Source organism: Amblyomma americanum, chromosome 3 (assembly GCF_052857255.1).
Source record: "Amblyomma americanum isolate KBUSLIRL-KWMA chromosome 3, ASM5285725v1, whole genome shotgun sequence".
Lineage (NCBI taxonomy): Eukaryota > Metazoa > Arthropoda > Arachnida > Ixodida > Ixodidae > Amblyomma > Amblyomma americanum.
Genome location: NC_135499.1, coordinates 49,662,768 through 49,734,856, shown reverse-complemented (window position 1 = coordinate 49,734,856; position 72,089 = coordinate 49,662,768). Strand labels below are relative to the sequence as shown.

The window sequence follows — 72,089 nt, the reverse complement described above, 5'->3', positions numbered from 1 at the left end:
CGGTGGGATCCGAACCCATGACCTCCGAATATCGCGTCCGGTGCTCTTACCAACTGAGCTATGGCGACGGCTATCTAATCTGCTGCTTTCGTGGGTATTTATGTTTTGCGTGTAAGCGATCCTTGAGAGTGTTCACCAGCGCCACCCTCGTGCAAAGCGGTGGACGTAGCACGTCCTGTAATACCGCAAGTGTGAAATAGAACGTCATCTAACGGCGAGGGCGGAAACTGTGCGAGAGCCCTCTTTTGCTACCAATGGCATCAAGACTGCCTGAACCGAGACCCCCGTTAAGCTATTAGCAGACAAGGCAAATGAAGTGAGGGGCTCGTTTGACAAACATATTAAGGAAGCCAACAGTCACCGAAATCAAGGTGCATAGGGGAATGATTCTTTTTTTATATCAGTGCCAATCATTTAGTTTAAAAAAAAAAAAAAACTTATAAAACAGCAGAAAAAACAACCATGCTACCGGTGGGATCCGAACCCACGACCTCCGAATATCGCGTCCGGTGCTCTTACCAACTGAGCAATGGCGACGGCTATCTAATCTGCTGCTTTCGTGGGTATTTATGTTTTGCGTGTAAGCGATCCTTGAGAGTGTTCACCAGTGCCACCCTCGTCCATAGCGGTGGACGTAGCACGTCCTGTAATACCGCAAGTGTGACGTCTAACGGCGAGGGCGGAAACTGTGCGTGAGCCCTCTTATGCTACCTCTGTCATCAAGACTGCCAGAACCGAGACCCCCGTTAAGCTATTAGCAGACAAAGCAAATGTAGTGAGGGGCCCATTTGACAAACATATTAAGGAAGCCAACAGTCACAGAAATCAAGGTGCATAGAGGAATGCTTCTTTTTTATATCAAGTGCCAATCAATTAGTTTTTTTAAGGAAAATTACTTATAAAGCAGCAGAAAAAACAACCATGCCGCCTTTGGGATCAGAACCCACGACCTCCGAATATCGCTTCCGGTGCTCTTACCAACTGAACTACGGCGACGGCTGTCTAATCTGCTGCTTTCGTGGGTATTTATGTTTTGCTTGTAAGCGAACCTTGAGAGTGTTCACCAGCGCCACCCTCGTCCTTAGCGGTGGACGTAGCACGTCCTGTAATACCGCAAGTGTGACGTAGAACGTCATCTAACGGCGAGGGCTGCAACTGTGCGAGAGCCCTCTTATGCTACCTATGGCATCAAGACTGCCAGAACCGAGAACCCCGTTAAGCTATTAGCAGAAAAGGCAAATGAAGTGAGGGGCTCGTGTGACAAACATATTAAGGAAGCCAACAGTCACCGAAATCAAGGTGGATAGGGGAATGCTGCTTTTTTATATCTAGTGCCAATCAATTTGTTTTTGTAAAGAAAAACTTATAAAACAGCAGAAAAAACAACCATGCCACCGGTGGGATCCGAACCCATGACCTCCGAATATCGCGTCCGGTGCTCTTACCAACTGAGCTACGGCGACGGCTATCTAATCTGCTGCTTTCGTGGGTATTTATGTTTTGCGTGTAAGCGATCCTTGAGAGAGTTCACCAGCGCCACCTTCGTGCATAGCGGTGGACGTAGCTCGTCCTGCAATACCGCAAGTGTGAAATAGAACGTCATCTAACGGCGAGGGCGGAAACTGTGCGAGAGCACTCTTATGCTACCTATGGCATCAAGATTGCCTGAACCGAGACCCCCGTTAAGCTATTAGCCGACAAGGCAAATGAAGTGAGGGGCTCGTTTGACAAACATATTAAGGAAGCCAACAGTCACCGAAATCAAGGTGCATAGAGGAATGCTTTTTTTATATCTAGTGCCAATCAATTAGTTTTTTTGAAGAAAATTATTTATAAAGCAGCAGAAAAACAACCATGCCGCCGGTGGGATCCGAACCCACGACCTCCGAATATGGCGTCCGGTGCGCTTACCAACTGAGCTACGGCGACGGCTGTCTAATCTGCTGCTTTCGTGGGTATTTATGTTTTGCGTGTAAGCGAACCTTGAGAGTGTTCACCAGCGCCACGCTCGTCCATAGCGGTGGACGTAGCACGTCCTGTAATACCGCAAGTGTGACGTAGAACGTCATCTAACGGCGAGGGCGGAAACTGTGCGAGAGCCCTTTTATGCTACCTATGGCATCATGACTGCCAGAACCGAGACCCCCTTTAAGCTATTAGCAGACAAGGCAAATGAAGTGAAGTGCTCGTTTGACAAACATATTAAGAAAACCAACAGTCACCGAAATCAAGGTGCATAGGGGAATGCTTCTTTTTTATATCTAGTGCCAATCAATTAGTTTTTAATGAAAATTACTTATAAAGCAGCAGAAAAAACAACCATGCCGAAGGTGAGATCCGAACTCACGAACTCCGAATATGGCGTCCGGTGCTCTTACCAACTGAGCTATGGCGACGGCTATCTAATCTGCTGCTTTCGTGGGTATTTATGTTTTGCGTGTAAGCGATCCTTGAGAGTGTTCACCAGCGCCACCCTTGTGCATAGCGGTGGACGTAGCACGTCCTGTAATATCGCAAGTGTGACGTCTAACGGCGAGGGCGGAGACTGTGCGAGAGCCCTCTTATGCTACCTCTGGCATCAAGACTGCCAGAACCGAGACCCCCGTTAAGCTATTAGCAGACAAAGCAAATGTAGTGAGGGGCTTGTTTGACAAACATATTAAGGAAGCCAACAGTCACAGAAATCAAGGTGCATAGAGGAATGCTTCTTTTTTATATCTAGTGCCAATCAATTAGTTTTTTTAAAGAAAATTATTTATAAAGCAGCAGAAAAAACTACCATGCCGCCGGTGGGATCCGCACCCACGACCTCCGAATATGGCGTCTGGTGAGCTTACCAACTGAGCTACGGCGTCGGCTGTCTAATTTGCTGCTTTCTTGGGTATTTATGTTTTGCGTGCAAGCAAACCTTGAGAGTGTTCACCAGCGCCACCCTCGTCCATAGCGGTGGACGTAGCACGTCCTGTAATACCACAAGTGTGACGTAGAACGTCATCTAACGGCGAGGGCGGAAACTGTGCGAGAGCCCTCTTATGCTACCTATGGCATCAAGACTGCCAGAACCGAGACCCCCTTTAAGCTATTAGCAAACAAGGCAAATGTAGTGAGGTGCTCGTTTGACAAACATATTAAAGAAACCAACAGTCACCGAAATAAATGTGCATAGGGGAATGCTTCTTTTTTATATCTAGTGCCAATCAATTAGCTTTTTTTAAGAAAATTACTTCTAAAGCAGCAAAAAAAACAACCATGCAGAAGGTGGGATCCGAACCCACAACCTCCGAATATCGCGTATGGTGCTTTACCAACTGAGCTAATGCGACGGCTGTCTAATTTGCTGCTTTCTTGGGTATTTATGTTTTGCGTGCAAGCGAACCTTAAGAGTGTTCACCAGTGCCACCCTCGTCCTTAGCGGTGGACGTGGCACGTCTTGTGATACCGCAAGTGTGACGTCTAAAGGCAAGGGCGGAAACTGTGCAAGAGCCCTCTTATGCTACCTCTGGCATCAAGACTGCCAGAACCGAGACCCCCGTTAAGCTATTAGCAGACAAAGCAAATGTAGTGAGGGGCTTGTTTGACAAACATATTAAGGAAGCCAACAGTCACCGAAATCAAGGTGCATAGAGGAATGCTTTTTTTATATCAAGTGCCAATCAATTAGTTTTCTAAAGAAAATAATTTATAAAGCAGCAGAAAAAACAACCATGCCGCCGGTGGGATCCGAACCCACGACCTCCGAATATGGCGTCCGGTGCGCTTAGCAACTGAGCTACGGCGACGGCTGTCTAATTTGCTGCTTTCTTGGGTATTTATGTTTTGCGTGCAAGCGAACCTTGAGAGTGTTCACCAGCGCCAGCCTCGTCCATAGCGGTGGACGTAGCACGTCCTGTAATACCGCAAGTGTGACGTAGAACGTCATCTAACGGCGAGGGCGGAAACTGTGCGAGAGCCCTCTTATGCTACCTATGGCATCAAGACTGCCAGTACCGAGACCCCCGTTAAGCTATTAGCAGAGAAGGCAAATGAATTGAGGGGCTCGTTTGACAAACATATTAAGGCCAACTGTCACCGAAATCAAGATGCATAGAGGAATGGTTCTTTTTTATAGCTAGTGCCAATCGATTAGTTTTTTTAAAGAAAATTACTTATAAAGCAGCAGAAAAAACAACCATGCCGCCGGTGGTATCCGAGCCCACGACCTCCGAATATCGCGTCCGGTGCTCTTACCAACTGAGCTACCGTGACGGCTGTCTAATCTGCTGCTTTCGTGGGTATTTATTTATGTTTTGCGTGTAAGCGAACCTTGAGAGTGTTCACCAGCGCCACCCTCGTGCATAGCGGTGGACGTAGCATGTCCTGTAATACCGCAAGTGTGAAGTAGAACGTCATCTAACGGCGAGGCCGGAAACTGTGCGAGAGCCCTCTTATGCTACATATGGCATCAAGACTGCCAGAACCGAGACCCCCGTTAAGCTATTAGCAGACAAGGCAAATGAAGTGAGGGGCTCGTTTGACAAATATATTAAGAAAGCCAACAGTCACCGAAATCAAGGTGCATAGGGGAATGATTCTTTTTTATATCTAGTGCCAATCAATTAGTTTTTTAAAGAAAAAACTTATAAAGCAGCAGAAAAAACAACCATGCCACCGGTGGGATCCGAACCCACGACCTCCGAATATCGCGTCCGGTGCTCTTACCAACTGAGCTATGGCGACGGCTATCTAATCTGCTGCTTTCGTGCGTATTTATGTTTTGCGTGTAAGCGAACCTTGAGAGTGTTCACCAGTGCCACCCTCGTCCATAGCGGTGGACGTAGCACGTCCTGTAATACCGCAAGTGTGACGTCTAACGGCGAGGGTGGAAACTGTGCGAGAGCCCTCTTATGCTACCTCTGGCATCAAGACTGCCAGAACCGAGACCCCCGTTAAGCTATTAGCAGACAAAGCAAATGTAGTGAGGGGCTCATTTGACAAACATATTAAGGAAGCCAACAGTCACAGAAATCAAGGTGCATAGAGGAATGCTTCTTTTTTATATCTAGTGCCAATCAATTAGTTTTTTTAAAGAAAATTACTTATGAAGCAGCAGAAAAAACAACCATGCCGCCGGTGGGATCAGAACCCACGACCTCCGAATATCGCTTCCGGTGCTCTTACCAACTGAGCTACCGTGACGGCTGCCTAATCTGCTGCTTTCGTGGGTATTTATTTATGATTTGCGTGTAAGCGAACCTTGAGAGTGTTCACCAGCGCCACCCTAGTGCATAGCGGTGGACGTAGCGTGTCCTGTAATACCGCAAGTGCGAAGCAGAACGTCATCTAACGGCGAGGGCGGAAACTGTGCGAGAGCCCTCTTATGCTACCTCTGGCGTCAAGACTGCCAGAACCGAGACCCCTGTTAAGCTATTAGCAGACAAAGCAAATGTAGTGAGGGGCTCGTTTGACAAACATATTAAGGAAGCCAACAGTCACAGAAATCAAGGTGCATAGATGAATGCTTCTTTTTTATATCTAGTGCCAATCAATTAGTTTTTGTAAAGAAAAACTTATAAAACAGCAGAAAAACAACCATGCCACCGGTGGGATCCGAACCCATGACCTCCGAATATCGCGTCCGGTGCTCTTACCAACTGAGCTATGGCGACGGCTATCTAATCTGCTGCTTTCGTGGGTATTTATGTTTTGCGTGTAAGCGATCCTTGAGAGTGTTCACCAGCGCCACCTTCTTGCATAGCGGTGGACGTAGCACGTCCTGCAATACCGCAAGTGTGAAATAGAACGTCATCTAACGGCGAGGGCGGAAACTGTGCGAGAGCACTCTTATGCTACCTATGGCATCAAGACTGCCTGAACCGAGACCCCCGTTAAGCTATTAGCCGACAAGGCAAATGAAGTGAGGGGCTCGTTTGACAAACATATTAAGGAAGCCAACAGTCACCGAAATCAAGGTGCATAGAGGAATGCTTTTTTTATATCTAGTGCCAATCAATTAGTTTTTAATGAAAATTACTTATAAAGCAGCAGAAAAAACAACCATGCCGAAGGTGAGATCCTAACTCACGAACTCCGAATATCGCGTCCGGTGCTTTACCAACTGAGCTAATGCGACGGCTGTCTAATTTGCTGCTTTCTTGGGTATTTATGTTTTGCGTGCAAGCGAACCTTGAGAGTGTTCACCAGCGCCACCCTCGTCCATGGCGGTGGACGTAGCACGTCCTGTAATACCGCAAGTGTGACGTAGAACTTCATCTAACGGCGAGGGCGGAAACTGTGCGAGAGCCCTCTTATGCTACCTATGGCATCAAGACTGCCAGAACCGAGACCCCCTTTAAGCTATTAGCAAACAAGGCAAATGAAGTGAGGGGCTCGTTTGACAAACCTAATAAGGAAACCAACAGTCAACGAAATCAAGGCGCATAGGGGAATGCTTCTTTTTTATATCTAGTGCCAATCAATTAGTATTTTAAAGAAAATTACTTATAAAGCAGCAGAAAAAACAACCATGCCGAAGGTGGGATCCGAACCCACGACCTCCGAATATCGCGTCCGGTGCTCTTACCAACTGAGCTATGGCGACGGCTATCTAATCTGCTGCTTTCGTGGGTATTTATGTTTTGCGTGCAAGCGAACCTTAAGAGTGTTCACCAGTGCCACCCTCGTCCTTAGCGGTGGACGTGGCACGTCTTGTGATACCGCAAGTGTGACGTCTAACGGCGAGGGCGGAAACTGTGCAAGAGCCCTCTTATGCTACCTATGGCATCAAGACTGCCAGAACCGAGACCCCCTTTAAGCTATTAGCAAACAAGGCAAATGTAGTGAGGTGCTCGTTTGACAAACATAATAAGGAAATCAACAGTCACCGAAATAAATGTGCATAGGGGAATGCTTCTTTTTTATATCTAGTGCCAATCAATTAGCTTTTTTTAAGAAAATTACTTCTAAAGCAGCAAAAAAAAACAACCATGCCGAAGGTGGGATCCGAACCCACAACCTCCGAATATCGCGTATGGTGCTTTACCAACTGAGCTAATGCGACGGCTGTCTAATTTGCTGCTTTCTTGGGTATTTATGTTTTGCGTGCAAGCGAACCTTAAGAGTGTTCACCAGTGCCACCCTCGTCCTTAGCGGTGGACGTGGCACGTCTTGTGATACCGCAAGTGTGACGTCTAAAGGCGAGGGCGGAAACTGTGCAAGAGCCCTCTTATGCTACCTCTGGCATCAAGACTGCCAGAACCGAGACCCCCGTTAAGCTTTTAGCAGACAAAGCAAATGTAGTGAGGGGCTTGTTTGACAAACATATTAAGGAAGCCAACAGTCACCGAAATCAAGGTGCATAGAGGAATGCTTTTTTATATCAAGTGCCAATCAATTAGTTTTTTAAAGAAAATAATTTATAAAGCAGCAGAAAAAACAACCATGCCGCCGGTGGGATCCGAACCCACGACCTCCGAATATGGCGTCCGGTGCGCTTAGCAACTGAGCTACGGCGACGGCTGTCTAATTTGCTGCTTTCGTGGGTATTTATTTATGTTTTGCGTGTAAGCGAACCTTGAGAGTGTTCACCAGCGCCACCCTCGTGCATAGCGGTGGACGTAGCATGTCCTGTAATACCGCAAGTGTGAAGTAGAAGGTCATCTAACGGCGAGGCCGGAAACTGTGCGAGAGCTCTCTTATGCTACCTATGGCATCAAGACTGCCAGAACCGAGACCCCCGTTAAGCTATTAGCAGACAAGGCAAATGAAGTGAGGGGCTCGTTTGACAAACATATTAAGGAAGCCAACAGTCACCGAAATCAAGGTGCATAGGGGAATGATTCTTTTTTATATCTAGTGCCAATCAATTAGTTTTTTAAAGAAAAAACTTATAAAGCAGCAGAAAAACAACCATGCCACCGGTGGGATCCGAACCCACGACCTCCGAATATCGCGTGCGGTGCTCTTACCAACTGAGCTATGGCGACGGCTATCTAATCTGCTTCTTTCGTGCGTATTTATGTTTTGCGTGTAAGCGAACCTTGAGAGTGTTCACCAGTGCCACCCTCGTCCATAGCGGTGGACGTAGCACGTCCTGTAATACCGCAAGTGTGACGTCTAACGGCGAGCGCGGAAACTGTGCGAGAGCCCTCTTATGCTACCTCTGGCATAAAGACTTCCAGAGCCGAGACCCCCGTTAAGCTATTAGCAGACAAAGCAAATGTAGTGAGGGGCTCATTTGACAAACATATTAAGGAAGCCAACAGTCACAGAAATCAAGGTGCATAGAGGAATGCTTCTTTTTTATATCTAGTGCCAATCAATTAGTTTTTTTAAAGAAAATTACTTATGAAGCAGCAGAAAAAACAACCATGCCGCCGGTGGGATCAGAACCCACGACCTCCGAATATCGCTTCCGGTGCTCTTACCAACTGAGCTACCGTGACGGCTGCCTAATCTGCTGCTTTCGTGGGTATTTATTTATGATTTGCGTGTAAGCGAACCTTGAGAGTGTTCACCAGCGCCACCCTAGTGCATAGCGGTGGACGTAGCGTGTCCTGTAATACCGCAAGTGTGAAGCAGAACGTCATCTAACGGCGAGGGCGGAAACTGTGCGAGAGCCCTCTTATGCTACCTCTGGCATCAAGACTGCCAGAACCGAGACCCCTGTTAAGCTATTAGCAGACAAAGCAAATGTAGTGAGGGGCTCGTTTGACAAACATATTAAGGAAGCCAACAGTCACAGAAATCAAGGTGCATAGATGAATGCTTCTTTTTTATATCTAGTGCCAATCAATTATTTTTTTAAAAAAATTATTTATAAAGCAGCAGAAAAAACAACCATGCCGCCGGTGGGATCCTAACCCACGACCTCCGAATATGGCGTCTGGTGCGCTTACCAACTGAGGTACGGCGACGGCTGTCTAATCTGCTGCTTTCGTGGGTATTTATGTTTTGCTTGTAAGCGAACCTTGAGAGTGTTCACCAGCGCCACCCTCGTCCATAGCGGTGCACGTAGCACGTCCTGTAATACCGCAAGTGTGACGTAGAATGTCATCTAACGGCGAGGGCGGAAACTGTGCGAGAGCCCTCTTATGCTACCTATGGCATCAAGACTGTCAGAACCGAGAACCCCGTTAAGCTATTAGCAGAAAAGGCAAATGAAGTGAGGGGCTCGTTTGACAAACATATTAAGGAAGCCAACAGTCACCGTAATCAAGGTGCATAGGGAACGCTTCTTTTTTTGTATCTAGTGCCAATCAATTAGTTTTTTTAAAGAAAATTACTTATAAAGCAGAAGAAAAAACAACCATGCCGCCGGTGGGATCCGAACCCACGACCTCCGAATATCGCATCCGGTGCTCTTACCATCTGAGCTACCGTGACGGCTGTCTAATCTGCTGCTTTCGTGGGTATTTATTTATGTTTTGCTTGTAAGCGAACCTTGAGACTGTTCACCAGCGCCACCCTCGTGCATAGCGGTGGACGTAGCACGTCCTGTAATACCGCAAGTGTGAAGTAGAACGTCATCTAACGGCGAGGCCGGAAACTGTGCGAGAGCCCTCTTATGCTACCTATGGCATCAAGACTGCCAGAACCGAGACCCCCGTTAAGCTATTAGCAGACAAGGCAAATGAAGTGAGGGGCTCGTGTGACAAACATATTAAGGAAGCCAACAGTCACCGAAATCAAGGTGGATAGGGGAATGCTGCTTTTTTATATCTAGTGCCAATCAATTAGTTTTTGTAAAGAAAAACTTATAAAACAGCAGAAAAAACAACCATGCCACCGGTGGGATCCGAACCCATTTCCTCCGAATATCGCGTCCGGTGCTCTTACCAACTGAGCTATGGCGACGGCTATCTAATCTGCTGCTTTCGTGGGTATTTATGTTTTGCGTGTAAGCGATCCTTGAGAGTGTTCACCAGCGCCACCCTCGTGCATAGCGGTGGACGTAGCACGTCCTGTAATACCGCAAGTGTGAAATAGAACGTCATCTAACGGCGAGGGCGGAAACTGTGCGAGAGCCCTCTTAGGCTACCTATGGCATCAAGACTGCCTGAACCGAGAGCCCCGTTAAGCTATTAGCAGACAAGGCAAATGAAGTGAGGGGCTCGTTTGACAAACATATTAAGGAAGCCAACAGTCACCGAAATCAAGGTGCATAGGGGAATGATTCTTTTTTTATATCAGTGCCAATCATTTAGTTTTTTAAAGAAAAAACTTATAAAGCAGCAGAAAAAACAACCATGCCACCGGTGGGATCCGAACCCACGACCTCCGAATATCGCGTCCGGTGCTCTTACCAACTGAGCTATGGCGACGGCTATCTAATCTGCTGCTTTCTTGGGTATTTATGTTTTGCGTGTAAGCGATCCTTGAGAGTGTTCACCAGTGCCACCCTCGTCCATAGCGGTGGACGTAGCACGTCCTGTAATACAGCAAGTGTGACGTCTAACGGCGAGGGCGGAAACTGTGCGAGAGCCCTCTTATGCTACCTCTGGCATCAAGACTGCCAGAACCGAGACCCCCGTTAAGCTATTAGCAGACAAAGCAAATGTAGTGAGGGGCTCATTTGACAAACATATTAAGGAAGCCAACAGTCACAGAAATCAAGGTGCATAGAGGAATGCTTCTTTTTTATATCTAGTGCCAATCAATTAGTTTTTTTAAGGAAAATTACTTATAAAGCAGCAGAAAAAACAACCATGCCGCCGGTGGGATCAGAACCCACGACCTCCGAATATCGCTTCCGGTGCTCTTACCAACTGAGCTACCGTGACGGCTGCCTAATCTGCTGCTTTCGTAGGTATTTATTTATAATTTGCGTGTAAGCGAACCTTGAGAGTGTTCACCAGCGCCACCCTAGTGCATAGCGGTGGACGTAGCGTGTCCTGTAATACCGCAAGTGTGAAGTAGAACGTCATCTAACGGCGAGGGCGGAAACTGTGCGAGAGCCCTCTTATGCTACCTCTGGCATCAAGACTGCCAGAACCGAGACCCCCGTTAAGTTATTAGCAGACAAAGCAAATGTAGTGAGGGGCTTGTTTGACAAACATATTAAGGAAGCCAACAGTCACAGAAATCAAGGTGCATAGAGGAATGCTTCTTTTTTATATCTAGTGCCAATCAATTAGTTTTTTAAAGAAAATTATTTATAAAGCAGCAGAAAAAACAACTATGCCGCCGGTGGGATCCAAACCCACGACCTCCGAATATGGCGTCTGGTGCGCTTACCAACAGAGCTACGGCGACGGCTGTCTAATCTGCTGGTTTCGTGGGTATTTATGTTTTGCTTGTAAGCGAACCATGAGAGTGTTCACCAGCGCCACCCTCGTCCATAGCGGTGGACGTAGCACGTCCTGTAATACCGCAAGTGTGACGTAGAACGTCATCTAACGGCGAGGGCGGAAACTGTGCGAGAGCCCTCTTATGCTACCTATGGCATCAAGACTGCCAGAACCGAGAACCCCGTTAAGCTATTTGCAGAAAAGGCAAATGAAGTGAGGGGCTCGTTTGACAAACATATTAAGGAAGCCAACAGTCACCGAAATCAAGGTGCATAGAGGAATGCTTTTTTTATATCTAGTGCCAATCAATTAGTTTTTTTGAAGAAAATTATTTATAAAGCAGCAGAAAAACAACCATGCCGCCGGTGGGATCCGAACCCACGACCTCCGAATATGGCGTCCGGTGCGCTTACCAACTGAGCTACGGCGACGGCTGTCTAATCTGCTGCTTTCGTGGGTATTTATGTTTTGCGTGTAAGCGAACCTTGAGAGTGTTCACCAGCGCCACTCTCGTCCATAGCGGTGGACGTAGCACGTCCTGTAATACCGCAGGTGTGACGTAGAACGTCATCTAACGGCGAGGGCGGAAACTGTGCGAGAGCCCTTTTATACTACCTATGGCATCAAGACTGCCAGAACCGAGACCCCCTTTAAGCTATTAGCAGAGAAGGCAAATGAAGTGAGGGGCTCGTTTGACATATTAAGGAAACCAACAGTCACCGAAATCAAGGTGCATAGGGGAATGCTTCTTTTTTTATATGTAGTGCCAATCAGTTTTTTAAAGAAAATTACTTATAAAGCAGCAGAAAAAACAACCATGCCGCCGGTGGGATACGAACCCACGACCACCGAATATCGCGTCCGGTGCGCTTACCAACTGAGCTACGGCGACGGCTGTCTAATCTGCTGCTTTTGTGGGTATTTATGTTTTGCGTGAAAGCGAACCTTGAGAGTGTTCACCAGCGCCACCCTCGTCCATAGCGGTGGACGTAGCACGTCCTGTTATACTGCAAGTGTGACGTAGAACGTCATCTAACGGCGAGGGCGGGAATTGTGCGAGAGCCCTCTTATGCTACCTATGGCATCAAGACTGCCAGAACTGAGACCCTCTTTAAGCTATTAGCAGACAACGCAAATGAAGTGAGGGGCTCGTTTGACAAACATATTAAGGAAACTAACAGTCACCGAAATCAAGGTGCATAGGGTAATGCTTCTTTTTTTATATCTAGTGCCAATCTATTAGTTTTTTTTGAAAATTGCTTATAAAGCAGCAGAAAAAACAACCAAGCCGAAGGTGAGATCCGAACCCATGACCTGCAAATATCGCGTCAGATGCTTTACCAACTCAGCTAATGCGACGGCTGTCTAATTTGCTGCTTTCTTGGGTATTTATGTTCTGCGTGCAAGCGATCCGTGAGAGTGTTCACCAGCGCCACCCTCGTCCATAGCGGTGGACGTAGCACGTCCTGTAATACCGCAAGTGTGACGTAGAACGTCATCTAACGGCGAGGGCGGAAACTGTGCGAGAGCGCTCTTATGCTACCTATGGCATCAATACTGCCAGAACCGAGACCCCCGTTAAGCTACAGACAAGGGAAATGAAGGGAGGGGCTCGTTTGACAAACATATTAAGGCCAACAGTCACCGAAATCAAGATGCATAGAGGAATGCTTTTTTTTATAGCTAGTGCCAATCAATTAGTTTTTTTAAAGAAAATTACTTTTAAAGCAGGAGAAAAGACAACCATGGCGCCGCTGGGATCGAACCCACGACCTCCGAATATCGCGTCCGTTGCTCTTACAAACTGAGCTACGGTGACGGCTGTCTAATCTGCTGCTTTTGTGGGTATTTATTTATGTTTTGCGTGTAAGCGAACCTTGAGAGTGTTCACCAGCGCCACCCTCGTCCATAGCGGTGGACGTAGCACGTCCTGTAATACCGCAAGTGTGACGTAGAACGTAATCTAACGGCGAGGGCGGAAACTGTGCGAGAGCCCTCTTATACTACCTATGGCATCAAGACTGCCAGAACCGAGACCCCCTTTAAGCTATTAGCAAACATGGCAAATGAAGTGAGGGGCTCGTTTGACAAACATATTAAGGAAGCCAACAGTCACCGAAATCAAGGTGCATAGAGGAATGCTTCTTTTTTTATAGCTATTGCCAATCAATTAGTTTTTTAAAGAAAATTACTTATAAAGCAACAGAAAAGACAACCATGTCGCCGGTGGGATCGGACCCACGACCTCCGAATATCGCGTCCGGTGCTCTTACCAACTGAGCTACGGTGACGGCTGTCTAATCTGCTGCTTTTGTGGGTATTTATTTATGTTTTGCGTGTAAGCGAACCTTGGGAGTGTTCCCCAGCGCCACCCTCGTCCATAGCGGTGGACGTAGCACGTCCTGTAATAACGCAAGTGTGACGTAGAACGTCATCTAACGGTGAGGGCGGAAACTGTGCGAGAGCCCTCTTATGCTACCTATGGCATCAAGACTGCCAGAACCGAGACCCCTGTTAAGCTATGAGCAGACAGAAAAGGCAAATGAGGTGAGGGGCTCGTTTGAGAAACAAATTAAGGAAGCCAAAAGTAACCGAAATCAAGGTGCATAAGGGAATGCTTCTTTTTTATATCTTGTGCTAATCAATAAGTTTTTTAAAGAAAATTACTTATAAAGCAGCAGAAAAACCAAGCATGCCGCCGGGGAGATTCGAACCCACGACCTCCGATTATCGCGTCCGGTGCTATTACTGAGCTTAGCCCACGGCTGTCTAATCTGCTGCTTTCGTGGGTATTTACGTTTTTCGTGTAAGCGAACCATGAGAGTGTTCACCAGCGCCACCCTCGTCCATAGCGGTGGACGTAGCACGTCCTGTAATACCGCAATTGTGACGTGGAGCGTCATCTAACGGTGAGGGCAGAAACTGTGCGAGAGCCCTCTTATGCTACCTATGGCATCAAGACTGCCAGAGCCGAGACCCCCGTTAAGCTATTAGCAGACAAGGCAAATGAAGTGAGGGGCTCGTTTGACAAGCATATTAAGGAAGCCAAGAGTCAAAGAAAGCAAGGTGCATAGATGAATGGTTCTGTTTTTATATCTAGTGCCAATTAATTTATTAGTTTTTTTAAAGAAAATTACATATAAAGCAGCAGAAAAAACAACCATGTCGCCGGTGGGATCCGAACACACGACCTCCGAATATCGCGTCCGGTGCTCTTACCTACTGAGCCACGGCGACGGCTGTCTAATCTGCTGCTTTCGTGGGTATTTATGTTTTGCGTGTAAGCGAACCTTGAGAGTGTTCACCAGCGCCACCCTCGTCCATAGCGTTGGACGTAGTACGTCCTGTAAGACCGCAAGTGTGACGTAGAACGTCATCTAATGGCGAGGGAGGAAACTATGCGAGAGGCCTCTTATGCTAACTATGGCATCAAGACTGCCAGAACCGAGACCCCCGTTAAGCTATTAGCAGACAAGGCATATGAAGTGAGGGGCTCGTTTGACAAACATATTAAGGAAGCCAACAGTCACCGAAAACAAGGTGCATAGGGGAATGCTTCTTGTTTTTTATATCTAGTGCCAATCAATTAGTTTTTTTTGAAAATTGCTTATAAAGCAGCAGAAGAAACAACCATGACGAAGGTGGGATCCGAACCCACGACCTCCGAATATCGCGTCCGGTGCTCTTACCAACTGAGCTAGCCACGGCGACGGCTGTCTAATCTGCTGCTTTCGTGGATATTTATGTTTTGCGTGTAAACGAACCTTGAGAATGTTCACCAGCGCCACCCTCGTCCATAGCGGTGGACGTAGCACGTCCTGTAATAACGCAAGTGTGACGTAGAACGTCATCTAACGGTGAGGGCGGAAACTGTGCGAGAGCCCTCTTATGCTACCTATGGCATCAAGACTGCCAGAACCGAGACCCCTGTTAAGCTATGAGCAGACAGACAAGGCAAATGAGGTGAGGGGCTCGTTTGAGAAACAAATTAAGGAAGCCAACAGTAACCGAAATTAAGGTGCATAGGAGAATGCTTCTTTTTTATATCTAGTGCATATCAATTAGTTTTTGTAAAGATAATTACTTATAAAGAAGCAGAAAAAACAACCATGCCGCCGGTGGCATCCGAACCCAAGACCTCCGAATATCGCGTCCAGCGCTCTTACCAACTGAGCTAGCCACGGCGACGGCTGTCTAATCTGCTGCTTACGTGGGTATTTATGTTTCGCGTGTAAGCGAACCTTGAGAGTGTTCACCAGCGCCACCCTCGTCCATAGCGGTGGACGTAGGACGTCCTGTAATACCACTAGTGTGACATCAAACGGCGAGGGCGGAAACTGTGCGCGAGCCCTCTTATGCTACCTATGGCATCAAGACTGCCAGAACCGAGACCCCCGTTAAGCTATTAGCAGACAAGGCAAATGAAGTGAGGGGCCCGTTTGACAAGCATATTAAGGAAGCCAACAGTCACCGAAATCAAGGTGCATAGGGAATGCATCTTGTTTTTTATATCTAGTGCCAACCAATTAGTTTTTTTTGAAAATTGCTTATAAAGCAGCAGAAGAAACAACCATGCCGAAGGTGGGATCCGAATCCACGACCTCCGAATATCGCGTCCGGTGCTCTTACCAACTGAGCTACGGCGACGGCTGTCTAATCTGCTGCTTTCGTGGGTATTTATGTTTCGCGTGCAAGCGAACTTTGAGAGTGTTCACCAGCGCCACCCTCGTCCATAGCGGGGGTCGTAGCACGTCCTGTAATACCGCAAGTGTGACGTAGAACGTCATCTAACGGCGAGGGCGGAAACTGTACGAGAGCAATCTTATGCTACCTATGGCATCAAAACTGCCAGAACCGAGACCCCCTTTAAGCTATTAGCAGACAAGGCAAATGAAGTGAGGGGCCGTTTGACAAACATATTAAGGAAGCCAACAGTCACAGAAATATAGGTGCATAAGGGAATAGTTCTTTTTTTATATCTAATTCCAATCAATTAGTTTTTTTAAAGGAAATTACTTATAAAGCAGCAAAAAAACAACCATGCCGCCGGTGGTATCCGAGCCCACGACCTCCGAATATCGCGTCCGGTGCCCTTACCAACTGAGCTACAGCGACGGTTGTCTAATCTGCTGCTTTCGTGGGTATTTATGTTTTGCGTGTAATTGATCCTTGAGAGTGTTCACCAGTGCCACCCTCGTCTATAGCGGTGGACGTAGCACGTCCTGTAATACCGCAAGTGTGACGTCTAACGGCGAGGGCGGAAACTGTGCAAGAGCCCTCTTATGCTACCTCTGGCATCAAGACTGCCAGAACCGAGACCTCCGTTAAGCTATTAGCAGACAAAGCAAATGTAGTGAGGGGCTCGTTTGACAAACATATTAAGGAAGCCAACAGTAACCGAAATCAAGGTGAATAGAGGAATGCTTTTTTTATATCTAGTGTCAATCAATTAGTTTTTTAAAGAAAATTATTTATAAGGCAGCAGAAAAACAACCATGCCGCCGGTGGCATCCGAACCCAAGACCTCCGAATATCGCGTCCGGCGCTCTTACCAACTGAGCTAGCCACGGCGACGGCTGTCTAATCTGCTGCTTTCGTGGGTATTTATGTTTCGCGTGTAAGCGAACCTTGAGAGGGTTCACCAGCGCCACCCTCGTCCATAGCGGTGGACGTAGGACGTCCTGTAATACCACTAGTGTGACATCTAACGGCGAGGGCGAAAACTGTGCGAGAGCCTTCTTATGCTACCTATGGCATCAAAACTGCCAGAAGCGAGACCCCCGTTAAGCTATTAGCAGACAAGGCAAAAAAAGTGAGGGGTTCGTTTGACAAACATATTAAGGAAGCCAACAGTCACTGAAATCAAGGTGCATAGGGGAATGCTTCTTTTTTTTATATCTAGTGCCTATCAATTAGTTTTTGTAAAGATAATTACTTATAAAGATGCAGAAAAAACAACCATGCCGCCGGTGGCATTCGAACCCACGACCTCCGAATATCGCGTCCGGTGCTCTTACCAACTGAGCTGGCTACGGCGACGGCTGTCTAATCTGCTGATTTCGTGGGTATTTATGTTTTGCGTGTAAGCGAACCTTGAGAGTGTACACCAGCGCCGCCCTCGTCCATAACGGTGGACGTAGCACGTCCTGTAATACCGCAAGTGTGACATCTAACGGCGAGGGCGAAAACTGTGCGAGAGCCTTCTTATGCTACCTATGGCATCAAGACTGCCAGAACCGAGAGCCCCGTTAAGCTATTAGCAGACAAATCAAATGAAGTGAGAGGCTCGTTTGACAAACATATTAAGGAAGCCAACAGTCACCGAAAACAATGTGCATAGGGGAATGCTTCTTGTTTTTTATATCTAGTGCCAATCAATTAGTTTTTTTTTGAAAATTGCTTATAAAGCAGCAGAAGAAACAACCATGACAAAGGTGGGATCCGAACCCACGACCTCCGAATATCGCGTCCGGTGCTCTTACCAACTGAGCTAGCCACGGCGACGGCTGTCTAATCTGCTGCTTTCGTGGATATTTATGTTTTGCGTGTAAACGAACCTTGAGAATGTTCACCAGCGCCACCCTCGTCCATAGCGGTGGACGTAGCACGTCCTGTAATAACGCAAGTGTGACGTAGAACGTCATCTAACGGCGAGGGCGGAAACTGTGCGAGAGCCCTCTTATGCTACCTATGGCATCAAGACTGCCAGAACCGAGACCCCTGTTAAGCTATGAGCAGACAGACAAGGCGAATGAGGTGAGGGGCTCGTTTGAGAAACAAATTAAGGAAGCCAACAGTAACCGAAATCAAGGTGCATAAGGGAATGCTTCTTTTTTATATCTTGTGCCAATCAATTAGTTTTTTAAAGAAAATTACTTATAAAGCAGCAGAGAAAACAACCATGCCACCGGTGGGATCCGAACCCATGACCTCCGAATATCGCGTCCGGTGCTCTTACCAACTGAGCTATGGCGACGGCTATCTAATCTGCTGCTTTCGTGGGTATTTATGTTTTGCGTGTAAGTGATCCTTGAGAGTGTTCACCAGTGCCACCCTCGTCCATAGCGGTGGACGTAGGACGTCCTGTAATACCACTAGTGTGACATCTAACGGCGATGGCGGAAACTGTGCGCGAGCCCTCTTATGCTACCTATGGCATCAAGACTGCCAGAACCGAGACCCCCGTTTAGCTATTAGCAGACAAGGCAAATGAAGTGAGGGGCCCGTTTGACAAGCATATTAAGGAAGCCAACAGTCACCGAAATCAAGGTGCATAGGGAATGCTTCTTTTTTTATATCTAGTGCCAATCAATTAGTTTTCTTTGAAATTACTTATAAAGCAGCAGAAAAAACAACCATGCCGCCGGTGGGATACGAACTCACGACCTCCGAATATCGCGTCCGGTGCTCTTACCAACTGAGCTACGGCGACGGCTGTCTAATCTGCTGCTTTCGTGGGTATTTGTGTTTTGCGTGTAAGCGAACCTTGAGAGTGTCCACCAGCGCCACCCTCGTCATAGCGCTGGACGTAGGACATCCTGTAATACCGCAAGTGTGACGTAGAACTTCATCTAATGGCGAGGGAGGAAACTGCGAGAGCCCTCTTATGCTACCTATGGTATCAAGACTGCCAGAACCGAGAGCCCCGTTAAGGTATTAGCAGACAAGGCAAATGAAGTGAGGGGCTCGTTTGACAAACGTATTAAGGAAGCCAACAGTCACCGAAAACAAGGTGCATAGGGGAATGCTTCTTTTTTATATCTAGTGCCAATCAAATAGATTTTTAAACAAAATTACTTATAAAGCAGCAGAAAAAACAACCATGCCGCCGGTGGGATCCGAAGCCACGACCTCAAATATCGCGTCCGATGCTCTTACAGAGCTACGCCGACGGCTGTCTAATCTGCTGCTTTCGTGGGTATTTACGTTTTGCGTATAAGCGAACCATGAGAGTGTTCACCAGCGCCACCCTCGTTCATAGCGGTGGACGTCGCACGTCCTGTAATACCGCAAGTGTGACGTAGAACGTCATCTAACGGCGAGGGCGGAAACTGTGCGAGAGCCCTCTTATGCTACCTATGGCATCAAGATTGCCAGAACCGACACCCCCGTTAAGCTATTAGCAGACAAGGCAAATGAAGTGAGGGGCTCGTTTGACAAACATATTAAGGAAGCCAACAGTCACCGAAATCAAGGTGCTTAGGGGAATGCTTCTTTTTTTATATCTAGTGCCAATCAATGAGTTTTTTTAAAAGAAAATTACTTATGAAGCAGCTGAAAAAAGAACCATGCAGCCGGTGGGATCCGAACCCACGACCTCCGAATATCGCCTCCGGTGCTCTTACCAACTGAGCTACGGCGACGGCTGTCTAATCTGCTGCTTTCGTGGGTATTTATGTTTCGCGTGCAAGCGAACCTTGAGAGTGTTCACCAGCGCCACCCTCGTCCATAGCGGTGGTCGTAGCACGTCCTGTAATACCGCAAGTGTGACGTAGAACGTCATCTAACGGCGAGGGCGGAAACTGTACGAGAGCAATCTTATGCTACCTATGGCATCAAGACTGCCAGAACCGAGACCCCCTTTAAGCTATTAGCAGACAAGGCAAATGAAGTGAGGGGCCGTTTGACAAACATATTAAGGAAGCCAACAGTCACAGAAATATAGGTGCATAGGGGAATGGTTCTTTTTTTATATCTAATGCCAATCAATTATTTTTTTTAAAAGATATTACTTATAAAGCAGTTAAAAAACAACCATGCCGCCGGTGGGATCCGAGCCCACGACCTCCGAATATCGCGTCCGGTGCTCTTAACAACTGAGCTACAGCGACGGTTGTCTAATCTGCTGCTTTCGTGGGTATTTATGTTTTGCGTGTAAGCGAACCTTGAGAGTGTTCACCAGCGCCACCCTCGTCCATAGCGGTGGACGTAGCACGTCCTGTTATACCGCAAGTGTGACGTAGAACTTCATCTAACGGCGAGGGCGGAAACTGTGCGAGAGCCCTCTTATGCTACCTATCCCATCTAGACTGCCAGAACCGAGACCCCCGTTAAGCTATTAGCAGAAAAGGCAAATGAAGTGAGGGGCTCGTTTGCCAAACATATTAAGGAAGCCAACAGTCACCGAAATAAAGGTGCATAGGGAACGCTTCTTTTTTATATCTAGTGCCAATCAATTAGTTTTTTAATGAAAATTACTTATAAAGCAGCAGAGAATACAACCATGCCACCGGTGGGATCCGAACCCATGACCTCCGAATATCGCGTCCTGTGCTCTTACCAACTGAGCTATGGCGACGGCTATCTAATCTGCTGCTTTCGTGGGTATTTATGTTTTGCGTGTAAGCGAACCTTGAGAGTGTTCACCAGCGCAACCCTCGTGCATAGCGGTGGACGTAGCACGTCCTGTAATACCGCAAGTGTGACGTAGAACGTCATCTAACGGCGAGGGCGGAAACTGTGCAAGAGCCCTCTTATGCTACCTCTGGCATCAAGACTGCCAGAACCGAGACCTCCGTTAAGCTATTAGCAGACAAAGCAAATGTAGTGAGGGGCTCGTTTGACAAACATATTAAGGAAACCAACAGTGACCGAAATCAAGGTGCATACGGGAATGCTTCTTTTTTATAGCTAGTGCGAATCAATTAGTTTTTTAAAGAAAATTACTTATAAAGCAGATAAAAAACAACCATGCCGCCGGTGGGATCCGAACCCAAGACCTCCGAATATCGCGTCCGGCGCTCGTACCAACTGAGCTAGCCACGGCGACGGCTGTCTAATCTGCTGCTTTCGTGGGTATTTATGTTTCGCGTGTAAGCGAACCTTGAGAGTGTTCACCAGCGCCACCCTCGTCCATAGCGGTGGACGTAGGACGTCCTGTAATACCACTAGTGTGACATCTAACGGCGAGGGCGAAAACTGTGCGAGAGCCTTCTTATGCTACCTATGGCATCAAGACTGCCAGAAGCGAGATCCCCGTTGAGCTATTAGCAGACAAGGCAAAAAAAGTGAGGGGCTCGTTTGACAAACATATTAAGGAAGCCAACAGTCACTGAAATCAAGGTGCATAGGGGAATGCTTCTTTTTTTATATCTAGTGCCTATCAATTAGTTTTTGTAAATATAATTACTTATAAAGATGCAGAAAAAACAACCATGCCGCCGGTGGCATTCGAACCCACGACCTCCGAATATCGCGTCCGGTGCTCTTACCAACTGAGCTGGCTACGGCGACGGCTGTCTAATCTGCTGATTTCGTGGGTATTTATGTTTTGCGTGTAAGCGAACCTTGAGAGTGTACACCAGCGCCGCCCTCGTCCATAACGGTGGACGTAGCACGTACTGTAATACCGCAAGTGTGACGTAGAACGTCATCTAATGGCGAGGGAGGAAAATGTGCGAGAGCCCTCTTATGCTACCTATGGCATCAAGACTGCCAGAACCGAGAGCCCCGTTAAGCTATTAGCAGACAAATCAAATGAAGTGAGGGGCTCGTTTGACAAACATATTAAGGAAGCCAACAGTCACCGAAAACAATGTGCATAGGGGAATGCTTCTTGTTTTTTATATCTAGTGCCAATCAATTAGTTTTTTTTTTGAAAATTGCTTATAAAGCAGCAGAAGAAACAACCATGACGAAGGTGGGATCCGAACCCACGACCTCCGAATATCGCGTCCGGTGCTCTTACCAACTGAGCTAGCCACGGCGACGGCTGTCTAATCTGCTGCTTTCGTGGATATTTATGTTTTGCGTGTAAACGAACCTTGAGAATGTTCACCAGCGCCACCCTCGTCCATAGCGGTGGACGTAGCACGTCCTGTAATAACGCAAGTGTGACGTAGAACGTCATCTAACGGCGAGGGCGGAAACTGTGTGAGAGCCCTCTTATGCTACCTATGGCATCAAGACTGCCAGAACCGAGACCCCCTTTAAGCTATTAGCAGACAAGGCAAATGAAGTGAGGGGCCGTTTGACAAACATATTAAGGAAGCCAACAGTCACAGAAATATAGGTGCATAAGGGAATGGTTCTTTTTTTATATCTAATTCCAATCAATTAGTTTTTTTAAAGGAAATTACTTATAAAGCAGCAAAAAAACAACCATGCCGCCGGTGGTATCCGAGCCCACGACCTCCGAATATCGCGTCCGGTGCCCTTACCAACTGAGCTACAGCGACGGTTGTCTAATCTGCTGCTTTCGTGGTTATTTATGTTTTGCGTGAAATTGATCCTTGAGAGTGTTCACCAGTGCCACCCTCGTCCATAGCGGTGGACGTAGCACGTCCTGTAATACCGCAAGTGTGACGTCTAACGGCGAGCGCGGAAACTGTGCAAGAGCCCTCTTATGCTACCTCTGGCATCAAGACTGCCAGAACCGAGACCTCCGTTAAGCTATTAGCAGACAAAGCAAATGTAGTGAGGGGCTCGTTTGACAAACATATTAAGGAAGCCAACAGTAACCGAAATCAAGGTGAATAGAGGAATACTTTTTTTATATCTAGTGTCAATCAATTAGTTTTTTAAAGAATATATTTATAAAGCAGCAGAAAAACAACCATGCCGCCGGTGGCATCCGAACCCAAGACCTCCGAATATCGCGTCCGGCGCTCTTACCAACTGAGCTAGCCACGGCGACGGCTGTCTAATCTGCTGCTTTCGTGGGTATTTATGTTTCGCGTGTAAGCGAACCTTGAGAGGGTTCACCAGCGCCACCCTCGTCCATAGCGGTGGACGTAGGACGTCCTGTAATACCACTAGTGTGACATCTAACGGCGAGGGCGAAAACTGTGCGAGAGCCTTCTTATGCTACCTATGGCATCAAGACTGCCAGAAGCGAGACCCCCGTTGAGCTATTAGCAGACAAGGCAAAAAAAGTGAGGGGCTCGTTTGACAAACATATTAAGGAAGCCAACAGTCACTGAAATCAAGGTGCATAGGGGAATGCTTCTTTTTTTATATCTAGTGCCTATCAATTAGTTTTTGTAAAGATAATTACTTATAAAGATGCAGAAAAAACAACCATGCCGCCGGTGGCATTCGAACCCACGACCTCCGAATATCGCGTCCGGTGCTCTTACCAACTGAGCTGGCTACGGCGACGGCTGTCTAATCTGCTGATTTCGTGGGTATTTATGTTTTGCGTGTAAGCGAACCTTGAGAGTGTACACCAGCGCCGCCCTCGTCCATAACGGTGGACGTAGCACGTCCTGTAATACCGCAAGTGTGACGTAGAACGTCATCTAATGGCGAGGGAGGAAAATGTGCGAGAGCCCTCTTATGCTACCTATGGCATCAAGACTGCCAGAACCGAGAGCCCCGTTAAGCTATTAGCAGACAAATCAAATGAAGTGAGGGGCTCGTTTGACAAACATATTAAGGAAGCCAACAGTCACCGAAAACAATGTGCATAGGGGAATGCTTCTTGTTTTTTATATCTAGTGCCAATCAATTAGTTTTTTTTTTTTGAAAATTGCTTATAAAGCAGCAGAAGAAACAACCATGACGAAGGTGGGATCCGAACCCACGACCTCCGAATATCGCGTCCGGTGCTCTTACCAACTGAGCTAGCCACGGCGACGGCTGTCTAATCTGCTGCTTTCGTGGATATTTATGTTTTGCGTGTAAACGAACCTTGAGAATGTTTACCAGCGCCACCCTCGTCCATAGCGGTGGACGTAGCACGTCCTGTAATAACGCAAGTGTGAAGTAGAACGTCATCTAACGGCGAGGGCGGAACTGTGCGAGAGCCCTCTTATGCTACCTATGGCATCAAGACTGCCAGAACCGAGACCCCTGTTAAGCTATGAGCAGACAGACAAGGCGAATGAGGTGAGGGGCTCGTTTGAGAAACAAATTAAGGAAGCCAACAGTAACCGAAATCAAGGTGCATAAGGGAATGCTTCTTTTTTATATCTTGTGCCAATCAATTAGTTTTTTAAAGAAAATTACTTATAAAGCAGCAGAGAAAACAACCATGCCACCGGTGGGATCCGAACCCATGACCTCCGAATATCGCGTCCGGTGCTCTTACCAACTGAGCTATGGCGACGGCTATCTAATCTGCTGCTTTCGTGGGTATTTATGTTTTGCGTGTAAGTGATCCTTGAGAGTGTTCACCAGTGCCACCCTCGTCCATAGCGGTGGACGTAGCACGTCCTGTAATACCGCAAGTGTGACGTCTAACGGCAAGGGCGGAAACAGTGCAAGAGCCCTCTTATGCTACCTCTGGCATCAAGACTGCCAGAACCGAGACCTCCGTTAAGGTATTAGCAGACAAGGCAAATGAAGTGAGGGGCTCGTTTGACAAACGTATTAAGGAAGCCAACAGTCACCGAAATCAAGGTGCATAGGGGAATGCTTCTTTTTTATATCTAGTGCCAATCAATGAGTTTTTTTAAAAGAAAATTATTTATAAAGCAGCAGAAAAAGGAACCATGCAGCCGGTGGGATCCGAACCCACGACCTCCGAATACCGCTTCCGGTGCTCTTACCAACTTAGCTACGGCCACGGCTGTTTAATCTGCTGCTTTCGTGGGTATTTATGTTTCGCGTGTAAGCGAACCTTGAGAGTGTTCACCAGCGCCACCCTCGTCCATAGCGGTGGACGTAGGACGTCCTGTAATACCACTAGTGTGACATCTAACGGCGAGGGCGGAAACTGTGCGCGAGCCCTCTTATGCTACCTATGGCATCAAGACTGCCAGAACCGAGACCCCCGTTAAGCTATTAGCAGACAAGGCAAATGAAGTGAGGGGCCCGTTTGACAAGCATATTAAGGAAGCCAACAGTCACCGAAATCAAGGTGCATAGGGAATGCTTCTTTTTTTATATCTAGTGCCAATAAATTAGTTTTCTTTGAAATTACTTATAAAGCAGCAGAAAAAACATCCATGCCGCCGGTGGGATCCGAACTCACGACCTCCGAATATCGCGTCCGGTGCTCTTACCAACTGAGCTACGGCGACGGCTGTCTAATCTGCTGCTTTCGTGGGTATTTATGTTTTGCGTGTAAGCGAACCTTGAGAGTGTCCACCAGCGCCACCCTCGTCATAGCGCTGGACGTAGGACATCCTGTAATACCGCAAGTGTGACGTAGAACGTCATCTAATGGCGAGGGAGGAAACTATGCGAGAGCCCTCTTATGCTACCTATGGCATCAAGACTGCCAGAACCGAGAGCCCCGTTAAGGTATTAGCAGACAAGGCAAATGAAGTGAGGGGCTCGTTTGACAAACGTATAAAGGAAGCCAACAGTCACCGAAATCAAGGTGCATAGGGGAATGCTTCTTTTTTATATCTAGTGCCAATCAATGAGTTTTTTTAAAAGAAAATTACTTATAAAGCAGCAGAAAAAAGAACCATGCAGCCGGTGGGATCCGAACCCACGACCTCCGAATATCGCTTCCGGTGCTCTTACCAACTTAGCTACGGCCACGGCTGTCTAATTTGCTGCTTTCGTGGGTATTTATGTTTTGCGTGTAAGTGATCCTTGAGAGTGTTCACCAGTGCCACCCTCGTCCATAGCGGTGGACGTAGCACGTCCTGTAATACCGCAAGTGTGACGTCTAACGGCGAGGGCGGAAACTGTGCAAGAGCCCTCTTATGCTACCTCTGGCATCAAGACTGCCAGAACAGAGACCTCCGTTAAGCTATTAGCAGACAAAGCAAATGTAGTGAGGGGCTCGTTTGACAAACGTATTAAGGAAGCCAACAGTAACCGAAATCAAGGTGCATAGAGGAATGCTTTTTTTATATCTAGTGTCAATCAATTAGTTTTTTTAAAGAAAATTATTTATAAAGCAGCAGAAAAACAAACAAGCCGCCGGTGGCATCCGAACCCAAGACTTCCGAATATCGCGTCCGGCGCTCTTACCAACTGAGCTAGCCACGGCGACGGCTGTCTAATATGCTGCTTTCGTGGGTATTTATGTTTCGCGTGTAAGCGAACCTTGAGAGTGTTCACCAGCGCCACCCTCGTCCATAGCGGTGGACGTAGGACGTCCTGTAATACCACTAGTGTGACATCTAAGGGCGATGGCGGAAACTGTGCGCGAGCCCTCTTATGCTACCTATGGCATCAAGACTGCCAGAACCGAGACCCCCGTTTAGCTATTAGCAGACAAGGCAAATGAAGTGAGGGGCCCGTTTGACAGGCATATTAAGGAAGCCAACAGTCACCGAAATCAAGGTGCATAGGGAATGCTTCTTTTTTTATATCTAGTGCCAATCAATTAGTTTTCTTTGAAATTACTTATAAAGCAGCAGAAAAAACAACCATGCCGCCGGTGGGATCCGAACTCACGACCTCCGAATATCGCGTCCGGTGCTCTTACCAACTGAGCTACGGCGACGGCTGTCTAATCTGCTGCTTTCGTGGGTATTTATGTTTTGCGTGTAAGCGAACCTTGAGAGTGTCCACCAGCGCCACCCTCGTCATAGCGCTGGACGTAGGACATCCTGTAATACCGCAAGTGTGACGTAGAACTTCATCTAATGGCGAGGGAGGAAACTGCGAGAGCCCTCTTATGCTACCTATGGTATCAAGACTGCCAGAACCGAGAGCCCCGTTAAGGTATTAGCAGACAAGGCAAATGAAGTGAGGGGCTCGTTTGACAAACGTATTAAGGAAGCCAACAGTCACCGAAAACAAGGTGCATAGGGGAATGCTTCTTTTTTATATCTAGTGCCAATCAAATAGATTTTTAAACAAAATTACTTATAAAGCAGCAGAAAAACCAACCATGCCGCCGGTGGGATCCGAAGCCACGACCTCAAATATCGCGTCCGATGCTCTTACAGAGCTACGCCGACGGCTGTCTAATCTGCTGCTTTCGTGGGTATTTACGTTTTGCGTATAAGCGAACCATGAGAGTGTTCACCAGCGCCACCCTCGTTCATAGCGGTGGACGTCGCACGTCCTGTAATACCGCAAGTGTGACGTAGAACGTCATCTAACGGCGAGGGCGGAAACTGTGCGAGAGGCCTCTTATGCTACCTATGGCATCAAGATTGCCAGAACCGACACCCCCGTTAAGCTATTAGCAGACAAGGCAAATGAAGTGAGGGGCTCGTTTGACAAACATATTAAGGAAGCCAACAGTCACCGAAATCAAGGTGCATAGGGGAATGCTTCTTTTTTTATATCTAGTGCCAATCAATGAGTTTTTTTAAAAGAAAATTACTTATAAAGCAGCAGAAAAAAGAACCATGCAGCCGGTGGGATCCGAACCCACGACCTCCGAATATCGCCTCCGGTGCTCTTACCAACTGAGCTACGGCGACGGCTGTCTAATCTGCTGCTTTCGTGGGTATTTATGTTTTGCGTGTAAGCGAACCTTGAGAGTGTTCACCAGCGCCACCCTCGTCCATAGCGGTGGACGTAGCACGTCCTGTAATACCGCAAGTGTGACGTAGAACTTCATCTAACGGCGAGGGCGGAAACTGTGCGAGAGCCCTCTTATGCTACCTATCCCATCTAGACTGCCAGAACCGAGACCCCCGTTAAGCTATTAGCAGAAAAGGCAAATGAAGTGAGGGGCTCGTTTGCCAAACATATTAAGGAAGCCAACAGTCACCGAAATAAAGGTGCATAGGGAACGCTTCTTTTTTATATCTAGTGCCAATCAATTAGTTTTTTAATGAAAATTACTTATAAAGCAGCAGAGAATACAACCATGCCACCGGTGGGATCCGAACCCATGACCTCCGAATATCGCGTCCGGTGCTCTTACCAACTGAGCTATGGCGACGGCTATCTAATCTGCTGCTTTCGTGGGTATTTATGTTTTGCGTGTAAGCGAACCTTGAGAGTGTTCACCAGCGCAACCCTCGTGCATAGCGGTGGACGTAGCACGTCCTGTAATACCGCAAGTGTGACGTAGAACGTCATCTAACGGCGAGGGCGGAAACTGTGCAAGAGCCCTCTTATGCTACCTCTGGCATCAAGACTGCCAGAACCGAGACCTCCGTTAAGCTATTAGCAGACAAAGCAAATGTAGTGAGGGGCTCGTTTGACAAACACATTAAGGAAACCAACAGTCACCGAAATCAAGGTGCATACGGGAATGCTTCTTTTTTATAGCTAGTGCCAATCAATTAGTTTTTTAAAGAAAATTACTTATAAAGCAGATAAAAAACAACCATGCCGCCGGTGGGATCCGAGCCCACGACCTCCGAATATCGCGTCCGGTGCTCTTAACAACTGAGCTACAGCGACGGTTGTCTAATCTGCTGCTTTCGTGGGTATTTATGTTTTGCGTGTAAGCGAACCTTGAGAGTGTTCACCAGCGCCACCCTCGTCCATAGCGGTGGACGTAGCACGTCCTGTAATACCGCAAGTGTGACGTAGAACTTCATCTAACGGCGAGGGCGGAAACTGTGCGAGAGCCCTCTTATGCTACCTATGGCATCTAGACTGCCAGAACCGAGACCCCCGTTAAGCTATTAGCAGAAAAGGCAAATGAAGTGAGGGGCTCGTTTGCCAAACATATTAAGGAAGCCAACAGTCACCGAAATAAAGGTGCATAGGGAACGCTTCTTTTTTATATCTAGTGCCAATCAATTAGTTTTTTAATGAAAATTACTTATAAAGCAGCAGAGAATACAACCATGCCACCGGTGGGATCCGAACCCATGACCTCCGAATATCGCGTCCGGTGCTCTTACCAACTGAGCTATGGCGACGGCTATCTAATCTGCTGCTTTCGTGGGTATTTATGTTTTGCGTGTAAGCGAACCTTGAGAGTGTTCACCAGCGCAACCCTCGTGCATAGCGGTGGACGTAGCACGTCCTGTAATACCGCAAGTGTGACGTAGAACGTCATCTAACGGCGAGGGCGGAAACTGTTCGAGAGCCCTCTTATGCTACCTATGTCATCAAGACTGCCAGAACCGAGACCCTCTTTAAGCTATAAGCAGACAAGGCAAATGAAGTGAGGGGCTCGTTTGAGAAACATATTAAGGAAGCCAATAGTCACCGAAATCAAGGTGCATAGGGGAATGCTTCTTTTTTATATCTAGTGCCAATCAATTAGTTTTTTAAAGAAAATTATTTATAAAGCAACAGAAAAAACAACCATGCCGCCGGTGGGATCCGAACCCACGACCTCCGAATTGCGCGTCCGGTGCTCTTACCAACTGAGCTACCGTGACGGCTGTCTAATCTGCTGCTTTCGTGGGTATTTATCTATGTTTTGCGTGTAAGCGAACTTTGTGAGTGTTCACCAGCGCCACCCTCGTGCATAGCGGTGGATGTAGCACGTCCTGTAATACCGCAAGTGTGAACTAGAACGTCATCTAACGGCGAGGGCGGAAACTGTGCGAGCGCCCTCTTATGCTACCTATGGCATCAAGACTGCCAGAACCGAGACCCCCGTTAAGCTATTAGCAGAAAAGGCAAGTGAAGTGAGGGGCTCGTTTGACAAACATATTAAGGAAGCCAACAGTCACCGAAATCAAGGTGCATAGGGAATGCTTCTTTTTTTATATCTAGTGCCAATCAATAAGTTTTTTTAAAGAAAATTACTTTTAATGCAGCAGAAAAAACAACCATGCCGCCGGTGGGATCCGAACCCACGACCTCCGAATATCGCGTCCAGTGCTCTTACCAACTGATCTATGGCGACGGCTGTCTAATCTGCTGCTTTCGTGGGTATTTATGATTTGCGTGTAAGCGAACCTTGGGAGTGTTCACCAGTGCCATCCTCGTCCACAGCGGTGGACGTAGCACGTCCTGTAATACCTCAAGTGTGACGTCTAACGGTGAGGGCGGAAACTGTGCAAGAGCCCTCTTATGCTACCTATGGCATCAAGACTGCCAGAACCGAGACCCTCTTTAAGCTGTAAGCAGACAAGGCAAATGAAGTGAGGGGCTCGTTTGAGAAACATATTGTTACGTGGTCCAGGCGGGAACGACGCGAGAACGCCCGGGCACAACACACAGGTCAAGAGCACAAGGCGGCCCGCACAGAGCACCAGGCACAGAGCACCGAATCCCAGAGCACGCGCGCCTCCAAGAGTCTTCATTCATCTCTTCTGCTATCCGTGGCATGGCCCCCGGTCGCAAAAAAACACCGTCTCGGTGGAAATTAGGGCGGGGCAAAGGATTGCGAGACGTAGGGCTTGAGGCGAGAGACGTGGACAACGTCACTCTGAGATGCACCGGAGGTGGTCTCCGGAAAGGCCGGGGCAATCTCGTAGGTGACGGCGGTGACCTGGCGGAGCACACGGTATGGGCCAACATAGCGGGACATTAGTTTTTCGCAAAGCCCGACACGGCGTGTGGGCGACCAAAGCAAGACGAGGGCTCCAGGGGAAAAAGTTACCATGCGGTGGCGGCGGTCGTAGTAGTCCTGCTGTGAAACCTGCGACGCTTGTATTCGGGAGCGAGCCAGCTGGCGGGCGTGGTCGGCGCGGGCAATAGCGTCGTGGGCATATTCAGAAGGCGGGGAAGGAGATGTCGGAAGCAGCGTGTCCAAAGGTAATTGGGGTTCACGACCGTACAACAGATAGAACGGGGAGTAACCGGCAGTGTCATGGCGAGAAGAATTGTAAGCGATGGTCACGTATGGAAGGGCAATGTCCCAGTCCCGATGGTCCGGGGAAACGTGCATGGCGAGCATATCCGTGAGAGTGCCGTTGAGGCGCTCTGTAAGACCGTTGGTTTGGGGATGATAGGCGGTGGTTAGCTTATATTTTGTTGAGCAGGAATGGAGAATGTCGTCGACAACTTTAGAGAGAAAGCAACGGCCGCGGTCGGTGAGAAGTTGGCGGGGTGCACCATGACGGAGGATGAGGTCGTAGAGGAGAAAATCGGCCACGTCGGTAGCAGTACTGGTGGGGAGGGCCCGCGTGATGGCATAGCGAGTAGCATAATCTGTCGCAACGGCAATCCATTTGTTTCCAGAGGTGGACTCCGGAAACGGGCCCAAAAGATCCAAGCCAACACGATAGAATGGTTCAGGGGGCACATCAACAGGCTGGAGCAAACCCGCGGAGAGCGTGGCGGGACGTTTCCGGCGCTGGCACTGGTCGCAGGCACGAACATAGCGGCGGACGGACTGGTAGAGACGGGGCCAAAAGAAGCGACGACGCACGCGGGCGTAAGTACGCGAGACACCCAGATGTCCAGCAGTGGGGAGGTCATGGAGCTCGTGGAGGACGTCGTTGCGCAGATGCTTCGAGACAACGAGCAGTAGGTCTGGGCCGGCCGGGTTCAGGCTTCTGCGGTAGAGTGTGTCATGATGAAGTACAAACCGGCGCAGGGCAGGGTCAGATCGAGAGGTTCTGAGGCGGAAAATAATAGAGCGGAGCTCGATATCTCGTCGCTGCTCATCGCCACAAGGTGAGTAAGAGCAGAGAGCGAGAAAAGGTCAGCGGCGGTGTCACTGCCAGAATGATCAGACGAGTCAACGGGATATCGGGAGAGGCAGTCAGCATCAGTGTGTAGCCTACCGGACTTATATATCACGGTATAGTCGTAGTCTTGGAGGTGTAAAGCCCAGCGACCTAGGCGGCCGGTAGGATACTCTGGCCGGCAATAGTAACGCGCGCGGTACACATACCGTCCACAGCAGGCGTGCCACCATCCGCGACACACACACGGGACGTTGCAGGCGTTAGGACTTTGCGGAGGCGACGGCGGAGGGCAGCACTCATCACTGATACATGAGCACCGGTGTCAATCAGGGCACGCACAGGAACACGGTCGATAGTGACGTTCAGAAGATTAGGTCGAGTGGTCGAGAGAGGATTTGTAGTCCGGGTCGTTGATGCAGCGTCACCTCCGGGAGCTGCATCACTTAGTTTTTCAATTGGGAGTGGCTGCGAGAAGGCGACTGGGGGGAACGAGAGCGGCGGCCCTGCGGGGACGGAGAGCGGGAGAATCGGCGTGGAGGGGGTACGGCTTGTGCAGACGGTTCGGACTGGGCACGGGTCGAGAAGTTGTGGGATGAGGCGGGACTGTAGAAGGAGGGGAAGACGTTGCGGGGCGTTGAAGACCATGGACTACGGCAATGACGGGCGATGTGACCAATGCGAGAGCACCGGAAGCAAATGGGACGGTCGTCCGCCGTGCGCCAGTCATTGGGATTGCGGGAACGGGGCAGAGAATAATAGGTGCGACGAAAAGCACAGGGAGGGGGCTGGGGGGTGTCCGGGCTTCTGATGGCGCACACTGCTGGAGCGAGGTTCAGATGAGCGAGTTCCTGCCGCACGACGGCCTAAATCAGCGACACAGCGGGCAGGGTTGTATCAGGGACGGAGGGCGGGGATATCACAGGTGAGAGGGCCTCCAGTTCACGTCGGACGATCCGGGTGACTGAATCGGTGACGACAGGGGCGTCCGAGGGCGTGCGGGATGGTGATCGGTGGTCCTCACAGGAAGATGTCGCGGCCGTGTTTGGGAAGGCGAGAAAATGACGGCGAAATGCGGCGGCCTTTGACTTGCTCATATCGACGGCACTCGTTTATGATGGAGTCAATTGAGGTACAGTCTTTGCAAACAAGCAAGCGGAACGCATCGTCGGCAATGCCTTTGAGCACGTGGCCCACTTTATCGGTCTCACTCATTGCGGCGTCGACCTTGTGACAAAGCGCCAAGATGTCCTGAATGTAGGCAACGTAGCTCTCGGTAGAAGAGTGTGCTCGAGTAGCCAGCTGTTTCTTGGCGGCGAGCTGGCGGTCATCAGGTCTACCGAATAGCGTCTTCAACTTTTCCTTAAAGGTGTCCCAACTTGTTAGCTCTTCCTCGTGGGTCTCGTACCATACGCGCGCCGTGCCATTGAGGTAAAAGATGACGTTCGCGAGCATTAGCGTAGGGTCCGACCTGTTGTAGTTGCTGACACGCTCGTAAAGGTTAATCCAGTCTTCGACATCGGAGCCATCTGTGCCGGAAAACATGCCGGGGTCGCGAGGTGGAGCCATGATGACGAAAGGAGGGGTAGTGGGGCTCCTTGACCGGCCTGGTGGAGCCATGGTGGTAGTCCCGGCCTGACGAGTACTACGAAGCTGCGTGGTGTGCGCAGCGTAAAATCCGCACCTCCACCAAAGATGTTACGTGGTCCAGGCGGGAACGACGCGAGAACGCCCGGGCACAACACACAGGTCAAGAGCACAAGGCGGCCCGCACAGAGCACCAGGCACAGAGCACCGAATCCCAGAGCACGCGCGCCTCCAAGAGTCTTCATTCATCTCTTCTTCTATCCGTGGCAAAATTAAGGAAGCCAATAGTCACCGAAATCAAGGTGCATAGGGGAATGCTTCTTTTTTATATCTAGTGCCAATCAATTAGTTTAATAAAGAAAATTACTCATAAAGCAGCAGAAAAACCAACCATGCCGCAGGTGGTATCCGAACCCACGACCTCCGAATATCGCGTCCGGTGCTCTTACCAACTGAGCTACGGCGACGGCTGTCTAATCTGCTGCTTTCGTGGGTATTTATGTTTTGCGTGTAAGTGAACCTTGAGAGTGTTCACCAGCGCCGCCCTCGTCCATAGCGGTGGACGTAGCACGTCCTGTAATACCGCAAGTGTGACGTCGAACGGCGAGGGCGGAAACTGTGCGAGAGCCCTCTTATGCTACCTCTGGCATCAAGACTGCCAGAATCGAGACCCCCGTTAAGCTATTAGCAGACAAAGCAAATGTAGTGAGGGGCTCGTTTGACAAACATATTAAGGAAGCCAACAGTCACAGAAATCAAGGTGCATAGAGGAATGCTTCTTTTTTATATCTAGTGCCAATCAATTAGTTTTTTTAAAGAAAATTACCTATAAAGCAGCAGAAAAAACAACCATGCCGCCGGTGGGATCCGAACCCACGACCTCCGAATATCGCTTCCGGTGCTCTTACCAACTGAGCTACCGTGACGGCTGCTAATCTGCTGCTTTCGTGGGTATTTATTTATGATTTGCGTGTAAGCGAACCTTGAGAGTGTTCACCAGCGCCACCCTCGTGCATAGCGGTGGACGTAGCACGTCCTGTAATATCGCAAGTGTGACGTAGAACGTCATCTAACGGCGAGGGCGGAAACTGTGCGAGAGCCCTCTTATGCTACCTATGGCATCAAGACTGCCAGAACCGAGACCCCCTTTAAGCTATTAGCAAACAAGGCAAATGAAGTGAGGGGCTCGTTTGACAAACATATTAAGGAAACCAACAGTCACCGAAATGAAGGTGCATAGGGGAATGCTTCTTTTTTATATCTAGTGCCAATCAATTAGTATTTTAAAGAAAATTACTTATAAAGCAGCAGAAAAAACAACCATGCCGCCGGTGAGATCCGAACCCACGACCTCCGAATATCGCGTCCGGTGCTCTTACCAACTGAGCTATGGCGACGGCTATCTAATCTGCTGCTTACGTGGATATTTATGTTTTGCGTGTAAGCGATCCTTGAGAGTGTTCACCAGTGCCACCCTCGTCCATAGCGGTGGACGTAGCACGTCCTGTAATACCGCAAGTGTGACGTCTAACGGCGAGGGCGGAAACTGTGCGAGAGCCCTCTTATGCTACCTCTGGCATCAAGACTGCCAGAACCGAGACCCCCGTTAAGCTATTAGCAGACAAAGCAAATGTAGTGAGGGGCTCGTTTGACAAACATATTAAGGAAGCCAACAGTCACAGAAATCAAGGTGCATAGAGGAATGCTTCTTTATTATATCTAGTGCCAATCAATTAGTTTTTTTAAAGAAAATTGTTTATAAAGCAGCAGAAAAAACAACCATGCCGCCGGTGGGATCCTAACCCACGACCTCCGAATATGGCGTCTGGTGCGCTTACCAACTGAGCTATGGCGACGGCTGTCCAATCTGCTGCTTTCGTGGGTATTTATGTTTTGCGTGTAAGCGAACCTTGAGAGTGTTCACCAGCGCCACCCTCGTCCATAGCGGTGGACGTAGCACGTCCTGTAACAACGCAAGTGTGACGTAGAACGTCATCTAACGGCGAGGGCGGAAACTGTGCGAGAGCCCTCTTATGCTACCTATGGCATCAAGACTGCCAGAACCGAGACCCCTGTTAAGCTATGAGCAGACAGACAAGGGAAATGAGGTGAGGGGCTCGTTTGAGAAACAAATTAAGGAAGCCAACAGTAACCGAAATCAAGGTGCATAAGGGAATGCTTCTTTTTTATATCTTGTGCCAATCAATTAGTTTTTTAAAGAAAATTACTTATAAAGCAGCAGAAAAAACAAGCATGCCGCCGGGGGGATCCGAACCCACGACCTCCGTATATCGCGTCCGGTGCTCTTACTGAGCTTAGCCCACGGCTGTCTAATCTGCTGCTTTCGTGGGTATTTACGTTTTTCGTGTAAGCGAACCATGAGAGTGTTCACCAGCGCCACCCTCGTCCATAGCGGTGGACGTAGCACGTCCTGTAATACCGCAAGTGTGACGTAGAGCGTCATCTAACGACGAGGGCGGAAACTGTGCGAGAGCCCTCTTATGCTACCTATGGCATCAAGACTGCCAGAGCCGAGACCCCCGTTAAGCTATTAGCAGACAAGGCAAATGAAGTGAGGGGCTCGTTTGACAAACATATTAAGGCAAACAGTCACTGAAATCAAGATGCATTGAGGAATGCTTCTTTTTTTATAGCTAGTGCCAATCAATTAGATTTTTTAAAGAAAATTACTTATAAAGCAGCAGAAAAGACAACCATGGCGCCGGTGGGATCGCACCCACGACCTCTGAATATCGCGTCCGGTGCTCTTACCAACTGAGCTACGGTGACGGCTGTCTATTCTGCTGCTTTTGTGGGTATTTATTTATGTTTTGCGTGTAAGCGAACCTTAAGAGTGTTCACCAGCGCCACCCTCGTGCATAGCGGTGGACGTAGCACGTCCTGTAATACCGCAAGTGTGACGTAGAACGTCATATAACGGCGAGGGCTGAAACTGTGCGAGAGCCCTCTTATGCTACCTATGGCATCTAGACTGCCAGAACCGAGACCCCCGTTAAGCTATTAGCAGAACAGGCAAATGAAGTGAGGGGCTCGTTTGACAAACATATTAAGGAAGCCAACAGTCACCGTAATCAAGGTGCATAGGGAACGCTTCTTTTTTTTATATCTAGTGCCAATCAATTAGTTTTTTTAAAGAAAATTACTTATAAAGCAGCAGAAAAAACAACCATGCCGCCGGTGGTATCCGAACCCACGACCTCCGAATATCGCGTCCGGTGCACTTACCAACTGAGCTATAGCGACGGCTATCTAATCTGCTGCTTTCGTGGGTATTTATGTTTTGCGTGTAAGCGATCCTTGAGAGTGTTCACCAGCGCCACCCTCGTCCATAGCGGTGGACGTAGCACGTCCTGTAAAACCGCAAGTGTGACGTCTAACGGCAAGGGCGGAAACAGTGCAAGAGCCCTTTTATGCTACCTCTGGCATCAAGACTGCCAGAACCGATACCTCCGTTAAGGTATTAGCAGACAAGGCAAATGAAGTGAGGGGCTCGTTTGACAAACGTATTAAGGAAGCCAACAGTCACCGAAATCAAGGTGCATAGGGGAATGCTTCTTTTTTATATCTAGTGCCAATCAATGAGTTTTTTTAAAAGAAAATTATTTATAAAGCAGCAGAAAAAGGAACCATGCAGCCGGTGGGATCCGAACCCACGACCTCCGAATACCGCTTCCGGTGCTCTTACCAACTTAGCTACGGCCACGGCTGTTTAATCTGCTGCTTTCGTGGGTATTTATGTTTCGCGTGTAAGCGAACCTTGAGAGTGTTCACCAGCGCCACCCTCGTCCATAGCGGTGGACGTAGGACGTCCTGTAATACCACTAGTGTGACATCTAACGGCGAGGGCGGAAACTGTGCGCGAGCCCTCTTATGCTACCTATGGCATCAAGACTGCCAGAACCGAGACCCCCGTTAAGCTATTAGCAGACAAGGCAAATGAAGTGAGGGGCCCGTTTGACAAGCATATTAAGGAAGCCAACAGTCACCGAAATCAAGGTGCATAGGGAATGCTTCTTTTTTTATATCTAGTGCCAATAAATTAGTTTTCTTTGAAATTACTTATAAAGCAGCAGAAAAAACATCCATGCCGCCGGTGGGATCCGAACTCACGACCTCCGAATATCGCGTCCGGTGCTCTTACCAACTGAGCTACGGCGACGGCTGTCTAATCTGCTGCTTTCGTGGGTATTTATGTTTTGCGTGTAAGCGAACCTTGAGAGTGTCCACCAGCGCCACCCTCGTCATAGCGCTGGACGTAGGACATCCTGTAATACCGCAAGTGTGACGTAGAACGTCATCTAATGGCGAGGGAGGAAACTATGCGAGAGCCCTCTTATGCTACCTATGGCATCAAGACTGCCAGAACCGAGAGCCCCGTTAAGGTATTAGCAGACAAGGCAAATGAAGTGAGGGGCTCGTTTGACAAACGTATAAAGGAAGCCAACAGTCACCGAAATCAAGGTGCATAGGGGAATGCTTCTTTTTTATATCTAGTGCCAATCAATGAGTTTTTTTAAAAGAAAATTACTTATAAAGCAGCAGAAAAAAGAACCATGCAGCCGGTGGGATCCGAACCCACGACCTCCGAATATCGCTTCCGGTGCTCTTACCAACTTAGCTACGGCCACGGCTGTCTAATTTGCTGCTTTCGTGGGTATTTATGTTTTGCGTGTAAGTGATCCTTGAGAGTGTTCACCAGTGCCACCCTCGTCCATAGCGGTGGACGTAGCACGTCCTGTAATACCGCAAGTGTGACGTCTAACGGCGAGGGCGGAAACTGTGCAAGAGCCCTCTTATGCTACCTCTGGCATCAAGACTGCCAGAACAGAGACCTCCGTTAAGCTATTAGCAGACAAAGCAAATGTAGTGAGGGGCTCGTTTGACAAACGTATTAAGGAAGCCAACAGTAACCGAAATCAAGGTGCATAGAGGAATGCTTTTTTTATATCTAGTGTCAATCAATTAGTTTTTTTAAAGAAAATTATTTATAAAGCAGCAGAAAAACAACCAAGCCGCCGGTGGCATCCGAACCCAAGACTTCCGAATATCGCGTCCGGCGCTCTTACCAACTGAGCTAGCCACGGCGACGGCTGTCTAATATGCTGCTTTCGTGGGTATTTATGTTTTGCGTGTAAGCGAACCTTGAGAGTGTTCACCAGCGCCACCCTCGTCCATAGCGGTGGACGTAGCACGTCCTGTAATACCGCAAGTGTGACGTAGAACTTCATCTAACGGCGAGGGCGGAAACTGTGCGAGAGCCCTCTTATGCTTCCTATCCCATCTAGACTGCCAGAACCGAGACCCCCGTTAAGCTATTAGCAGAAAAGGCAAATGAAGTGAGGGGCTCGTTTGCCAAACATATTAAGGAAGCCAACAGTCACCGAAATAAAGGTGCATAGGGAACGCTTCTTTTTTATATCTAGTGCCAATCAATTAGTTTTTTAATGAAAATTACTTATAAAGCAGCAGAGAATACAACCATGCCACCGGTGGGATCCGAACCCATGACCTCCGAATATCGCGTCCGGTGCTCTTACCAACTGAGCTATGGCGACGGCTATCTAATCTGCTGCTTTCGTGGGTATTTATGTTTTGCGTGTAAGCGAACCTTGAGAGTGTTCACCAGCGCAACCCTCGTGCATAGCGGTGGACGTAGCACGTCCTGTAATACCGCAAGTGTGACGTAGAACGTCATCTAACGGCGAGGGCGGAAACTGTGCAAGAGCCCTCTTATGCTACCTCTGGCATCAAGACTGCCAGAACCGAGACCTCCGTTAAGCTATTAGCAGACAAAGCAAATGTAGTGAGGGGCTCGTTTGACAAACATATTAAGGAAACCAACAGTCACCGAAATCAAGGTGCATACGGGAATGCTTCTTTTTTATAGCTAGTGCCAATCAATTAGTTTTTTAAAGAAAATTACTTATAAAGCAGATAAAAAACAACCATGCCGCCGGTGGGATCCGAGCCCACGACCTCCGAATATCGCGTCCGGTGCTCTTAACAACTGAGCTACAGCGACGGTTGTCTAATCTGCTGCTTTCGTGGGTATTTATGTTTTGCGTGTAAGCGAACCTTGAGAGTGTTCACCAGCGCCACCCTCGTCCATAGCGGTGGACGTAGCACGTCCTGTAATACCGCAAGTGTGACGTAGAACTTCATCTAACGGCGAGGGAGGAAACTGTGCGAGAGCCCTCTTATGCTACCTATGGCATCTAGACTGCCAGAACCGAGACCCCCGTTAAGCTATTAGCAGAAAAGGCAAATGAAGTGAGGGGCTCGTTTGCCAAACATATTAAGGAAGCCAACAGTCACCGAAATAAAGGTGCATAGGGAACGCTTCTTTTTTATATCTAGTGCCAATCAATTAGTTTTTTAATGAAAATTACTTATAAAGCAGCAGAGAATACAACCATGCCACCGGTGGGATCCGAACCCATGACCTCCGAATATCGCGTCCGGTGCTCTTACCAACTGAGCTATGGCGACGGCTATCTAATCTGCTGCTTTCGTGGGTATTTATGTTTTGCGTGTAAGCGAACCTTGAGAGTGTTCACCAGCGCAACCCTCGTGCATAGCGGTGGACGTAGCACGTCCTGTAATACCGCAAGTGTGACGTAGAACGTCATCTAACGGCGAGGGCGGAAACTGTTCGAGAGCCCTCTTATGCTACCTATGTCATCAAGACTGCCAGAACCGAGACCCTCTTTAAGCTATAAGCAGACAAGGCAAATGAAGTGAGGGGCTCGTTTGAGAAACATATTAAGGAAGCCAATAGTCACCGAAATCAAGGTGCATAGGGGAATGCTTCTTTTTTATATCTAGTGCCAATCAATTAGTTTTTTAAAGAAAATTATTTATAAAGCAACAGAAAAAACAACCATGCCGCTGGTGGGATCCGAACCCACGACCTCCGAATTGCGCGTCCGGTGCTCTTACCAACTGAGCTACCGTGACGGCTGTCTAATCTGCTGCTTTCGTGGGTATTTATCTATGTTTTGCGTGTAAGCGAACTTTGTGAGTGTTCACCAGCGCCACCCTCGTGCATAGCGGTGGATGTAGCACGTCCTGTAATACCGCAAGTGTGAACTAGAACGTCATCTAACGGCGAGGGCGGAAACTGTGCGAGCGCCCTCTTATGCTACCTATGGCATCAAGACTGCCAGAACCGAGACCCCCGTTAAGCTATTAGCAGAAAAGGCAAGTGAAGTGAGGGGCTCGTTTGACAAACATATTAAGGAAGCCAACAGTCACCGATATCAAGGTGCATAGGGAATGCTTCTTTTTTTATATCTAGTGCCAATCAATAAGTTTTTTTAAAGAAAATTACTTTTAAAGCAGCAGAAAAAACAACCATGCCGCCGGTGGGATCCGAACCCACGACCTCCGAATATCGCGTCCAGTGCTCTTACCAACTGATCTATGGCGACGGCTGTCTAATCTGCTGCTTTCGTGGGTATTTATGATTTGCGTGTAAGCGAACCTTGGGAGTGTTCACCAGTGCCATCCTCGTCCATAGCGGTGGACGTAGCACGTCCTGTAATACCTCAAGTGGGACGTCTAACGGTGAGGGCGGAAACTGTGCAAGAGCCCTTTTATGCTACCTATGGCATCAAGACTGCCAGAACCGAGACCCTCTTTAAGCTGTAAGCAGACAAGGCAAATGAAGTGAGGGGCTCGTTTGAGAAACATATTGTTACGTGGTCCAGGCGGGAACGACGCGAGAACGCCCGGGCACAACACACAGGTCAAGAGCACAAGGCGGCCCGCACAGAGCACCAGGCACAGAGCACCGAATCCCAGAGCACGCGCGCCTCCAAGAGTCTTCATTCATCTCTTCTGCTATCCGTGGCATGGCCCCCGGTCGCAAAAAAACACCGTCTCGGTGGAAATTAGGGCGGGGCAAAGGATTGCGAGACGTAGGGCTTGAGGCGAGAGACGTGGACAACGTCACTCTGAGATGCACCGGAGGTGGTCTCCGGAAAGGCCGGGGCAATCTCGTAGGTGACGGCGGTGACCTGGCGGAGCACACGGTATGGGCCAACATAGCGGGACATTAGTTTTTCGCAAAGCCCGACACGGCGTGTGGGCGACCAAAGCAAGACGAGGGCTCCACGGGAAAAAGTTACCATGCGGTGGCGGCGGTCGTAGTAGTCCTGCTGTGAAACCTGCGAGGCTTGTATTCGGGAGCGAGCCAGCTGGCGGGCGTGGTCGGCGCGGGCAATAGCGTCGTGGGCATATTCAGAAGGCGGGGAAGGAGATGTCGGAAGCAGCGTGTCCAAAGGTAATTGGGGTTCACGACCGTACAACAGATAGAACGGGGAGTAACCGGCAGTGTCATGGCGAGAAGAATTGTAAGCGATGGTCACGTATGGAAGGGCAATGTCCCAGTCCCGATGGTCCGGGGAAACGTGCATGGCGAGCATATCCGTGAGAGTGCCGTTGAGGCGCTCTGTAAGACCGTTGGTTTGGGGATGATAGGCGGTGGTTAGCTTATATTTTGTTGAGCAGGAATGGAGAATGTCGTCGACAACTTTAGAGAGAAAGCAACGGCCGCGGTCGGTGAGAAGTTGGCGGGGTGCACCATGACGGAGGATGAGGTCGTAGAGGAGAAAATCGGCCACGTCGGTAGCAGTACTGGTGGGGAGGGCCCGCGTGATGGCATAGCGAGTAGCATAATCTGTCGCAACGGCAATCCATTTGTTTCCAGAGGTGGACTCCGGAAACGGGCCCAAAAGATCCAAGCCAACACGATAGAATGGTTCAGGGGGCACATCAACAGGCTGGAGCAAACCCGCGGAGAGCGTGGCGGGACGTTTCCGGCGCTGGCACTGGTCGCAGGCACGAACATAGCGGCGGACGGACTGGTAGAGACGGGGCCAAAAGAAGCGACGACGCACGCGGGCGTAAGTACGCGAGACACCCAGATGTCCAGCAGTGGGGAGGTCATGGAGCTCGTGGAGGACGTCGTTGCGCAGATGCTTCGAGACAACGAGCAGTAGGTCTGGGCCGGCCGGGTTCAGGCTTCTGCGGTAGAGTGTGTCATGATGAAGTACAAACCGGCGCAGGGCAGGGTCAGATCGAGAGGTTCTGATGCGGAAAATAATAGAGCGGAGCTCGATATCTCGTCGCTGCTCATCGCCAAGGTGAGTAAGAGCAGAGAGCGAGAAAAGGTCAGCGGCGGTGTCACTGCCAGAATGATCAGACGAGTCAACGGGATATCGGGAGAGGCAGTCAGCATCAGTGTGTAGCCTACCGGACTTATAGATCACGGTATAGTCGTAGTCTTGGAGGTGTAAAGCCCAGCGACCTAGGCGGCCAGTAGGATACTCTGGCCGGCAATAGTAACGCGCGCGGTACACATACCGTCCACAGCAGGCGTGCCACCATCCGCGACACACACACGGGACGTTGCAGGCGTTAGGACTTTGCGGAGGCGACGGCGGAGGGCAGCACTCATCACTGATACATGAGCACCGGTGTCAATCAGGGCACGCACAGGAACACAGTCGATAGTGACGTTCAGAAGATTAGGTCGAGTGGTCGAGAGAGGATTTGTAGTCCGGGTCGTTGATGCAGCGTCACCTCCGGGAGCTGCATCACTTAGTTTTTCAATTGGGAGCGGCTGCGAGAAGGCGACTGGGGGGAACGAGAGCGGCGGCCCTGCGGGGACGGAGAGCGGGAGAATCGGCGTGGAGGGGGTACGGCTTGTGCAGACGGTTCGGACTGGGCACGGGTCGAGAAGTTGTGGGATGAGGCGGGACTGTAGAAGGAGGGGAAGACGTTGCGGGGCGTTGAAGACCATGGACTACGGCAATGACGGGCGATGTGACCAATGCGAGAGCACCGGAAGCAAATGGGACGGTCGTCCGCCGTGCGCCAGTCATTGGGATTGCGGGAACGGGGCAGAGAATAATAGGTGCGACGAAAAGCACAGGGAGGGGGCTGGGGGGTGTCCGGGCTTCTGATGGCGCACACTGCTGGAGCGAGGTTCAGATGAGCGAGTTCCTGCCGCACGACGGCCTGAATCAGCGACACAGCGGGCAGGGTTGTATCAGGGACGGAGGGCGGGGATATCACAGGTGAGAGGGCCTCCAGTTCACGTCGGACGATCCGGGTGACTGAATCGGTGACGACAGGGGCGTCCGAGGGCGTGCGGGATGGTGATCGGTGGTCCTCACAGGAAGATGTCGCGGCCGTGTTTGGGAAGGCGAGAAAATGACGGCGAAATGCGGCGGCCTTTGACTTGCTCATATCGACGGCACTCGTTTATGATGGAGTCAATTGAGGTACAGTCTTTGCAAACAAGCAAGTGGAACGCATCGTCGGCAATGCCTTTGAGCACGTGGCCCGCTTTATCGGTCTCACTCATTGCGGCGTCGACCTTGTGACAAAGCGCCAAGATGTCCTGAATGTAGGCCACGTAGCTCTCGGTAGAAGAGTGTGCTCGAGTAGCCAGCTGTTTCTTGGCGGCGAGCTGGCGGTCATCAGGTCTACCGAATAGCGTCTTCAACTTTTCCTTAAAGGTGTCCCAACTTGTTAGCTCTTCCTCGTGGGTCTCGTACCATACGCGCGCCGTGCCATTGAGGTAAAAGATGACGTTCGCGAGCATTAGCGTAGGGTCCGACCTGTTGTAGTTGCTGACACGCTCGTAAAGGTTAATCCAGTCTTCGACATCGGAGCCATCTGTGCCGGAAAACATGCCGGGGTCGCGAGGTGGAGCCATGATGACGAAAGGAGGGGTAGTGGGGCTCCTTGACCGGCCTGGTGGAGCCATGGTGGTAGTCCCGGCCTGACGAGTACTACGAAGCTGCGTGGTGTGCGCAGCGTAAAATCCGCACCTCCACCAAAGATGTTACGTGGTCCAGGCGGGAACGACGCGAGAACGCCCGGGCACAACACACAGGTCAAGAGCACAAGGCGGCCCGCACAGAGCACCAGGCACAGAGCACCGAATCCCAGAGCACGCGCGCCTCCAAGAGTCTTCATTCATCTCTTCTTCTATCCGTGGCAAAATTAAGGAAGCCAATAGTCACCGAAAACAAGGTGCATAGGGGAATGCTTCTTTTTTATATCTAGTGCCAATCAATTAGTTTATTAAAGAAAATTACTCATAAAGCAGCAGAAAAACCAACCATGCCGCAGGTGGTATCCGAACCCACGACCTCCGAATATCGCGTCCGGTGCTCTTACCAACTGAGCTACGGCGACGGCTGTCTAATCTGCTGCTTTCGTGGGTATTTATGTTTTGCGTGTAAGTGAACCTTGAGAGTGTTCACCAGCGCCGCCCTCGTCCATAGCGGTGGACGTAGCACGTCCTGTAATACCGCAAGTGTGACGTCGAACGGCGAGGGCGGAAACTGTGCGAGAGCCCTCTTATGCTACCTCTGGCATCAAGACTGCCAGAACCGAGACCCCCGTTAAGCTATTAGCACACAAAGCAAATGTAGTGAGGGGCTCGTTTGACAAACATATTAAGGAAGACAACAGTCACAGAAATCAAGGTGCATAGAGGAATGCTTCTTTTTTATATCTAGTGCCAATCAATTAGTTTTTAAAGAAAATTACCTATAAAGCAGCAGAAAAAACAACCATGCCGCCGGTGGGATCCGAACCCACGACCTCCGAATATCGCTTCCGGTGCTCTTACCAACTGAGCTACCGTGACGGCTGCTAATCTGCTGCTTTCGTGGGTATTTATTTATGATTTGCGTGTAAGCGAACCTTGAGAGTGTTCACCAGCGCCACCCTCGTGCATAGCGGTGGACGTAGCACGTCCTGTAATATCGCAAGTGTGACGTAGAACGTCATCTAACGGCGAGGGCGGAAACTGTGCGAGAGCCCTCTTACGCTACCTATGGCATCAAGACTGCCAGAACCGAGACCCCCTTTAAGCTATTAGCAAACAAGGCAAATGAAGTGAGGGGCTCGTTTGACAAACATATTAAGGAAACCAACAGTCACCGAAATGAAGGTGCATAGGGGAATGCTTCTTTTTTATATCTAGTGCCAATCAATTAGTATTTTAAAGAAAATTACTTATAAAGCAGCAGAAAAAACAACCATGCCGCCGGTGAGATCCGAACCCACGACCTCCGAATATCGCGTCCGGTGCTCTTACCAACTGAGCTATGGCGACGGCTATCTAATCTGCTGCTTACGTGGATATTTATGTTTTGCGTGTAAGCGATCCTTGAGAGTGTTCACCAGTGCCACCCTCGTCCATAGCGGTGGACGCAGCACGTCCTGTAATACCGCAAGTGTGACGTCTAACGGCGAGGGCGGAAACTGTGCGAGAGCCCTCTTATGCTACCTCTGGCATCAAGACTGCCAGAACCGAGACCCCCGTTAAGCTATTAGCAGACAAAGCAAATGTAGTGAGGGGCTCGTTTGACAAACATATTAAGGAAGCCAACAGTCACAGAAATCAAGGTGCATAGAGGAATGCTTCTTTATTATATCTAGTGCCAATCAATTAGTTTTTTTAAAGAAAATTGTTTATAAAGCAGCAGAAAAAACAACCATGCCGCCGGTGGGATCCTAACCCACGACCTCCGAATATGGCGTCTGGTGCGCTTACCAACTGAGCTATGGCGACGGCTGTCCAATCTGCTGCTTTCGTGGGTATTTATGTTTTGCGTGTAAGCGAACCTTGAGAGTGTTCACCAGCGCCACCCTCGTCCATAGCGGTGGACGTAGCACGTCCTGTAACAACGCAAGTGTGACGTAGAACGTCATCTAACGGCGAGGGCGGAAACTGTGCGAGAGCCCTCTTATGCTACCTATGGCATCAAGACTGCCAGAACCGAGACCCCTGTTAAGCTATGAGCAGACAGACAAGGGAAATGAGGTGAGGGGCTCGTTTGAGAAACAAATTAATGAAGCCAACAGTAACCGAAATCAAGGTGCATAAGGGAATGCTTTTTTTTTATATCTTGTGCCAATCAATTAGTTTTTTAAAGAAAATTACTTATAAAGCAGCAGAAAAAACAAGCATGCCGCCGGGGGGATCCGAACCCACGACCTCCGTATATCGCGTCCGGTGCTCTTACTGAGCTTAGCCCACGGCTGTCTAATCTGCTGCTTTCGTGGGTATTTACGTTTTTCGTGTAAGCGAACCATGAGAGTGTTCACCAGCGCCACCCTCGTCCATAGCGGTGGACGTAGCACGTCCTGTAATACCGCAAGTGTGACGTAGAGCGTCATCTAACGACGAGGGCGGAAACTGTGCGAGAGCCCTCTTATGCTACCTATGGCATCAAGACTGCCAGAGCCGAGACCCCCGTTAAGCTATTAGCAGACAAGGCAAATGAAGTGAGGGGCTCGTTTGACAAACATATTAAGGCAAACAGTCACCGAAATCAAGATGCATAGAGGAATGCTTCTTTTTTTATAGCTAGTGCCAATCAATTAGATTTTTTAAAGAAAATTACTTATAAAGCAGCAGAAAAAACAACCATGCCGCCGGTCGGATCCGAACCCACGGCCTTCGAATATCGCTTCCTGTGCTCTTACCAACTGAGCTACCGTCACGGCTGTCTAATCTGCTGCTTTCGTGGGTATTTATTTATGATTTGCGTGTAAGCGAACCTTGAGAGTGTTGACCAGCGCCACCCTCGTGCATAGCGGTGGACGTAGCACGTCCTGTAATATCGCAAGTGTGACGTCTAACGGCGAGGGCGGAGACTGTGCGAGAGCCCTCTTATGCTACCTCTGGCATCAAGACTGCCAGAACCGAGACCCCCGTTAAGCTATTAGCAGACAAAGCAATTGTAGTGAGGGGCTCGTTTGACAAACATATTAAGAAAGCCAACAGTCATAGAAATCAAGGTGCATAGAGGAATGCTTCTCTCTTATATCTAGTGCCAATCAATTAGTTTTTTTAAAGAAAATTATTTATAAAGCAGCAGAAAAAACTACCATGCCGCCGGTGGGATCCGCACCCACGACCTCCGAATATGGCGTCTGGTGCGCTTACCAACTGAGCTAATGCGACGGCTGTCTAATTTGCTGCTTTCTTGGGTATTTATGGTTTGCGTGCAAGCAAACCTTGAGGGTGTTCACCAGCGCCACCCTCGTCCATAGCGGTGGACGTAGCACGTCCTGTAATTCCACAAGTGTGACGTCTAACGGCGAGGGCGGAAACTGTGCAAGAGCCCTCTTATGCTACCTCTGGCATCAAGACTGCCAGAACCGAGACCCCCGTTAAGCTATTAGCAGACAAAGCAAATGTAGTGAGGGGCTCGTTTGACAAACATATTAAGGAAGCCAACAGTCACAGAAATCAAGGTGCATAGAGGAATGGTTCTTTTTTATATCTAGTGCCAATCAATTAGTTTTTTTTAAGAAAATTACTTATAAAGCAGCAGAAAAAACAGCCATGCCGCCGGTGGGATCCAAACCCACGACCTCCGAATATCGCTTCCGGTGCTCTTACCAACTGAGATACCGTGACGGCTGTCTAATCTGCTGCTTTCGTGGGTATTTATTTATGATTTGCGTGTAAGCGAACCTTGAGAGTGTTCACCAGCGCCACCCTCGTGCATAGCGGTGGACGTAGAGTGTCCTGTAATACCGCAAGTGTGAAGTAGAACGTCATCTAACGGCGAGAGCGGAAACTGTGCGAGAGCCCTCTTATGCTACCTCTGGCATCAAGACTGCCAGAACCGAGACCCCCGTTAAGCTATTAGCAGACAAAGCAAATGTAGTGAGGGGCTCGTTTGACAAACATATTAAGGAAGCCAACAGTCACAGAAATCAAGGTGCATAGAGGAATGCTTCTTTTTTATATCTAGTGCCAATCAATTAGTTTTTTAAAGAAAATTATTTATAAAGCAGCAGAAAAAACAACCATGCCGCCGGTGGGATCCTAACCCACGACCTCCGAATATGGCGTCTGGTGCGCTTACCAACTGAGCTACGGCGACGGCTGTCTAATCTGCTGCTTTCGTGGGTATTTATGTTTTGCGTGTAAGCGAACCTTGAGAGTGTTCACCAGTGCCACCCTCGTCCACAGCGGTGGACGTAGCACGTCCTGTAATACAGCAAGTGTGACGTTGAACATCATCTAACGGCGAGGGCGGAAACTGTGCGAGAGCCCTCTTATGCTACCTATGGCATCAATACTGCCAGAACCGAGACCCCCGTTAAGCTATTAGCAGAAAAGGCAAATGAAGTGAGGGGCTCGTTTGACAAACATATTAAGGAAGCCAACAGTCACCGCAATCAAGGTGCATAGGGAACGCTTCTTTTTTTATATCTAGTGCCAATCAATTAGTTTTTTAAAGATAATTACTTATAAAGCAGCAGAAATAACAACCATGCCGCCGGTGGGATCCGAACCCACGACCTCCGAATATCGCGTCCGGTGCTCTTACCAACTGAGCTACCGTGACGGCTGTCTAATCTGCTGCTTTCGTGGGTATTTATTTATGTTTTGCTTGTAAGCGAACCATGAGAGTGTTCACCAGCGCCACCCTCGTGCATAGCGGTGGACGTAGCACGTCCTGTAATACCGCAAGTGTGAAGTAGAACGTCATCTAACGGCGAGGCCGGAAACTGTGCGAGAGCCCTCTTATGCTACCTATGGCATCAAGACTGCCAGAACCGAGACCCCCGTTAAGCTATTAGCAGACAAGGCAAATGAAGTGAGGGGCTCGTGTGACAAACATATTAAGGAAGCCAACAGTCACCGAAATCAAGGTGGATAGGGGAATGCTGCTTTTTTAAATCTTGTGTCAATCAATTAATTTTTTTAAAGAAAAAACTTATAAAACAGCAGAAAAAACAACCATGCCACCAGTGGGATCCTAACCCATGAACTCCGAATATCGCGACCGGTGCTCTTACCAACTGAGCTACGGCGACGGCTGTCTAATCTGCTGCTTTCGTGGGTATTTATGTTTTGCGTGTAAGCGAACCTTGAGAGTGTTCACCAGCGCCACCCTCGTCCATAGCGGTGGACGTAGCACGTCCTTTAATACCGCAAGTGTGACGTAGAACGTCATCTAACGGCGAGGGCGGAAACTGTGCGAGAGCCCTCTTATGCTACCTATGGCATCAAGACTGCCAGAACCGAGACCCCCTTTAAGCTATTAGCAAACAAGGCAAATGAAGTGAGGGGCTCGTTTGACAAACATATTAAGGAAACCAACAATCACCGAAATCAAGGTGCATAGGGGAATGCTTTTTTTTATATCTAGTGCCAATCAATTAGTATTTTAAAGAAAATTACTTATAAAGCAGCAGAAAAAACAACCATGCCGAATGTGGGATCCGAACCCACGACCTCCGAATATCGCGTCCGGTGCACTTACCAACTGAGCTATGGCGACGGCTATCTAATCTGCTGCTTTCGTGGGTATTTATGTTTTGCGTGTAAGCGATCCTTGAGAGTGTTCACCAGCGCCACCCTCGTCCATAGCGGTGGACGTAGCACGTCCTGTAAAACCGCAAGTGTGACGTCTAACGGCGAGGGCGGAAACTGTGCGAGAGCCCTCTTATGCTACCTCTGGCATCAAGACAGGCCAGAACCGAGACCCCCGTTAAGCTATTAGCAGACAAAGCAAATGTAGTGAGGGGCTCGTTTGACAAACATATTAAGGAAGCCAACAGTCATAGAAATCAAGGTGCATAGAGGAATGCTTCTCTTTTATATCTAGTGCCAATCAATTAGTTTTTTTAAAGAAAATTATTTATAAAGCAGCAGAAAAAACTACCATGCCGCCGGTGGGATCCGCACCCACGACCTCCGAATATGGCGTCTGGTTCGCTTACCAACTGAGCTACGGCGACGGCTGTCTAATTTGCTGCTTTCTTGGGTATTTATGTTTTGCGTGCAAGCAAACCTTGAGGGTGTTCACCAGCGCCACCCTCGTCCATAGCGGTGGACATAGCACGTCCTGTAATACCACAAGTGTGACGTAGAACGTCATCTAACGGCGAGGGCGGAGACTGTGCGAGAGCCCTCTTATGCTACCTCTGGCATCAAGACTGCCAGAACCGAGACCCCCGTTAGGCTATTAGCAGACAAAGCAAATGTAGTGAGGGGCTTGTTTGACAAACATATTAAGGAAGCCAACAGTCACCGAAATCAAGGTGCATAGAGGAATGCTTTTTATATCAAGTGCCAATCAATTAGTTTTTTAAAGAAAATTATTTATAAAGCAGCAGAAAAAACAACCATGCCGCCGGTGGGATCCGAACCCACGACCTCCGAATATGGCGTCCGGTGCTCTTAGCAACTGAGCTACGGCGACGGCTGTCTAATTTGCTGCTTTCTTGGGTATTTATGTTTTGCGTGCAAGCGAACCATGAGAGTGTTCACCAGCGCCACCCTCGTCCATAGCGGTGGACGTAGCACGTCCTGTAATACCGCAAGTGTGACGTAGAACGTCATCTAACGGCGAGGGCGGAAACTGTGCGAGAGCCCTCTTATGCTACCTATGGCATCAAGACTGCCAGAACCGAGACCCCCGTTAAGCTATTAGCAGAGAAGGCAAATGAATTGAGGGGCTCGTTTGACAAACATATTATGGCCAACAGTCACCGAAATCAAGATGCATAGAGGAATGGTTCTTTTTTTATAGCTAGTGCCAATCGATTAGATTTTTTAAAGAAAATTACTTATAAAGCAGCAGAAAAAACAACCATGCCGCCGGTGGGATCCGAGCCCACGACCTCCGAATATCGCTTCCGGTGCTCTTACCAACTGAGCTACCGTGACGGCTGTCTAATCTGCTGCTTTCGTGGGTATTTATTTATGTTTTGCGTGTAAGCGAACCTTGACAGTGTTCACCAGCGCCACCCTCGTGCATAGCGGTGGACGTAGCATGTCCTGTAATACCGCAAGTGTGAAGTAGAACGTCATCTAACGGCGAGGCCGGAAACTATGCGAGAGCCCTCTTATGCTACCTATGGCATCAAGACTGCCAGAACCGAGACCCCGTTAAGCTATTAGCAGACAAGGCAAATGAAGTGAGGGGCTCGTTTGACAAACATATTAAGGAAGCCAACAGTCACCGAAATCAAGGTGCATAGGGGAATGATTCTTTTTTATATCTAGTGCCAATCAATTAGTTTTTTAAAAAAAAACTTATAAAGCAGCAGAAAAAACAACCATGCCACCGGTGGGATCCGATCCCACGACCTCCGAATATCGCGTCCGGTGCTCTTACCAACTGAGCTATGGCGACGGCTATCTAATCTGCTGCTTTCGTGCGTATTTATGTTTTGCGTGTAAGCGAACCTTGAGGGTGTTCACCAGCGCCACCCTCGTCCTTAGCGGTGGACGTAGCACGTCCTGTAATACCGCAAGTGTGACGTAGAACGTCATCTAACGGCGAGGGCTGCAACTGTGCGAGAGCCCTCTTATGCTACCTATGGCATCTAGACTGCCAAAACCGAGACCCCCGTTAAGCTATTAGCAGAAAAGGCAAATGAAGTGAGGGGCTCGTTTGACAAGCATATTAAGGAAGCCAACAGTCACCATAATCAAGGTGCATAGAGGAATGCTTCTTTTTTATATCTAGTGCCAATCAATTAGTTTTTTAAAGAAAATTATTTATAAAGCAGCAGAAAAAACAACCATGCCGCCGGTGGGATCCTAACCCACGACCTCCGAATATGGCGTCTGGTGCGCTTACCAACTGAGCTACGGCGACGGCTGTCTAATCTGCTGCTTTCGTGGGTATTTATGTTTTGCTTGTAAGCGAACCTTGAGAGTGTTCACCAGCGCCACCCTCGTGCATAGCGGTGGACGTAGCACGTCCTGCAATACCGCAAGTGTGAAATAGAACGTCATCTAACGGCGAGGGCGGAAACTGTGCGAGAGCCCTCTTATGCTACCTATGGCATCAAGACTGCCTGAACCGAGACCCCCGTTAAGCTATTAGCCAACAAGGCAAATGAAGTGAGGGGCTCGTTTGACAAACATATTAAGGAAGCCAACAGTCACCGAAATCAAGGTGCATAGAGGAATGCTTTTTTTATATCTAGTGCCAATAAATTAGTTTTTTGAAGAAAATTATTTTTAAAGCAGCAGAAAAACAACCATGCCGCCGGTGGGATCCGAACCCACGACCTCCGAATATGGCGTCCGGTGCGCTTACCAACTGAGCTACGGCGACGGCTGTCTAATCTGCTGCTTGCGTGGGTATTTATGTTTTGCGTGTAAGCGAACCTTGAGAGTGTTCACCAGCGCCACTCTCGTCCATAGCGGTGGACGTAGCACGTCCTGTAATACCGCAAGTGTGACGTAGAACGTCATCTAACGGCGAGGGCGGAAACTGTGCGAGAGCCCTCTTATACTACCTATGGCATCAAGACTGCCAGAACCGAGACCCCCTTTAAGCTATTAGCAGACAAGGCAAATGAAGTGAGGGGCTCGTTTGACAAACATATTAAGGAAACCAACAGTCACCGAAATCAAGGTGCATAGGGGAATGCTTCTTTTTTATATCTAGTGCCAATCAATTAGTTTTTAATGAAAATTACTTATAATGCAGCAGAAAAAACAACCATGCCGAAGGTGAGATCCGAACTCACGACCTCCGAATATCGCGTCCGGTGCTTTACCAACTGAGCTACCGTGACGGCTGTCTAATCTGCTGCTTTCGTGGGTATTTATTTATGTTTTGCGTGTAAGCGAACCTTGACAGTGTTCACCAGCGCCACCCTCGTGCATAGCGGTGGACGTAGCATGTCCTGTAATACCGCAAGTGTGAAGTAGAACGTCATCTAACGGCGAGGCCGGAAACTGTGCGAGAGCCCTCTTATGCTACCTATGGCATCAAGACTGCCAGAACCGAGACCCCGTTAAGCTATTAGCAGACAAGGCAAATGAAGTGAGGGGCTCGTTTGACAAACATATTAAGGAAGCCAACAGTCACCGAAATCAAGGTGCATAGGGGAATGATTCTTTTTTATATCTAGTGCCAATCAATTAGTTTTTTAAAGAAAAACTTATAAAGCAGCAGAAAAAACAACCATGCCACCGGTGGGATCCGATCCCACGACCTCCGAATATCGCGTCCGGTGCTCTTACCAACTGAGCTATGGCGACGGCTATCTAATCTGCTGCTTTCGTGCGTATTTATGTTTTGCGTGTAAGCGAACCTTGAGAGTTTTCACCAGCGCCACCCTCGTGCATAGCGGTGGACGTAGCACGTCCTGTAATACCGCAAGTGTGAAGTAGAACGTCATCTAACGGCGAGGGCGGAAACTGTACAAGAGCCCTCTTATGCTACCTATGGCATCAAGACTGCCAGAACCGAGACCCCCGTTAAGCTATTAGCAGACAAGGCAAATGAAGTGAGGGGCTCGTTTGACAAACATATGAAGGACGCCAACAGTTTCAGAAATCAAGGTGCATAGGGGAATGCTTCTTTTTTTAGATCTGGTGCCAATAAATTAGTTTTTTTAAAGAAAAACTTATAAAGCAGCAGAAAAAACAACCATGCCACTTGTGGGATCTGAACCCACGACCTCCGAATATCGCGTCCGGTGCTCTTACCAACTGAGCTATGGCGACGGGTATCTAATCTGCTGCTTTCATGGGTTGTTATGTTTTGCGTGTAAGCGAACCTTTAGAGTGTTCACCAGCGCCACCCTCGTGCATAGCGGTGGACGTGCACGTCCTGTAATACCGCAATTGTGAAATAGAACGTCATCTAACGGCGATGGCGGCAACTGTGCGAGAGCCCTCTTGTGCTACCTCTGGCATCAAGACTGCCAGAACCGAGACCCCCGTTAAGCTATTAGCAGACAAAGCAAATGTAGTGAGGGGCTCGTTTGACAAACATATTAAGGAAGCCAACAGTCACAGAAATCAAGGTGCATAGAGGAATGCTTCTTTTTTATATCTAGTGCCAATCAATTAGTTTTTTAAAGAAAATTATTTATAAAGCAGCAGAAAAAACAACCATGCCGCCGGTGGGTATCCCACCCACGACCTCCGAATATCGCGTCCGGTGCTCTTACCAACTGAGCTATGGCGACGGGTATCTAATCTGCTGCTTTCATGGGTAGTTATGTTCTGCGTGTAAGCGAACCTTTAGAGTGTTCACCAGTGCCACCGTCGTCCATAGCGGTGGACGTAGCACGTCCTGTAATACCTCAAGTATGACGTCTAAAGGCGAGAGCGGAAATTGTGCAAGAGCCCTCTTATGCTGCCTCTGGCATCAAGACTGCATGAACCGAGACCCCCGTTAAGCTATTAGCAGGCAAAGCAACTGTAGTGAGGGGCTCGTTTGACAAATATATTAAGGAAGCCAACAGTCACCGAAATCAAGGTGCATAGAGGAATGCTTTTTTTATATCTAGTGCCAATCAATTAGTTTTTTAAAGAAAATCTTATAAAGCAGCAGAAAAAACAACAATGCCACCGGTGGGATCCGAACCCACGACCTCCGAATATCGCGCCCGGTGATCTTACCAACTGAGCTATGGCGACGGCTATCTAATCTGCTGCTTTCGTGGGTATTTATGTTTTGCGTGTAAGCGATCCTTGAGAGTGTTCACCAGTGCCACCCTCGTCCATAGCGGTGGACGTAGCACGTCCTGTAATACCGCAAGTGTGACGTCTAACGGCGAGGGCGGAAACTGTGCGAGAGCCCTCTTATGCTACCTATGGCATCAAGACTGCCAGAACCGAGACCCCCGTTAAGCTATCAGCAGACAAGGGAAATGAAGGGAGGGGCTCGTTTGACAAACATATTAAGGCCAACAGTCACCGAAATCAAGATGCATAGAGGAATGCTTCTTTTTTATAGCCAGTGCCAATCAATTAGTTTTTTTAAAGAAAATTACTTATAAAGCAGCAGAAAAGACAACCATGGCGCCGGTGGGATCGAACCCACGACCTCCGAATATCGCGTCCGGTGCTCTTACAAACTGAGCTACGGTGACGGCTGTCTAATCTGCTGCTTTTGTGGGTATTTATTTATGTTTTGCGTGTAAGCGAACCTTGAGAGTGTTCACCAGCGCCACCCTCGTGCATAGCGGTGGACGTAGCACGTCCTGTAATACCGCAAGTGTGACGTAGAACATAATCTAACTGCGAGGGCTGACACTCTGCGAGAGCCCTCTTATACTACCTATGGCATCAAGATTGCCAGAACCGAGACCCCCTTTAAGCTATTAGCAAACATGGCAAATGAAGTGAGGGGCTCGTTTGACAAACATATTAAGGAAGCCAAAAGTCACCGTAATCAAGGTGCATAGGGAACGCTTCTTTTTTATATCTAGTGCGAATCAATTAGTTTTTTAAATAAAATTACTTATAAAGCAGCAGGAAAAACAACCATGCCGCCGGTGGGATCCGAACCCACGACCTCCGAATATCGCGTCCGGTCCTCTTAAGAACTGAGCTACTGTGACGGCTGTCTAATCTGCTGCTTTCGTGGGTATTTATTTATGTTTTGCTTGTAAGCGAACCTTGAGAGTGTTCACCAGCGCCACCCTCGTGCATAGCGGTGGACGTAGCACGTCCTGCAATACCGCAAGTGTGAAATAGAACGTCATCTAACGGCGAGGGCGGAAACTGTGCGAGAGCCCTCTTATGCTACCTATTTCATCAAGACTGCCTGAACCGAGACCCCCGTTAAGCTATTAGCCGACAAGGCAAATGAAGTGAGGGGCTCGTTTGACAAACATATTAAGGAAGCCAACAGTCACCGAAATCAAGGTGCATAGAGGAATGCTTTTTTTATATCTAGTGCCAATCAATTAGTTTTTTTGAAGAAAATTATTTATAAAGCAGCAGAAAAACAACCATGCCGCCGGTGGGATCCGAACCCACGACCTCCGAATATGGCGTCCGGTGCGCTTACCAACTGAGCTACGGCGACGGCTGTCTAATCTGCTGCTTTCGTGGGTATTTATGTTTTGCGTGTAAGCGAACCTTGAGAGTGTTCACCAGCGCCACTCTTGTCCATAGCGGTGGACGTAGCACGTCCTGTAATACCGCAAGTGTGACGTAGAACGTCATCTAACGGCGAGGGCGGAAACTGTGCGAGAGCCCTCTTATACTACCTATGGCATCAAGACTGCCAGAACCGAGACCCCCTTTAAGCTATTAGCAGACAAGGCAAATGAAGTGAGGGGCTCGTTTGACAAACATATTAAGGAAACCAACAGTCACCGAAATCAAGGTGCATAGGGGAATGCTTCTTTTTTATATCTAGTGCCAATCAATTAGTTTTTAATGAAAATTGCTTATAAAGCAGCAGAAAAAACAACCATGCCGAAGGTGAGATCCGAACTCACGACCTCCGAATATCGCGTCCGGTGCTTTACCAACTGAGCTAATGCGACGGCTGTCTAATTTGCTGCTTTCTTGGGTATTTATGTTTTGCGTGCAAGCGAACCTTGAGAGTGTTCACCAGCGCCACCCTCGTCCATAGCGGTGGACGTAGCACGTCCTGTAATACCGCAAGTGTGAAGTAGAACGTCATCTAACGGCGAGGGTGGAAACTGTACAAGAACCCTCTTATGCTACCTATGGCATCAAGACTGCCAGAGCCGAGAACCCCGTTAAGCTATTAGCAGATAAGGCAAATGAATAGAGGGGCTCGTTTGACAAACATATTAAGGACAACAGTCACCGAAATCAAGATGCATAGAGGAATGCTTCTTTTTTTATAGCTAGTGTCAATCAATTAGTTTTTTGAAGAAAATTAATGATAAAGCAACAGAAAAGACAACCATGGCGCCGGTGGGATCGAACCCACGACCTCCGAATATCGCGTCCGGTGCTCTTACCAACTGAGCTACGGTGACGGCTGTCTAATCTGCTGCTTTCGTGGGTATTTATGTTTTGCGTGTAAGCGAACCTTGAGAGTGTTCACCAGCGCCACCCTCGTCCATAGCGGTGAACGTAGCACGTCCTGTTATACCGCAAGTGTGACGTAGAACGTAATCTAACGGCGAGGGCGGAAACTGTGCGAGAGCCCTCTTATACTACCTATGGCATCAAGATTGCCAGAACCGAGACCCCCTTTAAGCTATTAGCAAACATGGCAAATGAAGTGAGGGGCTCGTTTGACAAACATATTAAGGAAGCCAACAGTCACCGAAATAAAGGTGCATAGAGGAATGTTTCTTTTTTTATAGCTAGTGACAATCAATTAGTTTTTTTAAAGAAAATTACTTATAAAGCAACAGAAAAGACAACCATGGCGCCGGTAGGATCGAACCCACGACCTCCGAATATCGCGTCCGGTGCTCTTACCAACTGAGCTACGGTGACGGCTGTCTAATCTGCTGCTTTTGTGGGTATTTATTTATGTTTTCCGTGTAAGCGAACCTTGAGAGTGTTCACCAGCGCCACCCTCGTGCATAGCGGTGGACGTAGCACGTCCTGTAATACCGCAAGTGTGAAGTAGAACGTCATCTAACGGCGAGGCCGGAAACTGTGCGAGAACCCTCTTATGCAACCAATGGCATCAAGACTGCCAGAACCGAGACCCCCGTTAAGCTATTAGCAGACAAGGCAAATGAAGTGAAGGGCTCGTTTGACAAACATATTAAGGAAGCCAACAGTCACCGAAATCTAGGTGCATCGCGGAATGATTCTTTTTTTATATCTAGTTCCAATCAATTAGTTTTTTAAAGAAAATCTTATAAAGCAGCAGAAAAAACAACAATGCCACCGGTGGGATCCGAACCCACGACCTCCGAATATCGCGCCCGGTGCTCTTACCAACTGAGCTATGGCGACGGCTATCTAATCTGCTGCTTTCGTGGGTATTTATGTTTTGCGTGTAAGCGATCCTTGAGAGTGTTCACCAGTGCCACCCTCGTCCATAGCGGTGGACGTAGCACGTCCTGTAATACCGCAAGTGTGACGTCTAACGGCGAGGGCGGAAACTGTGCGAGAGCCCTCTTATGCTACCTATGGCATCAAGACTGCCAGAACCGAGACCCCCGTTAAGCTATTAGCAGACAAGGGAAATGAAGGGAGGGGCTCGTTTGACAAACATATTAAGGCCAACAGTCACCGAAATCAAGATGTACAGAGGAATGCTTCTTTTTTATAGCTAGTGCCAATCAATTAGTTTTTTTAAAGAAAATTACTTATAAAGCAGCAGAAAAGACAACCATGGCGCCGGTGGGATCGAACCCACGACCTCCGAATATCGCGTCCGGTGCTCTTACAAACTGAGCTACGGTGACGGCTGTCTAATCTGCTGCTTTTGTGGGTATTTATTTATGTTTTGCGTGTAAGCGAACCTTGAGAGTGTTCACCAGCGCCACCCTCGTGCATAGCGGTGGACGTAGCACGTCCTGTAATACCGCAAGTGTGACGTAGAACATAATCTAACGGCGAGGGCTGACACTCTGCGAGAGCCCTCTTATACTACCTATGGCATCAAGATTGCCAGAACCGAGACCCCCTTTAAGCTATTAGCAAACATGGCAAATGAAGTGAGGGGCTCGTTTGACAAACATATTAAGGAAGCCAAAAGTCACCGTAATCAAGGTGCATAGGGAACGCTTCTTTTTTATATCTAGTGCCAATCAATTAGTTTTTTTACAGAAAAAACCTATAAAGCAGCAGAAAAAACAACCATGCCACCGGTGGGATCCGAACCCACGACCTCCGAATATCGCGTCCGGTGCTCTTACCAACTGAGCTATGGCGACGGCTATCTAATCTGCTGCTTTCGTGGGTATTTATGTTTTGCGTGTAAGCGAACCTTGAGAGTGTTCACCAGCGCCACCCTCGTCCATAGCGGTGAACGTAGCACGTCCTGTTATACCGCAAGTGTAACGTAGAGCGTAATCTAACGGCGAGGGCGGAAACTGTGCGAGAGCCCTCTTATACTACCTATGGCATCAAGATTGCCAGAACCGAGACCCCCTTTAAGCTATTAGCAAACATGGCAAATGAAGTGAGGGGCTCGTTTGACAAACATATTAAGGAAGCCAACAGTCACCGAAATCAAGGTGCATAGAGGAATGCTTTTTTTAATATCTAGTGCCAATCAATTAGTTTTTTTTAAAGAAAATTTTTTATAAAGCAGCAGAAAAGACAACCATGACGCCGGTGGGATCGAACCCACGACATCCGAATATGGCGTCCGGTGCGCTTACCAACTGAGCTACGGCGACGGGTATCTAATCTGCTGCTTTCATGGGTATTTATGTTTTGCGTGTAAGCGAACCTTTAGAGTGTTCACCAGTGCCACCCTCGTCCATAGCGGTGGACGTAGCACGTCCTGTAATACCTCAAGTATGATGTCTAAAGGCGAGAGCGGAAACTGTGCAAGAGCCCTCTTATGCTACCTCTGGCATCAAGACTGCCTGAACCTCGACCCCCGTTAAGCTATTAGCAGACAAAGCAAATGTAGTGAGGGGCTCGTTTGACAAACATATTAAGGACGCCAACAGTCACCGAAATCAAGGTGCATAGAGGAATGCTTTTTTTATATCTAGTGCCAATCAATTAGTTTTATTAGAGAAAATTATTTATAAAGCAGCAGAAAAAACAGCCATGCCGCCGGTGGGATCCGAACCCACGACATCCGAATATGGCATCCGGTGCACTTACCAACTGAGCTACGGCGACGGCTGTTTAATCTGCTGCTTTCGTGGGTATTTATGTTTTGCGTGTAAGCGACCCTTGAGAGTGTTCACCAGCGCCACCCTCGTCCATAGTGGTGGACGTAGCACGTCCAGTAATACCGCAAGTGTGACGTTGAACGTCATCTAACGACGAGGGCGGAAACTGTGCGAGAGCCCTCTTATACTACCTATGGCACCAAGACTGCCAGAACCGAGACCCCTTTTAAGCTATTAGCAGACAAGGCGAATGAAGTGAGGGGCTAGTTTGACATACATATTAAGGAAACCAACAGTCACCGAAATCAAGGTGCATAGGGTAATGCTTCTTTTTTATATCTAGTGCCAATCAATTAGTTTTTTAAAGAAAATTACCTATAAAGCAGCAGAAAAGACAACCATTGCTCCGGTGGTATCGAACCCACGACCTCCGAATATCGCGTCCGGTGCTCTTACCAAATGAGCTACTTTGACGGCTGTCTAATCTGCTGCTTTTGTGGGTATTTATTTATGTTTTGCGTGTAAGCGACCATTGAGAGTGTTCACCAGCGCCACCCTCGTCCATAGTGGTGGACGTAGCACGTCCAGTAATACCGCAAGTGTGACGTAGAACGTCATCTAACGGCGAGGGCGGAAACTGTGCGAGAGCCCTCTTATGCTACCTATGGCATCTAGACTGCCAGAACCGAGACCCCCGTTAAGCTATTAGCAGAAAAGGCAAATGAAGTGAGGGGCTCGTTTGACAAACATATTAAGGAAGCCAACGGTCACCGAAATCAAGGTGCATAGGGGAATGCCTCTTTTTTATATGTTGTGCCAATCAATTAGTTTTTTAAAGAAAATTACTTATAAAGCAGCAGAAAAACAACCATGCCGCCGGTGGGATCCGAACCCACGACCTCCGAATATCGCGTCCGGTGCGCTTACCAACTGAGCCACGGCGATGGCTGTCTAATTTGCAGCTATCGTGGGTATTTATGTTTTGCGTGTAAGCGAACCTTGAGAGTGTTCACCAGCGCCACCCTCGTGCATAGCGGTGGACGTAGCATGTCCTGTAATACCGCAAGTGTGAAGTAGATATTCATCTAACGGCGAGGCCGGAAACTTGTCGAGAACCCTCTTATGCTACCTATGGCATCAAGACTGCCACAACCGAGACCCCCGTTAAGCTATTAGCAGACAAGGCAAATGAAGTGAGGGGCTCGTTTGACAAACATATTAAGGAAGCCAACAGTCACCGAAATCAAGGTGCATAGGGGAATGCTTCTTTTTTATATGTTGTGCCGATCAATTAGTTTTTTAAAGAAAATTACTTATAAGGCACCAGAAAAACAACCATGCCGCCGGTGGGATCCGAACCCACGACCTCCGAATATCGCGTCCGGTGCGCTTACCCACTGAGCCACGGCGATGGCTGTCTAATTTGCAGCTATCGTGGGTATTTATGTTTTGCGTGCAAGCGAACCTTGAGAGTGTTCACCAGCGCCACCCTCGTCTACAGCGGTGGACGTAGCACGTCCTGTAATACCGCAAGTGTGACGTCTAACGGCGAGGGCGGAAACTGTGCGAGAGCCCTCTTATGCTACCTCTGGCATCAAGACTGCCAGAACCGAGACCCCGTTAAGCTATTAGCAGACAAAGCAAATGTAGTGAGGGGCTCGTTTGACAAACATATTATGGAAGCCAACAGTCACAGAAATCAAGGTGCATAGAGGAATGCTTCTTTTTTATATCTAGTGCCAATCAGTTAGTTTTTTTAAAGAAAATTACTTATAATGCAGCAGCAAAAACAACCATGCCGCCGGTGGGATCCGAACCCACGACCTCCGAATATCGCGTCCGGTGCTCTTACCAACTGAGCTACCGTGAAGGCTGTCTAATCTGCTGCTTTCGTGGGTATTTATGTATGTTTTGCGTGTAAGCGAACCTTGAGAGTGTTCACCAGCGCCACACTCGTGCATAGCGGTGGACGTAGCACGTCCTGTAAGGCCGCAAGTGTGACGTAGAACGTCATCTAACGGCGAGGGCGGAAACTGTGCGAGAGCCCCTCTTATGCTACCTATAGCATCAAGACTGCCAGAACCGAGATCCCCGTTAAGCTATTAACAGACAAGGCAAATGAAGTGAGGGGCTCGTTTGACAAACATATTAAGGAAGCCAACTGTCACCGAAATCAAGGTGCATAGGGGAATGCTTCTTTTTTTATATCTAGTGCCAATCAATTATTTTTTTTAAGAAAATTACTTATAAAGCAGCAGAAAAAACAACCATGCCGCCGGTGGGATCCGAACCCACGACATCCGAATATGGCGTCCGGTGCGCTTACCAACTGAGCTACGGCGACGGCTGTCTAATATGCTGCTTTCGTGGGTATTTATGTTTTGCGTGTAAGCGAACCTTGAGAGTGTTCACTAGCGCCAACCTCGTCCATAGCGGAGGACGTCGCACGTCCTGTAATACCGCAAGTGTGACGTAGAACGTCATCTAACGGCGAGGGCGAAAACTGTGCGAGAGCCCTCTTATGCTACCTATGGCTTCAAGACTGCCAGAACCGATATCCCCGTTAAGCTATTAGCAGACAAGGCAAATGAAGTGAGGGGCTCGTTTGACAAACATATTAAGGCCAACAGTCACCCAAAATCAAGATGCATAGAGGATTGCTTCTTTTTTTATAGCTAGTGCCAATCAATTAGTTTTTTAAAGAAAATTACCTATAAAGCAGCAGAAAAGACAACCATGGCTCCGGTGGAATCGAACCCACGACCTCCGAATATCGCGTCCGGTGCTCTTACCAAATGAGCTACGGTGACGGCTGTCTAATCTGCTGCTTTCGTGGGTATTTATGTTTTGCGTGTAAGCGAACCTTGAGAGTGTTCACCAGCGCCACACTCGTGCATAGCGGTGGACGTAGCACGTCCTGTAATACCGCAAGTGTGACGTAGAACATCATCTAACGGCGAGGGCGGAAACTGTGCGAGAGCCCTCTTATGCTACCTATGGCATCAAGACTGCCAGAACCGAGACCCCCGTTAAGCTATTAGCAGACAAGGCAAATGAAGTGAGGGGCTCGTTTGACAAACATATTAAGGAAGCCAACAGTCACCGAAATCAAGGTGCATAGGGGAATGCTTCTTTTTTATATGTTGTGCCAATCAATTAGTTTTTTAAAGAAAATTACTTATAAAGCAGCAGAAAAACAACCATGCCGCCGGTGGGATCCGAACCCACGACCTCCGAATATCGCGTCCGGTGCGCTTACCGACTGAGCCACGGCGATGGCTGTCTAATTTGCAGCTATCGTGGGTATTTATGTTTTGCGTGTAAGCGAACCTTGAGAGTGTTCGCCAGCGCCACCATCGTGCATAGCGGTGGACATTGCATGTCCTGTAATACCGCAAGTGTGAAGTAGAACGTCTTCTAACGGCGAGGCCGGAAACTCTGCGAGAACCCTCTTATGCTACCTATGGCATCAAGACTGCCAGAACCGAGACCCCCGTTAAGCTATTAGCAGACAAGGCAAATGAAGTGAGGGGCTCGTTTGACAAACATATTAAGGAAGCCAACAGTCACCGAAATCAAGGTGCGTAGCGGAATGATTCTTTTTTTATATCTAGTTCCAATCAATTAGTTTTTAAAGAAAAACTTATAAAGCAGCAGAAAAAACAATGCCACCGGTGGGATCCGAACCCACGACCTCCGAATATCGCGTCCGGTGCTCTTACCAACTGAGCTATGGCGACGGCTATCTAATCTGCTGCTTTCGTGGGTATTTATGTCTTGCGTGTAAGCGATCCTTGAGAGTGTTCACCAGTGCAACCCTCGTCCATAGCGGTGGACGTAGCACGTCCTGTAATACCGCAAGTGTGACGTCTAACGGCGAGGGCGGAAACTGTGCGAGAGCCCTCTTATGCTACCTCTGGCATCAAGACTGCCAGAACCGAGACCCCGTTAAGCTATTAGCAGACAAAGCAAATGTAGTGAGGGGCTCGTTTGACAAACATATTATGGAAGCCAACAGTCACAGAAATCAAGGTGCATAGAGGAATGCTTCTTTTTTATATCTAGTGCCAATCAGTTAGTTTTTTTAAAGAAAATTACTTATAATGCAGCAGCAAAAACAACCATGCCGCCGGTGGGATCCGAACCCACGATCTCCGAATATCGCGTCCGGTGCTCTTACCAACTGAGCTACCGTGAAGGCTGTCTAATCTGCTGCTTTCGTGCGTATTTATGTATGTTTTGCGTGTAAGCGAACCTTGAGAGTGTTCACCAGCGCCACACTCGTGCATAGCGGTGGACGTAGCACGTCCTGTAAGGCCGCAAGTGTGACGTAGAACGTCATCTAACGGCGAGGGCGGAAACTGTGCGAGAGCCCTCTTATGCTACCTATGGCATCTAGACTGCCAGAACCGAGACCCCCGTTAAGCCTATTAGCAGAAAAGGCAAATGAAGTGAGGGGCTCGTTTGACAAACATATGAAGGAAGCCAACAGTCAGCGAAATCAAGGTGCATAGGGGAATGCTTCTTTTTTATATCTAGTGCCAATCAATTTGTTTTTTAAAGAAAATTACTTATAAAGCAGCAGAAAAAACAACCATGCCGAAGGTGGGATCCGCACCCACGACCTCCGAATATCGCGTCCGGTGCTTTACCAACTGAGCTAAGGCGACGGCTGTCTAATTTGCTGCTTTCTTGGGTATTTATATTTTGCGTGCAAGCGAACCTTGAGAGTGTTCACCAGCGCCACCCTCGTCCACAGCGGTGGGCGTAGCACGTCCTGTAATACCGCAAGTGTGACGTAGATCGTCATCTAACGGCGAGGGCGGAAACTGTGCGAGAGCCCTCTTATGCTACCTATAGCATCAAGACTGCCAGAACCGAGATCCCCGTTAAGCTATTAACAGACAAGGCAAATGAAGTGAGGGGCTCGTTTGACAACATATTAAGGAAGCCAACTGTCACCGAAATCAAGGTGCATAGGGGAATGCTCTTTTTTTATATCTAGTGCCAATCAATTATTTTTTTAAGAAAATTACTTATAAAGCAGCAGAAAAAACAACCATGCCGCCGGTGGGATCCGAACCCACGACATCCGAATATGGCGTCCGGTGCGCTTACCAACTGAGCTACGGCGACGGCTGTCTAATATGCTGCTTTCGTGGGTATTCATGTTTTGCGTGTAAGCGAACCTTGAGAGTGTTCACTAGCGCCAACCTCGTCCATAGCGGAGGACGTCGCACGTCCTGTTATACCGCAAGTGTGACGTAGAACGTCATCTAACGGCGAGGGCGAAAACTGTGCGAGAGCCCTCTTATGCTACCTATGGCTTCAAGACTGCCAGAACCGATACCCCCGTTAAGCTATTAGCAGACAAGGCAAATGAAGTGAGGGGCTCGTTTGACAAACATATTAAGGAAACCAACAGTCACCGAAATCAAGGTGCGTAGGGGAATGCTTCCTTTTTATATCTAGTGCCAATTAGTTTTTAAAGAAAATTACTTATAAAGCAGCAGAAAAAACAACCATGCCGCCGGTGGGATCCGAACCCACGACCACCGAATATCGCGTCCGGTGCGCTTACCAACTGAGCTACGGCGACGGCTGTCTAATCTGCTGCTTTTGTGGGTATTTATGTTTTGCGTGTAAGCGAACCTTGAGAGTGTTCACCAGCGCCACCCTCGTCCATAGCGGTGGATGTAGCACGTCCTGTAATACTGCAAGTGTGACGTAGAACGTCATCTAACGGCCAGGGCGGGAACTGTGCGAGAGCCCTCTTATGCTACCTATGGCATCAAGACTGCCAAAACCGAGACCCTCTTTAAGCTATTAGCAGACAAGGCAAATGAAGTGAAGGGCTCGTTTGACAAACATATTAAGGAAACCAACAGTCACCGAAATCAAGGTGCATAGGGTAATGCTTCTTTTTTTATATCTAGTGCCAATCTATTAGTTTTTTTGAAAATTGCTTATAAAGCAGCAGAAAAAACAATGCCGAAGGTGAGATCCGAACCCACGACCTCCAAATATCGCGTCAGGTGCTTTACCAACTCAGCTAATGCGACGGCTGGCTAATTTGCTGCTTTCTTGGGTATTTATGTTTTGCGTGCAAGCGATCCTTGAGAGTGTTCACCAGCGCCACCCTCGTCCATAGCGGTGGACGTAGCACGTCCTGTAATACCGCAAGTGTGACGTAGAACGTCATCTAACGGCGAGGGCGGAAACTGTGCGAGAGCCCTCTTATGCTACCTATGGCATCTAGACTGCCAGAACCGAGGCCCCCTTAAGCTATTAGCAGACAAGGGAAATGAAGGGAGGGGCTCGTTTGACAAACATATTAAGGCCAACAGTCACCGAAATCAAGATGCATAGAGAAATGCTTCTTTTTTATAGCTAGTGCCAATCAATTAGATTTTTTAAAGAAAATTACTTATAAAGCAGCAGAAAAGACAACCATGGCGCCGGTGGGATCGAACCCACGACCTCCGAATATCGCGTCCGGTGCTCTTACAAACTGAGCTACGGTGACGGCTGTCTAATCTGCTGCTTTTGTGGGTATCTATTTAGTAGTAGTAGTAGTAAAGACTTTTATTCGACCATAATTTATAGGCCGAGCATGTCGACCGCCTGGGCGACCAGAAGCCGCTGTTCTTCTTCCCCTTCAGCGCCAAGCCAGTCGAGCCAGGTGGTGATGGATAGAAAGGGTGGGGGGAAGGAACCCGACTGCTGAGCAGCCGGGCAATAGAAGAGGCAATGGGCCAGGTCCGCATAGATGCAGGGGCAGTTGGGACAGGAAGGGTCCGATCGATAGCGATAGAGGAAGAGGCGGGACGGGGTGATAACTGCATTCATCTGAATGTGCCGAAGAAGGCGAGACTCCGGCACCGTGAGTGATGGATGAGGAGGAGGGTAAAGGCGTTTGTCGAGGCGGAGCTCAAGGTAGACCTCTTTTATGGTGCGGCGAAGGGTGAGCCTCCCACCGTTCTCCGAGGGCTTGGGCCAGGGGATCAACGGTGCCCGGAAAAGTGTGTCGCGGGCGAGCTGATGAGCCAGCTCATTGCCGTCAATCCCTGAATGCCCACCCTCGTGCATAGCGGTGGACGTAGCACGTCCTGTAATACCGCAAGTGTGACGTAGAACATAATCTAACGGCGAGGGCTGAAACTCTGCGAGAGCCCTCTTATAGTACCTATGGCATCAAGATTGCCAGAACCGAGACCCCCTTTAAGCTATTAGCAAACATGGCAAATGAAGTGAGGGGCTCGTTTGACAAACATATTAAGGAAGGCAAAAGTCACCGTAATCAAGGTGCATAGGGAACGCTTCTTTTTTTGATATCTAGTGCCAATCAATTAGTTTTTTTACAGAAAAAACTTATAAAGCAGCAGAAAAAACAACCATGCCACTGGTGGGATCAGAACCCACGACCTCCGAATATCGCGTCCGGTGCTCTTACCAACTGAGCTATGGCGACGGCTATCTAATCTGCTGCTTTCGTGGGTATTTATGTTTTGCGTGTAAGCGAACCTTGAGAGTGTTCACCAGCGCCACCCTCGTCCATAGCGGTGGACGTAGCACGTCCTGTAATACCGCAAGTGTGACGTAGAACGTAATCTAACGGGGAGGGCGGAAACTGTGCGAGAGCCCTCTTATACTACCTATGGCATCAAGATTGCCAGAACCGAGACCCCCTTTAAGCTATTAGCAAACATGGCAAATGAAGTGAGGGGCTCGTTTGACAAACATATTAAGGAAGCCAACAGTCACCGAAATCAAGGTGCATAGAGGAATGCTTTTTTTATATCTAGTGCCAATCAATTAGTTTTTTTAAAAAAAATTTCTTATAAAGCAGCAGAAAAGACAACCATGCCGCCGGTGGGATCGAACCCACGACATCCGATTATGGCGTCCGGTGCGCTTACCAACTGAGCTACTGCGACGGCTGTCTAATCTGCTGCTTTCGTGGATATTTATGTTTTGCGTGTAAGCGAACCTTGAGAGTGTTCACCAGCGCCACCCTCGTGCATAGAGGTGGACGTAGCACGTCCTGTAATACCGCAAGTGTGAAGTAGAACGTCATCTAACGGCGAGGGCGGAAACTGTGCGAGAGCCCTCTTATGCTACCTATGGCATCAAGACTGCCAGAACCGAGAGCCCCGTTAAGCTATTAGCAAACATGGCAAATGAAGTGAGGGGCTCGTTTGACAAACATATGAAGGAAGCCAAGAGTCAGCGAAATCAAGGTGCATAGAAGAATGCTTCTTTTTCATATCTAGTGCCAATCAATTAGTTTTTTAAAGAAAATTACTTATAAAGCAGCAGAAAAAACAACCATGCCGCCGGTGGGATCTGAACCCACGACAACCGAATATCGCGTCCGGTGCGCTTACCAACTGAGCTACGGCGACGGCTGTCTAATCTGCTGCTTTCGTGGGTATTTATGTTTTGCGTGTAAGCGAACCTTGAGAGTGTTCACCAGCGCCACCCTCGTCCATAGCGGTGGACGTAGCACGTCCAGTAATACCGCAAGTGTGACGTTGAACGTCATCTAACGGCGAGGGCGGAAACTGTGCGAGAGCCCTCTTATACTACCTATGGCACCAAGACTGCCAGAACCGAGACCCCCTTTAAGCTATTAGCAGACAAGGCGAATGAAGTGAGGGGCTAGTTTGACAAACATATTAAGGAAACCAACAGTCACCGAAATCAAGGTGCATAGGGTAATGCTTCTTTTTTATATCTAGTGCCAATCAATTTGTTTTTAAAGAAAATTACTGATAAAGCAGCAGAAAAAACAACCATGCCGAAGGAGAGATCCGAACTCACGACCTCCGAATATCGCGTCCGGTGCTTTACCAACTGAGCTAATGCGACGGCTGTCTAATTTGCTGCTTTCTTGGGTATTTATGTTTTGCGTGCAAGCGAACCTTGAGAGTGTTCACCAGCGCCACACTCGTCCATAGCGGTGGACGTAGCACGTCCTGTAATACTGCAAGTGTGACGTAAAACGTCATCTAACGGCGAGGGCGGGAACTGTGCGAGAGCCCTCTTATGCCACCAATGGCACCAAGACTGCCAGAACCGAGACACTATTTAATCCATTAGCAGACAAGGCAAATGAAGTGAGGGGCTCGTTTGACAACATATTAGGGCCAACAGTCACCGAAATCAAGATGCATAGAGGATTGCTTCTTTTTTTATAGCTAGTGCCAATCAATTAGTTTTTTAAAGAAAATTACCTATAAAGCAGCAGAAAAGACAACCATGGCTCCGGTGGAATCGAGGCCACGACCTCCGAATATCGCGTCCGGTGCTCTTACCAAATGAGCTACGGTGACGGCTGTCTAATCTGCTGCTTTCGTGGGTATTTATGTTTTGCGTGTAAGCGAACCTTGAGAGTGTTCACCAGCGCCACACTCGTGCATAGCGGTGGACGTAGCACGTCCTGTAATACCGCAAGTGTGACGTAGAACGTCTTCTAACGGCGAGGCAGGAAACTGTGCGAGAACCCTCTTATGCTACCTATGGCATCAAGACTGCCAGAACCGAGACCCCCGTTAAGCTATTAGCAGACAAGGCAAATGAAGTGAGGGGCTCGTTTGACAAACATATTAAGGAAGCCAACAGTCACCGAAATCAAGGTGCGTAGCGGAATGATTCTTTTTTTATATCTAGTTCCAATCAATAAGTTTTTTAAAGAAAAACTTATAAAGTAGCAGAAAAAACAACAATGCCACCGGTGGGATCCGAACCCACGACCTCCGAATATCGCGTCCGGTGCTCTTACCAAGTGAGCTACGGTGACGGCTGTATAATCTGCTGCTTTTGTGGGTATTTATTTATGTTCTGTGTTATGCGAACCTTGAGAGTGTTCACCAGCGCCACCCTCGTGCATAGAGGTGGACGTAGCACGTCCTGTAATACCGCAAGTGTGACGTAGAACGTCTTCTAACGGCGAGGCCGGAAACTGTGCGAGAACCCTCTTATGCTACCTATGGCATCAAGACTGCCAGAACCGAGACCCCCGTTAAGCTATTAGCAGAAAAGGCAAATGAAGTGAGGGGCTCGTTTGACAAACATATTAAGGAAGCCAACAGTCACCGAAATCAAGGTGCATAGGGGAATGCTTCTTTTTTATATCTTGTGCCAATCAATTAGTTTTTTAAAGAAAATTACTTATAAAGCAGCAGAAAAACAACCATGCCGCCGGTGGGATCCGAACCCACGACCTCCGAATATCGCGTCCGGTGCGCTTACCAACTGAGCCACGGCGATGGCTGTCTAATTTGCAGCTATCGTGGGTATTTATGTTTTGCGTGTAAGCGAACCTTGAGAGTGTTCACCAGCGCCACCATCGTGCATAGCGGTGGACATAGCATGTCCTGTAATACCGCAAGTGTGAAGTAGAACGTCTTCTAACGGCGAGGCCGGAAACTGTGCGAGAACCCTCTTATGCTACCTATGGCATCAAGACTGCCAGAACCGAGACCCCCGTTAAGCTATTAGCAGACAAGGCAAATGAAGTGAGGGGCTCGTTTGACAAACATATTAAGGAAGCCAACAGTCACCGAAATCAAGGTGCGTAGCGGAATGATTCTTTTTTTATATCTAGTTCCAATCAATTAGTTTTTAAAGAAAAACTTATAAAGCAGCAGAAAAAACAACAATGCCACCGGTGGGATCCGAACCCACGACCTCCGAATATCGCGTCCGGTGCTCTTACCAACTGAGCTATGGCGACGGCTATCTAATCTGCTGCTTTCGTGGGTATTTATGTCTTGCGTGTAAGCGATCCTTGAGAGTGTTCACCAGTGCCACCCTCGTTCATAGCGGTGGACGTAGCACGTCCTGTAATACCGCAAGTGTGAAGTAGAACGTCTTCTAACGGCGAGGGCGGAAACTGTGCGAGAGCCCCTCTTATGCTACCTCTGGCATCAAGACTGCCAGAACCGAGACCCCCGTTAAGCTATTAGCAGACAAAGCAAATGTAGTGAGGGGCTCGTTTGACAAACATATTATGGAAGCCAACTGTCACCGAAATCAAGGTGTATAGGGGAATGCTTCTTTTTTTATATCTAGTGCCAATCAATTATTTTTTTTAAGAAAATTACTTATAAAGCAGCAGAAAAAACAACCATGCCGCCGGTGGGATCCGAACCCACGACCTCCAAATATCGCGTCAGGTGCTTTACCAACTCAGCTAATGCGACGGCTGGCTAATTTGCTGCTTTCTTGGGTATTTATGTTTTGCGTGCAAGCGATCCTTGAGAGTGTTCACCAGCGCCACCCTCGTCCATAGCGGTGGACGTAGCACGTCCTGTAATACCGCAAGTGTGACGTAGAACGTCATCTAACGGCGAGGGCGGAAACTGTGCGAGAGCCCTCTTATGCTACCTATGGCATCTAGACTGCCAGAACCGAGGCCCCCGTTAACCTATTAGCAGACAAGGGAAATGAAGGGAGGGGCTCGTTTGACAAACATATTAAGGCCAACAGTCACCGAAATAAAGATGCATAGAGAAATGCTTCTTTTTTATAGCTAGTGCCAATCAATTAGATTTTTTACAGAAAATTACTTATAAGGCAGCAGAAAAGACAACCATGGCGCCGGTGGGATCGAACCCACGACCTCCGAATATCGCGTCCGGTGCTCTTACAAACTGAGCTACGGTGACGGCTGTATAATCTGCTGCTTTTGTGGGCATTTATTTATGTTTTGCGTGTAAAAGAACCTTGAGAGTGTTCACCAGCGCCACCCTCGTGCATAGCGGTGGACGTAGCACGTCCTGTAATACCGCAAGTGTGACGTAGAACATAATCTAACGGCGAGGGCTGAAACTCTGCGAGAGCCCTCTTATGCTAGCTATGGCATCTAGAATGCAAGAACCGAGACCCCCGTTAAGCTATTAGCAGAAAAGGCAAATGAAGTGAGGGGCTCGTTTGACAAAGATATAAGGAAGCCAAAAGTCACCGTAATCAAGGTGCATAGGGAACGCTTCTTTTTTTATATCTAGTGTCAATCAATTAGTTTTTTTAAAGAAAAAACTTATAAAGCAGCAGAAAAAACAACCATGCCACCGGTGGGATCCGAACCCACGACCTCCGAATATCGCGGCCGGTGCTCTTACCAACTGAGCTATGGCGACGGCTATCTAATCTGGTGCTTTCGTGGGTATTTATGTTTTGCGTGTAAGCGAACCTTGAGAGTGTTCACCAGCGCCACCCTCGTCCATAGCGGTGGACGTAGCACGTCCTGTAATACCGCAAGTGTGACGTAGAACGTAATCTAACGGCGAGGGCGGAAACT

The 72,089-nt window shown here is 48.5% G+C and overlaps 3 non-coding genes across 3 annotated transcripts; all 3 read right to left on the bottom strand.

Moving 5' to 3' along the window:
• Nucleotides 1–29,339: 29,339 nt before the first annotated feature.
• Nucleotides 29,340–29,416, bottom strand: TRNAA-CGC (transfer RNA alanine (anticodon CGC)). Its single transcript has one exon. It is a non-coding gene; the product is annotated as a tRNA-Ala (tRNA).
• A 10,690-nt stretch (nucleotides 29,417–40,106) lies between these two features.
• TRNAA-CGC (transfer RNA alanine (anticodon CGC)) lies at nucleotides 40,107–40,183 on the bottom strand. The gene has a single exon. It is a non-coding gene; the product is annotated as a tRNA-Ala (tRNA).
• A 10,224-nt stretch (nucleotides 40,184–50,407) lies between these two features.
• On the bottom strand, nucleotides 50,408–50,481 carry TRNAW-CCA (transfer RNA tryptophan (anticodon CCA)). The gene has a single exon. It is a non-coding gene; the product is annotated as a tRNA-Trp (tRNA).
• Between the last annotated feature and the right edge of the window lie 21,608 nt (nucleotides 50,482–72,089).